We start from the raw sequence: 70,819 nt of genomic DNA, 5'->3' as shown, positions 1-70,819 counted from the left end.
CTTCATCAGGAGGTTGAGAGAATCTGAGCAGAAGCCCTTTGCACATGGAGGAGTTAGTGATGAGTGTCACAGAAAACCTGAGCAGGCCTGTGCTGTGCTCCACGTACCTCTTGGCCTTCAGGCTGAGCTGTGCTGAGTGTGCCCCTGGGTTGCAGAATAAGCCATACTGGAAGAAGAAATCTGCAGGAAGCTGCTGGTGAATGGCCAACCGCACGCCCTTACCTTTGTCTGAGGCTGCAGTTACCAACTCCCAAGTGAACATCTCCTCTTAGAACACGAGAAGTGATGACTAGAATGGGTTTCCCTGGCAGAAAACACTTCAAGAGCTGACGGGAGCAGTGTGGGATAACCCTTCTGCAGGCAGGATCTGCACAACTTGCTGCACCGCTCTCCCAATGCTGGAAACTCCGTGTTCCCGGCCTCGGAAGGGACGGCATACAGCTGACACGATTGTCTCTGTGTGTAGAGAGTTGGCTCTAGCCAAGGCCAATTGAAATGACACTTTGTCTCAGAGTCCAAGTGCCTTTCTTACTGCAGCCATAACCAGCTGGGCTGCTGATGGCCAATCCCACAAGGGAACTGGACACTCCAGGGACCTCAAGCTCGCCTTCATGGCCACGTGCCTCCTAGTGGCCTATGAGCTTCTCAGATGTAATGGGTGTCATAATGATAGCCCAGATCATCAGCCTGCTTGTGGCCTTGGTTACTCCTTGGTTAGCGGTTCCTGAATTGGAGAAGGCAGTGATAAAGAGATGCACAGCAATGGAAGAGATGGCCAAGGACCCTGCAGGTGCCATGAAGGCTTTGCAGGAAGAAGTGTGAGAAATAGCCCCTATAGCTGTGCAAAATGGAATGGCGTTAGATATGAAGGTGGCGTCTGAAGGCAGAGTCTGTGCTCTTCTTAATACCAGTTGTTGCATCTACGTAGATCAAAGTGGGAGAAATTCTACAGATATATGTGTAAAAAAAATTTGAACACATCCTATTATTTGTCGTGAGTTCCAGAACGTTTGCACCTTCTATGAAATTGAAGACATTTGGAATAGCCTGGCGTCCTGGTTTCCTGATTTACAGCTATGGATTAAGAAGTTCATCTCCAGATGACTTTCTCCTCTTTCTCTTTGATCGCTCCAATCCATTTTACCTATGTAGCTTGTGCTTTAAGGTTCAGAGAGGAAAATTTGGACTGTCTTTCAGTAGTGTCTCTAATATTCCCTATGGGCAACTCTTCAGTAGTGGCAATAGACTTCATGGGGATTTGCTTGAACTAACAATTATACAGCTGAGAAATGTATTTTTTATTTATTAATTTCTATCCCACTCCCCCCCCCCCCCACACACACACGATAATTAATCCCTCTTTTATTCCTGCTTACACCCTGTTCTCTAAGGAAAGCAGGCAATAATTATAGCCAAGAATTTGCTATATTCAGCTGCAGAGTTGGTTGAAGATCTGATGTAAAGTGATGTAAGTCTCATGGGGCTGAAGACAAAAATATTGAGGCTGGAGAGCTGGGGAGCAAGGCTGTCCACGCAGTTATTAGCTCCAGGGACTGCTTTTCCTACTTGTCCGCACCTCCTCAGGAGACACTGTGCATCAATAGTAATTGGAAAAGCCTTCTATCATTTCCCCAAAGTGCTCATTACCTGCCTTTCTCTTTCACTGTACGGCTGAAACTTATCTCATTAAGCGTAGGAGCCAAACTTGAAGACCAGATGTCCCTGATGGAGGAGACAGGGCTCGTCAGGGCGTTCTCCCTCGTCATGAGCCCAGGGTGTCTGTGGTGCTCTGGACTTCAGGTGTTCAGAGGAGCCTGAAGAAACCTCTCAAGAACACCAAGTCCGGAGCAAAGCCCACAGTCCCTGGAAGCGTTAATGGGCCCCACTGAGGGCCATGCCTGAGAAAGCCTCCCCATGGCCTTGTTAGAGCCCATCCTTGGAGGCTGTGAGTGCAGGAAGGCAAAGGCTCTGTGCAGGCAGCTCTGCTGCTGAGCAAAGCCTTGGCTTGCTTGATGAAGCAGAAAGGCCAAGCCGTGACCTGCAGCCTGTGGGGAGGTGGGTGCTGTCCCTCACAGAGGGCTCAGGGCTCTTCCTGGGGACCATGGAAGGTGGGCATCCAATGCCCAGTGAAGGACAGCAATGGCACAGCGACTTCCAGCTTCCCCATGGGGCTGCAAGGAGGCAACGATGCCCCCGTGCCGTGAGGACATCATGTCTTGTCATGGCCCTCAGAGGCAGAGACAGCTGCCACAGCCAAGGGGACACAGACCTGGGTTCTACTGGTGCCTTCCAGCCTTGACAGTGCCCTCTGCCCTCTTCACCACAGGCTGTCCTACATGGTTGGAGCCCTGCCCCTGTTTCCCTGCAGGCTGCAGGCACCATCTCGCTGCCCTGCCTTGCTCCCACGCCAACATTGCCATACCTTCGCTGAGGTACCTCCACTCTCACCGGCTGTTCCTTGAAACACAAAGCCATGGGCTGATCCAGGCTCCCTCTGGCTGAGCTCTTGCACCGCAGCAGGACCCCTAGAGTGACAGTTCTTCCTCCCGATAGCCACTCTCCATTTGCAACATTACACTTTGTGAAATCTTTTCCCCTCTCCTCTTTTTTCCCACTACCCAGGAAAGCTTTACCACCTCAGGAACTGCCCTCCAAGCAGGGAACCTAACTCAAAAGCTATTTTTGGTGGTCTTTCCCCTCAAAAAAGTGAAGTCACCTCCACATGGTCTTCTAAACCAAATGGCTGCTGCTGGCCTTTCAGCTTCTCCCAGAGACGTGACCAAGCCACATGCCTGCTGCTGTCCTCTCATGTCCACAGGCAAAATGGACATGACAGCCTGTACCCCAGCCCTTTTCCTGGAGAGGTCCTATGCTGTAGCTTGGCAGAAGGACTTTCCCAGCCATGTTCCTGTTGCCGGCCTGTCACCTCCAGAGACAGAACTGACCTCACAGGCCCCTTCACAGCCAGGCATGTCCTCCTGCATGAGGAGTTCCTGAGAATCAGCTGTCCTCCTCATAACACACCCCTCTGTCACCCTCATTCTCACCCATGACCTGGCCACAGAAAAGCAGCCTTGTTTCTTTCAGATTTTTCAAGTGCATTTCCCACAAGCCATTTGAGTGGAGAAACATTCTTCACATGAACTTCCGTAGTTGTGTTGACATACACATGATATATGATCTTTCATATATATGGCTTTTTTTTCCAGGTTGGACTGACCGCTGGAGATCATCGAATCCAGCCCTCCAACTGAGGCAGGGTCAGCTAGAGCAACTTGCTCAGTAACTGGTCTAGCTAGGCTTGCAATATCATAGAGGCATAGGAACAGAGAATCATTTAGGTTGAAAAAGACCTTAAAGAGAATCAAATCCAACCGTTACCACAGGACGGCCAATCCCATCACTAAATCATGTCCCGAAGCACTGCATCTATGTACTTTTGAAACACCTCCAGGGCTGGTGATTCCACCAGCTCCCTGGGCAGCCTGTTCCAATGCCTGACCATCCTTGCAGTGAAGATGTTTTTCCTCATATCCAATCTAAAGCTCTCTTGGTGTAAATTGAGGCATATTCCTCTTGTTCTGTCACTTCTTACCTGGGAGAAGAGACCTACCCCACCTTTCAGGTCTACAACCCAACCTTTCAAGTCTACAACATCCTTTCAGGCAGAAAGATCCCCCCTGTGGTTCCTCTTCTCCACACTGTACAACCTAAGTCCCCTCAGGTGCTCTTCAACAGTGCAGGGCTCCAGACCCTTCACCACCTTTGTTGCCCTTCTCTGGACATACTAAACCACCTCAACATTACTGTTGAAGTGAGCGGCCCAAAATGGAAACACAGTGTTCAAGGTGTGGCTTCAGCAGTGCCGAGTACAGGGGGTCCATCACTGCCCTGGTCCTGCTGGCCACACTGTTTCTGATAGCAGACACGATGATATGGGCCTTCTTGGCCACCCGGGCACACTGCTGGCTCATGCTCAACCATCTGCCAACCTGCACCCTCAGGGTACTTCCCCACCAGCCTGCCTTCCAGCCACTCTGGCCCAAGCCTGTAGCGTTGTGGGGGGCTGTTGTGACCCACGTACAGAACTGGCACTTCTCCTGGTTGAACTTCATACAGTTGGACACATCCAAATGGTCCAACCCGTGCAGATCCCTCTGCAGAGCCTTCCTGCCTTCAAGGACATCAGCACTGCTACCCCACTTGATGTTGTACACAAACTCACTGAGGGTGCACTCAAGCCAGATCATTAATAAAGTTCTGAAGCAGGACTGGCCCCAACACTGAGCCCTGGGGAACACCACTCCTTATGGGCTGTTGTCACCTGAATTCACTCCATTTACTCCCCCTCTTGGGGCCTGGCTGTCCAGCCAGCTCAAAACCAGCGTGGAGAACACCCACCAAAGCCATGAGCAGCCAGTTTCTCCAGGAGAATGCAGTGGGAGATGCAGCCAAAAGGCTTTCCTAAGGTCCAGGTAGACAGCATCCACAGCCTTTCCCTCATCCACTAGGCAGGTCATTTTGTCCCAGCAGGAGATCAGATTCCTCAGGCAGGACCTGCCTTTCATACATCCATGCTGGCTGGTCCTGACCTCCTGGTTATCCCGAACCTCCCTCCTACCCTTCTTGTAGGTGGGCAGCACTTGACTAACATTCAGCCTTCTTGGACCTCCCCAGTTAGCCAGCACTGTTGAAAGTCACCCCTGTGGTGAGGCAATAGAGAAACAGACCAATGATTTTCAAAGTGTCCCTGCATCACGGGATGTCCATTGTCAAGGACACAATCAAAAGCACAGAGGGGCTGAGCTGGGCTCTGTGAGCGCTGGCAGGGAAGAGCCCTGGGGCCAGAGAAAGAGCTGCTGGCAGGGACAGCTGCAGGCAGCAGAGCCCTGGGCAGGGAGGGGGGGAGATGCTGAGGGGGACCCTGATGCAGGGCAGATGGGGGCACCTCCTGGCCATGGTCTGCCGTGCAGGTGCCTTCCCTGAGCAACACACCTCTGCTCTCCTCTCCCACCCAGCACAGCCTTTAGACCGTTGGTTCCATGTGTTTCAACAGCTCCTGGTCCAGCAGAGCAGCAGGAGGGATGAAGTGCATCTCTCCTGCTGCCACGGTGCCATTTCTCGCTGAGCACAGCCTGAGGGTGACTGCCCTGCACTGCTGCTGTGTGGGAGGTGGTGTGCCGGGCTGGGGAAGGGGAAGGAGTTCCCGAGTGTCCCTTTGTCTCTCTCCTGGCCTTGCTCAGATGCTATTGGCATTGCAGACAGGCTCTCTGGCAATAGGGGTTTCAGCTGCCGGCTCAGGCGCAGACCTTGTGGGTCCTCCTGTGCAGACATGTCCTCGGCAAGGAGGTGTCCCAGCTTTCCCCTAACCGATGATGCTGTGGGCAATGCAGTCTGTGAGGCCAGGGAAGGAGCTGACTCTCCTGCAAGAACTTGCCATGGTCAAGACACTTGACCACCTACTTCGGGTGTCCACCCAAGATGTATGTGCCTGCCAGGGCACACAGTGAGCCCTGGGTGTCCTTGGATAGCAGTGTGGTGCTGAGCCTTCGGTAAGGGATGAGGCATTCTGTTCTCTGCAGTGGATCCCTCTGCTCTCAGCAGTGCCTGGCTGCTGGTCAGGGTAACATGGCAGTGTGATCACTCTCCATCTAAGAAAGGAGCAATTGCCGGGCAGCTGGGAAGGAGAGGGATGGAGAGAGCAGAGTCCCTGCCTCTGCCCTACGGCACAGACAGTCCCCTTGCCTCTCAGCACTCACGCTGCTCTCCCTGAGCACGGCACAAACCCCTCCTGACCTGACTCTGGCCATGGCCGTTGCTCAGCACGGGCAGAGCCGATGCTGACAGGCCCTTCTGCGCTGGGAGCAGTTTGGGCTGAGCCAGTGCAAGGCCAGGACTGGCCCCTGCCCCCACGGTTCCCATGAAGCCCCTGCTGCAGAGCAGGGCTCACTGCTGGGCAGCCAGCGGGCACAGCCCCTGCTCCTCACAGCACACTCGGCCAGCACTCAGCACAGCTCCAGCCACGGCTCGGAAGGGAGCTCTCCTAGGAACGGCAGAGGGGGAGCATGGGGCACGGGGGGTGCATCTAGGAGAAACGGCTTTCACTTGCCTTAACAGAAGAATTGCCTGACTTGTCACTACTTTTCCTCCTTGAGCAGGTTCCCATGCCCAGAGGCAGCAGATGTCCAACAGCAGCTCCATCTCCCAGTTCCTCCTCCTGGCATTTGCAGACACGCGGGAGCTGCAGCTCTTGCACTTCTGGCTCTCCCTGGGCATCTACCTGGCTGCCCTCATGGCCAATGGCCTCATCATCATCACAGTAGTGTGCGACCACCACCTGCAAACCCCCATGTACTTCTTCCTACTCAACCTCTCTCTCATCGACCTGGGCTCCATCTCCACCACTCTCCCCAAAGCCATGGCCAACTCCCTCTGGGACACCAGGGACATCTCCTACCCAGGATGTGCTGCACAGCTCTTCCTGATTGTCTTTTTCCTTTCAGCAGAGTGTTCTCTCCTCACCGTCATGGCCTATGACCGCTACGTGGCCATCTGCCAGCCCCTGCACTACGGGACCCTGCTGGGCAGCAGAGCTTGTGTCCACATGGCAGCAGCTGCCTGGGCCAGTGGGTTTCTCTATGCTGCACTGCACACGGCCAATACACTGTCACTGCCGCTCTGCCAAGGCAATGCCCTGGGACAGGTCTTCTGTGAAATCCCACAGATCCTCAAGCTCTCCTGCTCACACACCTACCTCAGGGAAGTGGGGCTTATTGTGGCTAGTTCCTGTTTAGTCTGTGGATGTTTCGTTTTCATTGTGCTGTCCTATGTGCAGATCTTCAGGGCTGTGCTGAGGATCCCCTCTGAGCAGGGACGGCACAAAGCCTTTTCCACGTGCCTCCCTCACCTGGCCGTGATCTCCCTTTCTCAGCACTGGCATGTTTGCCTACCTGAAACCCCCCTCCATCTCCTCCCCATCCCTGGACCTGGTGGTGGCAGTCCTGTACTTGGTGGTGCCTCCAGCAGTGAACCCCCTCATCTACAGCATGAGGAACCAGGAGCTGAAGGACGCATTGAAGAAGCTGATGCAGTCAGGTGTCTCTCAGCAGCACTGAACTGCCTGAATCTCCTCACAAGGCATTTCCTGGTCATCTCTGGAACATCCTGTGCATTTAGCGCTTTTAATGTCACGATTGTGTTTCTCCTAGAGTGTTTGCATGCACTCCACTTTCTCAATAGCATGAACCCAGCCTGCCTGACCCAGAGGCTTTTGTACGTTTGCATCCAGGATGGTGCAGCTGGACTCCTGTGTCACATCTCTGTAATTTAAGGGGCTTGTGTAGTGAAGATATCTATCAAGTTCCCCAGAGAGTAAAGCACCAGTGTAGAGCTCAGCTGTGTGAGTGTGCAAAGTTGGGGCAAATAACAGGGTGGGGGCACATGGCAGGGTGTCCTGGTGCAAATCCTTGGGTCATGGTGAAGGAAGCAAGGCAGTGATCGGGTGGGACACAGGGCTCTGCTCAGTGCCATGTTCCCTGGATACCCAGGGGAAGCTGCCCCAGGTGCCCCAAGATGTCCTAAGCATCAGTCGTTTCCTTTGCTTGTTGTACACCCCAGTCGCTACGAGGAACATTTGCTGCATGGTCTGCTCTGTCATCCTTAGTGGCTCAGTGATACCCAACTCCATTGCAGCTCTAAATGTAAATGGAGCCACTTTCCTACTGTCACTGGTTACACACAAGTCCCATAGCTCTTGCCACAGTTGGCCACTCAGCCAAGGCTGTGGTCAGACATCTCCAAATAGATCATGTCCTCACGGCTTTGCTTTGAGAAATAGTGAAGTAAACCACTGACGGAGATCCCACCAACTGGCCTGGGTCCAGTCTTTCACTCTCGATGTTATCTCAAATAAACCCCAGTTTCTCAGCCTCTCCTTGTCCATAACATGCTCCAGGTCCCAACCATCCTTCTGGCTTCTGCAGGACTTGCTCCAGTCTGGCAGGGTCTTTCTTGTGCGGGGGAGCCCCACTGTGGGCTCAGCAGTCCTGATGTGGTCCTGTGGAGGGTTAACCATGGCCAGCACCCAGCCAGCCACCCAGCTCTTCATCTGCTCCCCTGACTCAACAGGACAAAGGGAGAAAATAAACCAGTGATGCTCCTGGGTCAAGGTACAGGCAGAGAGACTACTTACCGATCCCTGTCATAGCCAAAGATGTGTTGTCTTGCCAAAGATCAATTTCATTCATTGCCAATTAAAACAAGATGTTGATTGTGAGAAACAATGACCAAAACATTGAAGACCATTCCCCAGTTTCTCCCAGGGCTAAATTACTCCATTGATCCCAATTCACCTACACAAGCACACCCTGAGAGGTGTAGGGGGGATGTTGAAGAGGGTTGATGGCACAGGAAACCGCTGCTGCTCCTTCCTCGTCACACTTCTGCCCTGCTCCAGCGTGGGTCCTCTCCATAGACCCTGCTATCTTTGCGGTCAAGGGTATGCATTGTTCATTTCATTCCGTCTTGCTTGTGTCCTTGAAACTCAGAGAATGACAGAGAACGTTGACATTGGAAGGGACCTCTGGAGATTACCCAGGGAAACCCGCTAGGAGAGGCACGGCCAGCTGCAGGAGTGGTCTGGAAACTAGGACCATGCGCGGCAATCAGTTAGCTGAGGGGGATGTGCTCGAGCTTGTCTAGACAACAATTAACATGATGAGGCATGTTTGCAGAGCACAGGGGAGTGGGAGACGGATGGCACCAAGCTTGGCGCCAAGGAAAGGTAACACCTTGCGGTTAATTGATGGTAGTTAACCACCAATCAGGGATTGCCTAGTATGCAAGGCTTAGCTTCAAGAACCAATTAGTTTAAAACGCGCAGCTTCTGAAAGTGTATAAAAACGCGTGCTTCTGTACAATAAATTGACATTTGCTTGCATCAAGCTGCGTCCCGTCTCTTCATTCGCCGCAAATTGGTGACCCCGACGTGATGCGTTTAAGGATCTAACGTGAAGGGCTCTCGAATCGCCTATCTGAGCAACATGCAGCGAATCCCACAGACCTCTGAATGATCTGCTGAAAGGAAGCAGGAGCCGGCCTGAAATCCCTCCAGAGTTGAGAGGTGAGCTGTGGGAAATCCGTAACGGGGAATCAGGCTTCGTCCCCAGAAAGAGACGTATATGGACTCATAAAGGGTCTTCTAGTCAGATCCGGGAGTCCGTGCCTCAGTCTCCTCAAATGGTGACCCCTATGGCGGTGTTCCCAAGCCTTGGAACAATAAGGACGGAACTGGTCTGTACAAAAAGACAGCTCGTGGAAGAGGGCTGCGTTCTGGAGGAGACGTCTTGGCTGAACGATCATCTTGCTGGCTGGACCAGGCGGACAACCTAAACCCCAAGGATAACACCTGTATTCATCGAGACAGGTGAGCAGCCAAGAAACTTTAGAGACTTTGAAAGAATGAAAGTGTGTACATACAGCAGCCAATTGTATGATGCTGCCGCGGAGGGGAACTCCGTGTCGGGAATGCATTTAACATCTTGGTGGCAAATTCTGACTACTCTTTGCCAAGTGTGGACTAATTCTACTAGCGGTGCTAAACCAGAGGAAGCTGTAAATTCCACCGACAGCGCGACTCTTCTCAAGACACCGTCAGCGATGGCGATTCTGTCCACACCTCCTCTGCCCCCAAAGCTTCTGTCACTGATTGCAGCGACCCTCACAACACAGGACCAAGCACGGGAACAGGACAACTCGGACAATGATTTTATTGACACTGATAAACCTTTTGATCCAGGTCCTATAGATCTGGAAAAGAGCTAGACCTTTCCCCCATCCCCTTGTCTCTCCTGATGCATTGATTGTATTTTTGGGGAGGGTGAAAGGGAGTGTGAGGGATTGGTGGCAGGAATGCAAGTGGGAATCAGTTCAGTGATGGGTTTGGGGAGTTGCTAGGGCATGTTCAGTATTTTGTCAGACAAAGCAACCTGCAGAGTGGCAGCCTGTGCAATACGAGGCTGTTAAAGGGTTAAGCAAAGCAGTGGGGGAAGGGAGGATTTATAATGCATTTGCTATGTCCCTTCTTGAAGTGATGGCAGAGCCTTATACACTCACACTGCATGATTGGAAGTTACTGCTTTGTATGGTACTAACTGATACAGTATATGATGTGGTTATTTGATTTTTGTGAGCTACCTGTAGTGGCCTTGACTGAAAACCTTAATCGGGGAATTGCTGTTAACTAAGAGCAGATAGCTGGAGCAATTACCTGTGCCGATTCTGTGACTCAGGCAAGGTATGCCAGGGACAACTGTTTGCAAATGAATGAGATGGCTATTAAAGCAGTCAGGGTGCGGGAGTCTTGCCACAGTCTTGCAGGGTCCTAGAGAGTCACTAACTTTAATACTAACTTGATTGATTGGCTTCAGAATATTTTGCAACAAGTCGAACTTCAGGAAGCTCAAGGGTTGCTTTTAAAACAACTAGCTGTGATAATGTCAATGAAAATTGTAAACGGGCAACTTTCACAATCGCAACCCCAACATGTGTCAAATGATTGTAACGCAGAACTCACAGCAGACTGTAATTCTCAGGCTGAGTTCTGGAATGCGGCATAACACATTTTTGCTTCTCTAATCTCTTCTGTAAGAATAGTACACGCTCTTAACTTGCTTAGTAAATTAGGCTGCTAGCTTGCTAAACAAAGTAATACTAAAAATACTAATTTTTTTTTCTGGCGTATTAACAGATGTTGATTCTGTCCATCATATGTTGCTACAGAACCGAGTTGCTATTGATTTTTATTATTAGCACAGGGACACGAGTGTGAAGACTTTGGTAGGATGTGTTACGTGAATCTGAGTGACCACTGTGAATTAATTTACAAAAGTATACAAAACTCAAAAGCCTTAAAACAAGGATCTGCAGCAGAGCCAGGGGCGGGATGCCGTTGGTCTCTTCTCACGGCTGGGAAACTTTGGGCCATGGATCAAAAGTATTACAGGATTTATTATAATTATCTTTAACCACCTTATTGATGTTTGCCTTATGTCTCCCATACCTTTTTTTCCTGTATTCAGTGTTTAGTTGATTCTAACATAAATCAGGTCATGGTCACCCAGCTACACACAACCTTTGCCTTGTCGCAATTAACAAGCAAAAAAAAGGAGGATAGAGAATGTCTGAAGAGAGATGTAGGAGAGGAAAATGAGAATATTTGACCTAACAAGAGATGAGAGAACAGCTGGGTATTGTGAAGGAGAATAGGAAAGATAAACATGGTTATTTAGTGTTTAATAGGTGTCTGCATACTTGTAGTGATATAGAGCTAAGTAACTACATGAACAATTTCTGCCCTGAGCCTGGTGGAGCATACAGCTGTGGTTTGTGTCCGGGCTCAGAGATGTAAATAGGGGCTTCTCTGTTATGGTAAAAGTGTTTCTCTTTGCATAAAAAAAGAGAGGGAATGAGGGGAATGACCCCAGAGGTATGTTCAGAGAAGGCATGCGATGTTTCGAACTTTTTGACTGAACCAGTTCTTGTATGGTGTGCCCGTCCATCTATGTATAATGTTAATCCAAAAGAAGCTGATATTGTTTACACTTTGAATGTCGATAATTGTCTTTCTGTAGATGCTAATGCAGTAGGAGGCTATGATGGGAACGTGTCGCAGCGGTTCTTCTCTTATCCAGAGTAACAGCAGGGAAAGCATTAAAGAGTTAAATCACCTTGTTTGGTAGTCAGTTAAGAATGTGAGTCAAAATTGCCGCTGCTTTTTGTTGTTTGTTCAGGGACATGGCTGTGAGGATTTTGATGGTATGCGCTGTGTGGATTTTAGGCGCCCCATTGCAGCAACATGTTAACAAAATCTGAGAAAATTTCAGCCTTTTTTTGGCATCCATTCACTCAATTGGCAGTATTGTTTGTTTGCTATTGCCTTGGTTGCTGTCATGTTTGCAAGGGCCCTGCAGAACATGGCAAACCTGGTACTAGCTGTTCAAAAACAAAAAGGGGAAAGTGTAAAACTGTACGGAACAAAGACAGTGGGTTATTTTGACATTGATAATATGTCTTAGTTGGTTTTTTATTTGTTCCATTACTTGTGCCATGTTTTTGCTCCATTTCAGGGGTTCTTTTGTGCAACAGGAAGGGGGAGATGCAGGAGCGGTCTGGAAACTGGGACCATGCGCGGCAATCAGTTAGCTGAGGGGAATGTGCTCGAGCTTGTCTAGACAACAATTAACATGATGAGGCATGTTTACAGAGCACAGGGGAGTGGGAGACGGATGGCACCAAGCTTGGCGCCAAGGAAAGGTAACACCTTGCGGTTAATTGATGGTAGTTAACCACCAGTCAGGGATTGCCTAGTATGCAAGGCTTAGCTTCCAGAACCAATTAGTTTAAAACGTGCAGCCAGCTCAAGCCGGTTGTACAAGGCCTTGGCTCGGTAGGTTTGGAATATGTCAAGGGGTGGACTTTCCATAACCACTCTTGGCAACTACCTGCAGTGGTTGAACATCATCAGTTCAAAAAGTGTTACCTTGGCTCGCATGGAAAGCTGCATACATTAATAAGACTCTCAGAGCCTTTTCTTCTCCAGACTGAACAGTTGTAGATCTCTCACCCTGTCTTCCTGGGAGCCATGTTCCAGTCCCTTCAAGAAGCTTGGTGGCCTTTTGCAGGACTTTAGTAGGTCAACAACTCCCTTGCTCTGGGAAGCCCAGCCCTGGACACGGCACTCCAGATGTGGCCTCAGCAGTGCTGAGAGGAGGGGAAGGGTCACCTCCCCCCATCAGCCAGCGATGCTTTTCCTAATGCAGCCCAGGGGGCCGTTGGCCTTTGCCATGAGGGTGCATCGATGGCTTCTGCTCAGCTGCTTGTCCTCTGGCACCCAAAGGTCCTTCTCTGCAGAGCTGCTCTCTGGCCGGCCTGCCACCAGCAGGATAGCCCCAGGAGGGCTGGATCACGGGCTGGCCTCCTCCAGGGGCTCTCTCAGCACCAGCAGCAGCATCTTGCCCATCCTGGAGATGAGCTTCAGCTCTGGCACAGGCCGCAGGGTGCTACAGAGTCACCTGGGAGAGCAAAGCCCTCTCCTGCCAGGGCTGCGCAGCCCAGGCCTGTTGCCCTCTGGCCTCGGGGACTGCAGCCCTTGCTCTCGTGGTGGGAACGTCCTTCATCCTTCTGCTGCCCCCTGCCACCCGCTCCAGCATCCTCTGCTGGGCAGCAAACCCCTCCCACACAAGGGCTCCCATCCCTGGGTACCGGTGTCCGTGTGACAAGCCTGCCCTTGGCCCTGGTGCCACACCTGAGGTGCTGCAGCCCACATGGGCCCCAGAGCCCACCGCCTGGGGCGCGGGCAGCAGGAGCCCCCTGTGCCACCACAGAGCTGTGACATCAGTGCCGTAAGCGCTGAGGAGGGGCAGGGCAGCTCCCATGCCTTTGGTAGGGGATGGAGACACAAGGTCTGTAGGGGAGACCTACGGGAAAGATGAGGGGAGGGGGACGTTTTGTGCGATTTCAGGGCAGCTCAGATACATGGAGCTCTTGTATTGGACAGGCAATGAGGTTGGGTGAGAGCTTGAGTGTGGATCAAAGGGGAGAGCAGCCAGGGTGGCACTGAGGGAGGAATTAGTTGTGGTTTGACACTGGCCAGCACGCAAATGCCCAGCATCTGTTGCTCACTGACCCCTTACATGCCCAGCGTGATGGGGGAGAGGATCAGAAGAAAACTCACAGGTCAGGAAAATAACAGTTCGATAGGAGAAGCAAAAGCTTTGTGTGCAAGGACAGAAACATGAGCAATTCGCTCACTCCTTGCCATGGGCAGCAGGGGTTCAGCCATCTCCAGAAAAGCTGCTCTTCAGCAATCTGTCAGTGACACGGCAAGACAAATGCCATGACCACAAATGTCCTCTTTTCATCCTCCTTTCCCCGTGCTGTTATTGATGAGCACAACGTCCTGGGATATGCAATATCCCTGTGGTCACTGGGGGTCAGCTGCCCAAGCTCCTTGCATCCCCCCAGTCTCCTTGTAGCGCAGGCAGAGTGTGAGAAAGAGAAGCCTTGGTGATTACTCTGCAGCGGTGGCCAAAACACTGGTGTGTGGTCAGCGCTGCCTTAGGAAGAGATGCAAAGCACAGCACCAGAAGGGCTGCTGTGAAGAAAATGCACTCCATGCCAGCCCGAGCCAGGACAGAGCGACAGGTCATACAGTCAGGGTGAGGCATGAACAATGTCTTCTTGAAATGACCTGAGGAAACCTGTGGATCACAGAGCCTGTCTCTTCTGGGGGAATCAGTCTCCTTGGTGATCACTGCACAGGTAAGCAAGGATGCCAGGAGCCCAGGTCTTTGTGGGAGAGTCCCCCAGACCAACCAGGCCACCCACTCTGATGCTCACCTGCACCTGGGACTCCACAAAGAGGACAAGATGCTCAGGGATTTGAAGACCAGTGCCACCTTGCTTCTAGTAGTGTGTAGTTGTGGTGTCCCTGATGCCCAGGCATGTGTGGATGGAGAGCAGCAGAGCACAGCCCAGGACAGGAGGGAAGGAGAACCTGGCCTGCTGAGGGCACTGGCAGGTGGGATCCCATGGGGGCAGGGCCCTGAGAGCATCCCTAGGCCTTCCTGGCCCTGACCAGCCTCACCTGGGGCCTCCACCCAAAGCTTTGTCCATGGCTTCGGGAGGCCATTGAAGCCAGGCAGGAGATTCAGCCCCAGCACAACCTGTGCTGTAGGTGTGCGGGTCTCCAGGCACAACCACAGGAACAGCCTGGCCTGTCTATGGACCTTGTTGGTTCTGAATTTCAGGCTCACTTCCCAGCTTCATTCTGAATGGGGTGGACAATGAAATGACTCCATGGCCCTCCATGTCCTGGGGACATTCTGTTGCCTCCCTTCCTTCCTGAACTCCCTCCCACATACACACCTTCCTTGCTGTAACGGCTTGTCACTGGCCAAAAGCCCAGCAGCCACCCAGCCGCTTCCTCCCCTCTTCCCTCCCCAGTCAAGGCCAAAATATTAACACAGCGGTCTACATGTGGTGTTATGAGTGATGATAATGTGGAAAAAAAATAATTTCCCTCACTGTCAAGGCACCTCTTCATACGCTCCAGGGCACGGCTGGCTGCCTCTGCTACCAGGTCACGGGCTGGGATTGTGTTTTGCCTTCTGTCCCCCAGCACCACCAGGGCCTTTTCTGCACAGACACTGCCCAGCCAGGCAGGTCCCAGGCCCTGCAGCTGCAGGGTGTTAGTCCACCCGAGGGAGGTGCAGGCTCTGCCCTTGGTCCTTCCTGCATCTGTGCAGCTCCTGACAGGGCGGCCACCCCACCTGCCAGGGTTCCCCTCCATGGCATCCCTAGGGCACAGGGATGGTCCTCTCAGTTTGGTGCCACCGACAGACACTGTGAGAGTTGCCTCCACTGGATTATCTTTACAGCTCTTAAACTGTAAGCAGGAGAGTCCCCTGTGGTGCCCACACTGCCCCAGTATGTCCCAGTGGCCTCCAGGTGGGGTGTGAGCCCTTCCCCACTGCTCTCTCAGCCTGACCATCCAGCTGGTGTTTTACTCATCTCTTTCTGTTTGCACCCAGAGTGTCATGGCATCGCTTGGGTAGATCAACGCTGAGGGAGACCATGGGAAGACATTTGTAAAGCTGAGGGAAATGACATCCACTGTGGAGCTCCTCACGCACAACTGCAGGCTGTCAGGTTTGCGAGGTAGATGGCAAATCTCATAAGCAGTCATAAGCCATCACAGTGAGAAGAAAATACTCTGCTGAAATGAAAAAGAGAATCAGTAAGTGCTGGGCAGCAAATCCTCAGTAAGAGATGGCTCTGGTCGTACAGGAAACTGAGCATGGCTTTGGGGAGAATGGTGGGGATGGAGCCCAGGTCGAGGAGGTAGAGGTTATGAGGATGAAAGACATGGGGGTGTGGAGGAGGTGATTGCACAGTACAGTGGTGACGATGAGGCTGTTGGCCATGCGGGCAGCCAGGGAGATGCCCAGGAGAGCCAGAAGTGCAAGACCTGCAGCTCCCGCGTGTCTGCCAATGCCAGGAGGAGGAACTGGGTTAAGGAGTTGCCACTTGGCATCTGGTGCTTCCTGGCATAGAGATTGTCTGAGAGGGAAAAGGGTTAGGCAAGACTTTGCTGAGCAAAACCTAACATATTTCTCAGAGGAACTCCACTGAAAAGGCCTCTCTGCTTTCCCGAAGACCTTTACTAGATCTCTCATGAGTTGGTTTTTGCTGAGGGTGCTCCAGGGAGTAGGATACTCTGCTGTGGGCTCTGCAGGAGTCAGTCCTTCCCTACAGCAGTAGCGAAATAGGAACGTGGCGTGATCTAGGATTAAATACACTCAGGGCATCAAAGGGCTTCACAGCATTGCCACCCCGTGTTCACCCAACTATGGAGCGGAGTTGAGGGGATTTTTCTCTGTGTATTTTGTTCCGGTTGCCCCACCACAGCTGAGGAGTGGTTTTGGCACTGCCATTCCTGCTGCACTGCAGGTGCCATCAGGTGGGCCCTGAGAGGCAAAGAGACAGTCCCTTTGTGCGGACTGAGGACAGCCAGTCTGTCCACCCGCCCTGGTTTCAGCTGCCCTGTGCTGGCAGCTCCTTGACCTGCAGGACTATCACCCCCAGTGCTTCCCAGAGAAGGAACTGGACGCTGCTGAGAGCAGAGGCAGCCAGTTTCCAAGTACCGATCTGCAAACTCCTCATGCTGCCTCATCATACCTGAGAAGGATCTCCGCTCTGCCCCTGCAGCCAGGGACACAGAGGGCACATTGCAGCTGCCTGTGCACAGCTACCCAGCAGCATTCCTGGGGTGTCTTCTCCATGGGGCTCCCTGATCACACAGTGATGCCACCGGAGAGTTGTGCCCTTCCGGAGCGCAGCCTGCAGCCACCCAGCTCCTGAAGGTGGGGTGTCCTGAAGTGAGAGGTGTCTCTTTTGGACTTCTGGGAGCTTAGGTATCAGGAGGCGATTGGGAGACCTTACTGCCATAGGCTAACCTGTATGGCAAGACCCCTCAGGCTGGTCTCTCAAGTGCTTCTGAGTCCCACGCCGCATCCAAGTTGAGTGATAAGAGCACGAGGAGCAGAGACAGAAGGGGGGAAGATGGACAAACGCTGCAGCGCTGCTACCAGTGGAGGCAGGATGGGGCAGCTGGGAGGGTATTTGGTGATTTCTCCCCTTCTGGGGTGAGGCCACGGAGAAGGCGACCGAGCCCATGGCTCTAAGTGCAGAGGCTATGCTGATGGTAAAGAAGAGCAGGGGCTTTCTCCAGGGAAGGTGCCTGCCCTGCAGGGGATGGCAGGGAGATGCCTGAATCCCCCCTCCCACAGTGTTTCTGGGAGCAGCTCCCTCTTGCTGCCTGCCCACGTCTCTGCTGCCTGGAGCTGTCCCTGCCAGGAGCTGCTTCTCTGGCCCCATGCCTCCGAGCTACTCAGGGCTCACATAGCCATCCCACCCGCTCTGTGCTCAGCTCTGCCCTTCTGCACCCTCCTGGCAGCACGGCACTGCCCAGGGCCATCCTGGTGTGTGCAGGGCCAAAGGAGCAGCTCAGAAAAGTGCTAACGAGAGCTGGGTTCTCAGTGCCTGCTCCAAACCAGCAACATGAATTCTAGTCTCCCACCACCCACTCAGCCCAGCCGGCCTTGGGCACCCCTTGTTCCACACACAGCAACTTCACACCCCTGCAGCTGTGCCTGGGAGCAGAGAGCCGCCATGCCTTCTCCCCTGATGGTGTGGCAAGGAAGCCCTCCTCTGGAGCATCTCCTTCTCCTCTGCATTACAGAAACTCTGAGAGTCTTCCTGACACATCCCGTCAACTGTCAGATGTACCCGATTGAAGAGGTCCATCCAGGAATTGCAGAGGATGTGGAAGGAGGGCCATGGATCCTGCAAAGGGTATAGGGATGCTGCCCAGTTACGTAGGGATGTGTCAGGAGGGACAAAGTGTGGCTGGATCTGAACATGGCACGGGACTCAAAGAAGAAGGAGAAGAAGGACTGGTCTAGGCATGTCACTTAGAGAATGAAGGACAAATTAAATGTGCACCCCCAACAAACACAACTGGCAAACCAGTAACAACAGACATGGGGAACCTGAACATGAGTAAGTCTGTGGGACCTGACTAGATGAATGCCTGAGTCCTGAGGGAGCTGGCTGATGGAGTCGCCAAGCCACCCTCCATGCTATTGGAAATGTCAAGTCACTCAGGTGAAGTTCTTGGTGACTGGAAAAAGAGAGACATTGCACGCATCCTTCAAAAGGGTAGAAAGAGGAACCCTGGGAACTGGCCACCTGTCAGCATCAGCTCCGTGCCTGGGAAGATCATGGAAAAGATCCTCCTAGAAGCTGTGCTAAGGCCGACGGTGAGCAGGGAGGTAATTCAGCACAGCCAGCATGGCTTCAACAAGGGCAAGTCTTGCCTGAGCAACCTAGTTGTCGTCCATGACCTTCTCTGACACAAGGATTGGGTTTACAGGCTTGTAGTTCTCCAGATCCTCCTTCCTGCCCATCTTGCAGGTGGGCACCACTTTGACTAACCCCCAGTCTTCTGGGGCCTCCCCAGTTAGCCAGCACCGTTGATTATCATCCCTGTGCTGAGGCAGTTGAGGCGTTCCTCAATGATTTTCAATTCAATTTCTATGAGGTGACCAGTGATTTCCACAGTGTTCCTGGATCACAGGTAGCATTGCCAAGGACACATTCCAAAGCACTTTGTCCTTCCTGGACATGAGGTTCAGCTGCACCAAAGGTCCTCTGGGGCTTTGGGGAGAGTGGTGGAGATGGAACACGGGTCGAGAAGGGAGAGGTTGAGGAGGAAGAAATACATCCGGGTGTTGAGCTGATGACGGCAGTGATGACGAGGCCGTTGGTTATGAGGGCAGCCAGGTCGGTGGTGTCGTGGTTTAACCCTGGCCGGCAACCAAGCACCACGCAGTCACTTGCTCACCCCTCCCTCACCCAGAGGGATCGGGATGAAAATCGGGAAGGAATGTAAAACGCAAGGATTGAGATAAGAACAACTTAATAGGCAAAGCAAAAAGCCGCGGGCACAAGCAAACAAAGCAAGGAATTCATTCCCCACTTCCCATGGGCAGGCAGGTGTTCGGCCATCCCCAGGGCAGCAGGGCTCCATCACGTGCCATGGTTACTCGGGAAGACAAACGCCATAATGCCAGATGTTCCCAACTTCCTTCTCTTCCCCCAGTTTATATACTCAGCATGACGTCATATGGTATGGAATACCTCTTTGGCTACCCTGGGTCACCTGTCCTGGCTGTGTCCCCTCCCAATATCCCGTGCCCCTCCAGCCCTCTCGCTGGCAGTGCCCAAGGAACCAAAAAGTCCTTGACTTAGTATAAACATCGCCCAGCAACAACTAAAAACATGAGTGTGCTCTCAGCATTGTTCTCACATCATAGCCCAAACAGATCATATACTGAAGAAGAAAATTAACTCTGTCCCGGTTGAAACCAGGACAGGTGCTCAGGAAGAGCCAGAAGTGCAAGAGCTGCAGCTCCCATGGGTCTCCATATGCCAGGAGGAGGAACTGGGCGATGAAGGTGCCACTGGGCATTTGCTGCCTCTGGGAATGGGGACCTATCCAATAGGGAAAAGACTGTGACAAGTTAGGGGAGATTTCTCTGAACAAACCCTCAAGCTTTCCTCATCAAAACCACACTGAAAAGGCCTTTCTGATTTTTGGAAGACCTTTGGATGTCCCTCTCATGAGCTGTGGTTTGTCTGGCTGAGGCTGTTCCAAGGAGCAAGGGACTATGCTGTGGGCTCTGCAGGTGTCTGTCCTGCCTTATGGCAAGGGGGAAAGAGGAACTTGGGGTGATCAAAGATTAAACGTTCTCATGGCATCAAAGGGCTTTCCAGCATTGTCACTCCCAGTTCACCCCACTACAGAGTGGGGTTGAGGGGACTTTTTTCTGTGTCTCCTGTTTCAATTGCCTCTGGGAAAATTACTCATTACTTTGGAATTAGGGAAAACTGGGACCCAACAGAAGCCTAGCAGTATAGAAAGATTTCTAGGCTAAAGTAACTGCATTGCTTTTAGGATGGTTGTCATGGACGGAATCTACTCTACCACAGCTCCCTAAGCGACACACCCTGCCATCTCAGCACCTGCTGATGGGAGTAATGGAGGGTGGAGCAAGTGGAGACCCCACAGTCAAGCTCTGCTGTGCTCCCTGCAGGAAGGGAAACTTGATGGTACCACACAGCTGATGTCACATAAGAAGCTACGAGAGGCTGTCCACTGCTGAGCCAACCATTGAGGCGATAGGACTTTCCTCAGATGAAATAATCTCCCTGTAATACCAATGCACACCTCCATGCCAAAGTTACCCACCTCCAAGGTCCTACTACACCTCCCTGGGCACAGGATACCAAACAGTAACAACAATATGAATGACTGGAGTCACTCAAGCTCCACCAAAATGTCAATACATTGAACTGGGCCAGGACTGAAATAAGTCCGGAGGTGGCAGGTGTTCTAAACTCCTCAATTACCACAGTGATTCAGTGGTTCACTATCTGATAAACACCTCTGTGAACAAAGTGAGGTCAAGTGAGGACCCACTCTCTGGGAATGAAGGGACTTCTGACCAAGGGAGTCACCTTGGGAAGGATGAGTGACATAGAACAAGGGGTGGAAAGAACACCATTGCCAAAGGAAGGAGCATTCAAGCAAGGAAGTTCTGGCCACAGCCGAAGACAAGCTGGTAAGGTCTTTCAACCCTCATACATATAAAAAAAAAACAAAAACAAAAACAAAAAAAACTAAAAACACAAACCAAAAACCCCCCAGTCAATAGTAAGACAAAGGTAACTGTGGTAGTGACAGATTGCAACCTCCATGTCAAACAGCCCTCAAACGCGGGCAAAACCCCGCTTGGGGAGCATGTGCAGTCAGTGAAAGCCTTCCGTGGTGCTGCCTGAGGGTGAGCACTAACGTACCTCACGAGTGAGAAACTTGTAACCTATCCCATGTAAGTAAATGAATAAGCAACGTGCTATGAAGTGTCAAAGTGGACAATGAGGGGATAAGTGAGTGGAGACTCCATGGGAACTTCTGGGATCAGTGGATGGGCTGAACCTGTCGTTCCCCCTAGGGACGCCTATAGGGTAAGAACTTTATGCTAGCACTAACTCACGGTAGCTGTTGCTCAGTGTGTTGCTTTAAGCGTGTTTTGCAGTCAGCCTACCATTACTGGCATTCTTTGAACCTTACTCTGTCACAAACTTGCATAATAAAAATCTTCAGCTGAAGCTCATTTCCTATAAGTCTCTGGAGATGTGAGTAGGTGTTTTAAGGGCTCTGACTCAATGATGCTGTCAGCGGGGTTCCTGGATAGGTTGGTAGAGTCACCCTCGGATACAGTGGGCTGCCAAAGCACAGGTCGTGGGCAGCTTGGTCAGACACAAGGGTCTCGTCTGTCTTTGGAAACTGCCAGGCTCATTAAAAACCAAGAGTCTGAGGAAACCCCTTGTCGTAACATGAAAGCACTGCTGCACATCTGGGCTGAAGCCCCCCAGCTGTGGCACCAGCCCAGCTCTGCCTGGCCATAAGGCAACCTGGTACCAAGTGTCCCCGAGACCGGGGGTGCAAAGGCTTTGCTTCAGAGCAGAGACATGGCCTGGGCAAAGGAGAGCTGAGTCTTGAGCCCTCGGACTGTGCAATGAAGTGCTGAAATGGGCTCTGCAGGGCTTACTGAAGCACTGAAGACATCCTCCCTGCCCCTGCCTGCAGAACCACCAGACACACACATACACACACGCTCTTTTAGGAGTACTTGGATCCTTTGCTGCAGTTTTCCTGGTGTCCTCTCTAGTAATGGGTTAACAAAAGTTGATACTCCTGCAGAAAACTTTTTCTAGTAAGGGAATTGCCACTGCTGGAAATAAGTGTGTCCCCCCAGGAGAGGCAAGGCCCGTGAGGGATTGCCTCATCCTGCTGCCCAGCAGGTTCCCCTGCAGCCCCAGGGACACCTGGAGGGAGCCCAGAGGGGCAGAGGAGGGAGGCAGGGAGAGCTCAAAAGCAGCCCTTGGTGGGGGGCTGCTGAGAGCTCCCTGCTGGAGAAATCTGCAGAGCCCTGGAGCCGGTAAGTGTGTGGCTGCAGGGCAATGCCTCTGCAGTTCCTAGCTGGGTCTGCAGCAGCTGGGGCCCCCCCAGCCTGTGGGACCGTGTGGGAGCCTTTTGCTGTGGAGGAGGCCAGTGTGCTGCAGAGCAGGGCTTCCCTGCTGCAGCGTGGGAGGGCCAGGGCATGTGGGCTGCCTTGTGCCAGGGCCGGCTGCAGGGCTGTGAAGGTGGCTGTGCAGGCAGGGGTGCCCAGGGCTGTCCTTGCCAGCAGGGTCCCTGCAGCCCAGGGGCCTGTGTGCTGGGGCAGGGGCTCTGCCGCCTGCCAGGGGCAGCTCTCAGCCTGCTGGGGGCTCCCGACAGCTCTGGGGGCGTATGGACCGACCCCTGATAGGGAAGGATCTCTCTGCTGTTGAGAGTGTGCCGCAAGGGTGAGCGCTGCTTACAAGTATAGGTTACCCTCAGAATATGTCTGGATGAGACTTTTCGTATCGAAGGTCAGCGCAGGGATTGCTATGATAAATCCAGGGCTCTCCTCAATCTGTGTTTTCAGTTTTCTGTTGTTGGGGGCAGGAGAGGGGAGGCAGAAATGTTAATGGAGATCTCGAGTTTGAAGATGTCCCTGAGACTGCCAGCTGTAACTCTGAGTGATGAGGAGGTCTGCCAGGAGCCTCCTGAAGTGCCCTCAGCCACTCCTCTGCCTATGAACAGCAGCAGCAGCACCTTTGCTGGAGCCATCAGGGTCGTTCTGAGCTGCCCTTTTCCCCTGCGGGCAGGACCCTGTGCCCAGCCAGTGCCCTTCAGAGAGGCACGTTTGTGCGGGGCCAGTGCACAGAGGCAGAGATGTGGTCTGTGAGCACTGACAGGGAAAGACCTGGCACAGGGAGATACGTCCCACAAGGAAAGTCTCCTGACATCCAGGATATTGCAAGGACTGATAGGAAACTTCAGACAGAATTGTTGTGGAAGGGAGAATCAGAAAGCTCTCTCTGACCATGTGCAGTGCAGACCCCTTTCTCTGAGGCATCCCCCTGGCCTGCTCTCCCCCCAGCAAAGCCTCTGCCCTCAGGGCTGGGGGTCCCGAGGCGTGAGCCACCCCCTCTGCAGCCAGAGCTCCAGCAGAGCCGCGGTGCAGCTCTGCAGCCACGTGCCCCGGTCCCTCTGCAGAGCACAGGGGCTGAGAGCAGCTGCCCGGCAGTGTTGGTGTGTGGGAGGTGGCGAGCAGAGCTGGGCAAGGGCAACGCTGCCCTCAGTGCCTGGCTCGCTCGCCCTGGACACTCTTACCTAGACCTTCAGTGCAATTTTACTTCTTTCTCTGCCGTTTTGGGTTAGTTTTATTCTCTAGCTCTTGCTGTCAGGCTCTCTGGGGATGGGTGTTTCAGCTGCAGAGTCACACTCTGACCTTGTGGGTCCTCTCCTGCAGGTGTGTCCATGGGAACAAGTGTCCCAGCTTTCCTCTCAGCTGTGGGGCTGTGGGCAATGCCCTATGTGGGGCTGGGCAAGGGGCTGGTTCTCCCTGAACCTGATGCTCTTGTTAGGGCACTTGGCTACCTCCTTGAAGTTCCCTTCCAAGCAGCGAGTTGCCCTCCAGAGTGGAAACCTGTCCCCTCGCACCCATTAGTGATCTGAAAGCCCCACATAGAAGCGTAGAGTTTCTGTGATGGAGAAAACACTGTTGGGGTGGGTGAAATGAGCTGTGTATCCTTTGCTGTGGGTGGGATGCTGAGTTCTGATGAAAGTCTACAACCTTTACTGGTCTGTGGTGGGTCAGTCCGTTCTCAGCAGTGCCTTGTGGTATTTCAGGGTAACATGGGAGTGTGGCCACCATTCATCTCAGGAAGGTGCAAGCCCATAGAAACTGGGAACCTGATGGACAGACCGCCTCCCCTCACTGGGCACTCACCCACAGGCAATCCTCTTGCCTCACAGACCTCACTCTGTTCCCCCGGAGGGCAGCAAAAATGCTCTGCTTTTCTGACATCTGAAAATACTCAACAGGAGAGATGGGGGGGAGCTGTGAAAAAAACTAAAGCTCTCTTACAGTGCCTTCACCCTTCCCGTTCCTTAGCACTGGCGCTGCAGACGCTGACCAGCCCTTCTGCGTTGGCACTGGTTTCAGAGGACAAAGTTAAACACCAGGACTGGTCCCTGCCCCCACCCACTGCTGCAGAGTGGGGCTGGCTGGTCAAGAGCCCGTGGGCAGATGCCCTGCTCTTCATCACCCACACGGCCAGCACCAAGCAGGGCTGCAGCCACACAGCTGCAGGAAGGTCTCCGAGAAAAGAGAGGGATGTCTGTGTGTGACGGGGGGATGGTCTGTGGGAAATGGCTTTGATTTTGCTTGCAGAAGTCTCCCCTAAATTATCACTGTCTTTTTCTCCTGTGACAGGACCATATGCCCAGAGGCAGCACATGTCCAACAGCAGCTCCATCACCCAGTTCCTCCTCCTGGCATTGGCAGACACGCGGGAGCTGCAGCTCTTGCACTTCTGGCTCTCCCTGGGCATCTACCTGGCTGCCCTCATGGCCAATGGCCTCATCATCATCACAGTAGTGTGCGACCACCACCTGCAAACCCCCATGTACTTCTTCCTCCTCAACCTCTCCCTCCTCGACCTAGGCTCCATCTCCACCACTCTCCCCAAAGCCATGGCCAACTCCCTCTGGGACACCAGGGACATCTCCTACCCAGGATGTGCTGCACAGCTCTTCCTGATTGTCTTTTTCCTTTCAGCGGAGTGTTCTCTCCTCACCGTCATGGCCTATGACCGCTACGTGGCCATCTGCCAGCCCCTGCACTACGGGACCCTGCTGGGCAGCAGAGCTTGTGTCCACATGGCAGCAGCTGCCTGGGCCAGTGGGTTTCTCTATGCTGCGCTGCACACGGCCAATACACTGTCACTGCCGCTCTGCCAAGGCAATGCCCTGGGACAGGTCTTCTGTGAAATCCCACAGATCCTCAAGCTCTCCTGCTCACACACCTACCTCAGGGAAGTGGGGCTAATTGTGGCTGGTGCTTCTTTATTATTTGGCTGTTTTGTTTTTATTGTTCTGTCTTACATGCAGATCTTCAGGGCTGTGCTGAGGATCCCCTCTGAGCAGGGATGGCACAAAGCCTTTTCCACGTGCCTTCCTCACCTGGCCGTGGTCTCCCTCTTTCTCAGCACTGCCACGTTTGCCTACCTGAAACCCCGCTCCATCTCCTCCCCATCCCTGGACCTGGTGGTGGCAGTTCTGTACTCGGTGGTGCCTCCAGCAGTGAACCCCCTCATCTACAGCATGAGGAACCAGGAGCTGAAGGGTGCAATGTGCAAACTGATAGCTGGATGTTCTTCTAAAGCATTAAAATGATGAATAGCATTTATAATGTAGTTCATCACAGACCCTGACTCTCTTCTGAATTTTTTGTAGTTACTTGTGGTATTTCAGTTCTGATAAAGTTGTCATCCCCATTCTAATTCCTTCTGTGATTTTCTTTTCTGAAGGTGCCCTGCTCTCTCCTCATCTAACAAAGCCAAAGGGCCATTAGGAAACTATATTTTGGCTGGGATTCTTCCTTCCAAGGCCTTTCTGGAGCTGCAGGGACAGTTCCTCTGTCCACAGACGGAGGGGAAAAGGTTCCTGGCATGGCAGCAGTACCAGGGAACACCAGCCCTTGGCTCTCAAGTGCTGTCCTTCTTCCACTTCCACACTCTCCTTCTGACCCCATGCCTTGGTGTAAGGCCTGAGGGCTCTGGCAGCTTGGTCACCGCCGTGCTGCGTGGCAGTCCTGTGAGCGCAGGCAGGGGCAGGCAACGGGCACTCTGTGACGGTGCTGGCCTCCATAAAATGCTATGGATTTGTGGAGACCACCTGAATGCAGCACTGCAACGTGCTTCCTTGAACCGAGGTCCCCGTGCCCGTTGCTCATGATGAGGGCCATCTCCGAGAGGTGCCGAGCAGGGCGCGACACCCCCGAGCTGAGGTGCTGCCAGCCTCTGGCAGGGGCAGCAGGAGGCCAGGTAGTCACTGTGCCTGCTGCAGTGCTCTGCCTCCGCATGTGCCAGGGACGGGCTCGTGCCTCTGAGCACCCCTGTGTGCGTGAGGCTGGGGTTCAACCACGGCAGCAGTGCATGAGGCCAGCTGAGGTGGGGACACCTCCCAGCACCTGACCGTTCCTGTGTGTGACTGCAGGAACAAAGGCCACTGTCCCAGGGAGATTCATCTCACCCGCCTTGGGCAGGCTCATTGCAAGTGCCTCGGTCTGATCACGGCACCCTTTCTGGATGGTGCCCTCAAATGTGTCCGAGCAATCAGGGAGGTTCTGGGGTCCTGGCAAAAGGCAGACATCCAGCCTTTGTTCAGGAAAAGCAAGAAGGACAATTGGGAGAAATACAGGCTGGTCATCCTCACCTTAGTGTCTGGGGAAATGACGGTGGAAATATTCCTGCAGCCATTTCCAGGTAATTGTGGGACATCAAAGGGCTTGCTGCACCCATACGTATTGAGGCAAGAAGGGGATGGTTTGTACCTGCACCTTTGCAAGGGTTTTGACTTTTTCTCCTGCACTTTCTGTATAGGCAGATGGGTGACTTCGGGAGTGAAGAAATGGAGGATACTGTGGGTGGAAGTTGGCTGGGGGCTTGTGGCTATGTCTCGAGCTAGCTCAACAGCGTCAGGGAGCGAAACCCGACCTTGGGAGAGAGACACAGTTATGCTTGTTGGAAGGAAGCCATGGGAGCAAGAGGAGAAACTTGAAGATAGAGAGTGGTCTGCAGAGCTTGTGGCCTTGTAGGTAAAGGGAGTTGCTGAGCTGCTGTGTCTGTAATAAAAAAAGAGCCCAGAGTGGAAAATTGCTGAGCACAATTACAGGCTGACACGTCAGCCCCCTGCAAAGGTATAAAAGGCTTGCTTGATTATTGATTAATAAAGTGTCTTCGAGGTGTCTTCAGGTGTCTTTGTGCCTTCGATCCTCTCCCAGAGTCGGTGCATCATACGCCACAGGGGCTCAAGACCAAATGTCACCAGTGGTCAAGTCCTCCTGGTGGCCACTGACTAGTGGCATCTTCCAGTGCAAGCAGTTGGGCCAACTGTGTTGAATGTCTTTATTGTCTCCCAGTACAAGTTGACACAGTGGCTTTTCAGACCCTTCTGTGGATGATGCCAAAGTGGGCAGAGCCCTTGAGCGATGCTAACCAGTTCACCCTGCCTTGAGCAGGACGGCTGGACAAGGGCATTTACAGGGGCCTCTCCCAACCTGAGATATTCTAGGACTCATTGACTCACTTCCCTGGAGAGCTCAGTTGGGATGGGATAGCAGGGGGAAGAAGGGAAAACAGAGGCGCAGAAGCAGAGACAAAACATGGTCCAGTAGAAACAAAGCAGTTCCTCTGGGGAATGTTCTCTCAGCCAAATGGTAGGTAGGAAATCCATGAGATAAATTGGCTGAGAGAAGCTTCCCTTTATCTGCTGGGTGCTGGGCCACGGGGAGGGTGACGGCTGAGGACGGTATCTCGTGGTGAGTTGTGTCCCAGGGACTCACATTCCAGCAGGAAGCCAATGGCTGTGACGGGGGCAGTGAGGCCAGTTCTGCCTGCGGAGGGGACAGGCCACCAGCAGCAATGTGCCTGGGAAAGGGGCGGTGAGGTCACCTCTGCCTGACACAGCGCGTAGGGCAGCCCCTGACTCATGGCTGGGACACGTGCTGTTAAGCTCCATCTGCCAGTGTCTCGGGCAGGCCAGCAGAACCAAGGGGCTTCTTTCTTGCTTGTCATGTCGCTGCTGCCTGAGAACATGACAGCACCGCAGCAGGCACACCGCTTGCTCGTGTCTATGCGAGAAGCTGAAAGGCTCGCAGCCTTGGAAGAGTGCAGTGAGGCCGTGGCATGGTCAGGGGAAAGGCCACAAGGAGGGTGACGGGTCGGGATGCCCGCCTGAAGGGTGGTTTCCCAGGTGGTGGAGTTTTCCTTGGAGGTAGGGAAGAGCAGGGGGGAGAAGCACTGCCACCCAGTGCAGCTGGGAAAGTGGAGACTGGAGGTCAGGAGGAGGAAATGTCACTCAGGGGCTTGTGCTGTGGGGGGGAGACGTCGTCCAGAAGGAATATGAGATCAGTCCATGTCTGTGTTTGCAGGAACAGCGTGTGAGGGTGGGCAGACATCAGTGCATGTGTGGCAAGGGCAGGGTGAGAGCAAGGTGGGGAAGCCAGATGGGTGCCTGTGGCCTGCCGGGGAAAAGCAGCAGCCGTGGGACAGCGTAGGACAACGTGAGACGGAAGGCAAGGGGCATGGGCAAGGCTGGAAGTCACCAAGAGAACCCAAGGGTTGTCCCCTTGCGTACGGCCATTGCCTGTGCCGTACAGAGTGCAGTTTATGGCACCTGCAGTGTCCTTGGCCATCTCTTCCTTTTCCTGTGGATCTCTTTGTCACTGCCTTCCCCAGTTCAGCAGCCCCTCGCCAAGGAATAAACCACCCAGCAGAAGAGTGAAACCCAGTGGGTCTCTCTGTAAGGGGTGGTTGATTCTGCCTGTATCTCCGCAGGTAAGTTGTTCCCCACCGACTGTTCTCCAGTGTCTCAGCCAGTCATATCAGGAAAAATCCCTCCCCGTGTACATCTACCCGACCACCTTGGTGGTAATGCTTTTTGTGCTACAGGGCACATATCCAGCACCACCCAGTGCCCAGTGGAACGTTCCAGTACCTACTGCTAGTTAGTTCTGACAGCTTCATGAAATGCATTGGGCAATCACAATGTGGGTAGGGCCCCACAAAGACCAGAGTTCCATTTTGGTGTGTCTCAGCTTCATTTTAGTAACACACTTCACACTGAGTGTGGATTCAGTGTTGTCCAGGTCTGGAGGTCAGTCTCGTTCCAATGAGTGTATTTTGGTCTTAGCCACAGTTACTCCCACGAGTCCCCAATGGGATGGGGATACCAGCTACAGGCATTCCTGCATGAGGACATTCAGGGAAATGGGTACCTACCCAACAATCACTCCTCCTAACAGCATTTATCGATTCTTCAACAATTTTCAAATGAGTATTCCATGTCCATGACTCCTCCTGATCCCACCCAAGCTGAGGATTTAGCATACCACATCACAGGCCAAATTCTATACATCTGTAAAACATGTTTCAACATATATCTACAAAGGAGAGACAAGTAGCAGGCTCCAGCTTCCCTGTAGACAGCCCAGTCTTATCTGGGGTCACATTTCAGTCATTCACTTATATGCTGAATGGCAATAATGCAAGATACCGAACCTAGAACTTCATGATTCTGGAGGTAGTTTCAAGCATAAAGGTTTTTCTTGCTTGACAGTCCATTCTGGTGATGTGGCTGCTTAAACCCTGCTATGGCACGTCCATGGAGTGACTCCTTCAGGCTTGACAGCAGCGTAGGTGCTGAGCAAAATCTGGAAAGGTCCTTTCACTTCTCTTCAACGGTTCATCCAACCACGTTCTAAGATACACACAATCTCTGGGTCGGTAGTGATGTACAGGCATGTCCAGGGACAGATCTGCGCTCACAGTGACGTACCTCTGGAGAGAGGACAGGACCTTTCATAGAGACTGAACATGCTCTTTTAAGCCATGTTTCCCTTCTATTATTTTGGGATTCACTCCCATTTCTGTCACCTGGCAAGGTTTACCATGTATCCTTTCCAAAGGACTAAGTCTCTCCTTCCGTTTACGCTGGATCCTGTATCTGTAGCAATGCTGAGGGAAAAGCATCTGACTGCTCTCTCTGAGGTTCTTGTCAGATTTTACTCATCTGTCTTTTCAGGCTTTGCTTCATTCTTTCTACTTTCCCGCTTGATTGAGGTCTCCATGGAGTGTGGAGATCCCATTTTACCCCTCCTAGTTTAGCTAAAAGGTGAAGGGCTTCTACTACCAAGTGTCGACCCCTACCCAAAGAAAGTCCTATGGGTACCCCAATCTCAGCATAATCTCTGAACTTACACTTACGATATTTCTTATTGGTGCGACAAGGGAAAGCTTCCAGCCAGCCTGAAAAAGCATCTGCCATTACTAAAAGGTACGGATACCCATTTTGCTGCAGTAACTTGGAAAAAGTCTAATTGCCAGTAATCCCCTGGGCTTTGTCAGCCCTGGGAAAGATCATTGGGGTAGGTGAGGTTATTCTTCAGGTACAACTCAGGCTTCTTCACTCTGCTTTTTGTTTTCCCAGTCATGGTACATTTAGAACTTGCCCTTTCAAGGCTTCTACCAAACTCTCAATTCCCCAGAGAGTTTCGTGGTGCTTCCTTTTAACCAATTCACACATAATTTCCTCTGTAAATGTTAGTTGATGCGAAGGAGTCACCCATCATCCGTGATTTGGGTTGCCTTCAGTATATTAGCCAACTGATTGTTTTCTGGTGGATCCTGTGGGCTCTTAGGCCCTACTTTCTGCCGTTTCTCTGGCAGGACTAGCAATATTTGACTTTCAGCTGCTTCTTTCCTTGCTTGATCTGCCACTTGCTGTCCTATATGCACCGAGCTATCTCCAAGGTGCTGCACTTTACAATGCATAATTGCCAGCACCCTGGGTCAACTGGTCACCTGAAATGATTGTTGGGTCTTTGCCTCATAATTTGACGGGGGATCCTTGAGACGTTCAGAGTCCTCCTTCTTTCTTTCTTTCCAACAGCCTCATCGGCATGGTCTATTCCAAAGGCAAATTTCAAATATGTCCATGCATTAAAAAAGCCTTGTCTGTTCGTAATAATCCCAGTGCCCTTAGTAAGGCTGTGAGTTCTGCCTCTTAGGCCCACGTGTCAGATGAGAGGGCTTTGGCTTCTCTTCTCTCTCTGATAGTTACCACCACATATCCTGCTCTTTGGGTCCCATTTCGCACAAAAGTACTACCACCTACAAATAAGTCCCAGTCTCCATTTTCTGTTGGCGTGCCTTTTAATTCCACTCGGCTAGAATATACCTCTGCCATTGTCTTTAAACAATCATGAGTTGGTTCTTCTTTTCCACTGAGATCATGTCATTTTTGCCCAGGTGTCAGTTCCTGGGCCTCTTGCATCGGTAATACTGTAGCTGCCACCGTGCACGGACAGGTTGGCCGTCCTTTACTGACACTGTCCAGCTGTTTGGAAAAGCTCCCCACGGCTCTGCTCCATGGTTCCAGGCTCTGGGCCAACACTCCTAAGGCAACGTGTCACCTTTCATGCACAAAGAGTTCCAATGGGTTTTCTAGATTTGGGAGGCCTAGAGCTGGAGCACTCATTCCAGTCCGTTTCCATTCCGTAAAGGCATCTCTGCACTCCTGAGTCCAGACAAGGAGGTTTCCCTTTCCTCCGACACCTTCATATAAAAGCTTGGCAATGAGTCCCAAATTCGTTATCCGTAAGTGACACCACCCGGCCATTCCCAGGGATGCTCTGAGCTCTTGTTTTCATTTGGCTTCTGGGATTTGACAAATGGCCCTTTTCCTCCAGCTCCAAGACTCTGCTGGCCCAGGCAAATTGTAAATCCCCAATTGGTTGCTTCTTCTGGGGTGGTCTCTGCCTTTTCCCAGGGTACTTTGTACCCTGCTAGCCCCCAAAGTTTAGGAGGTCCTTGTTATAGAATCTTCTTTACTACTGGTTGCTAGCAGTACGTCACCTACCTATTGCAGCAAGGCGACATTTTCCTACCTCTTTTGCCAGCTTTCCAACTCACTGGCTAATTGATTTCCAAAGACTGTAGGACTATTTTTAACTCCTTGCAGTCATACAGCCCTGCACAGCTGGGTTTCTCGACCAGTTTCAGGGCTTTCCCATTTGAAACCAACCGACTGGTGACTGGCAGCAGCCAGCACAAGGCAGAAGAACGCATCTTCCATCTCATACAGTAAACCATTCCTCATTCTCCTTCAGGGTGGTCAGGAGGGCATACGGGTGTGCTACTGCCTCATGGACATCTTGCACAGTTGGATTTATAGCTCGTGAATCTTGCACCAGTTTGTATTCTTCTGAATTTGGCTTCCTGACAGGTAATACTGGAGTGTTATGTTCTGATTGGCATTCTCTTAGTAACCCCAAATCTGTGATTTGTTCAATTAAGGACTGCAACCCTGTCCTGACTTGTAGTTTAACTGGGTACAGCTTTTGACTTGCTGGTCTGCCATTTGGCTTCCACTGGACGATTACTGGTTCCCCTGCTTGGGGTTGCCCTGGTGTTCCTGAAGCCCATACAAGAGGTATTGCAGCATTTGTAACTGCTTCTGGTATCTGCTGTAGCTCGGCTTCCTTCTGCAACATAAAAACGTGGGCATCCAAATCTTTATTGTCAGGAATATGGTTCCTTTGAGGAAGCCCAGGTGGCACCTCAGGTAGATTTGGTTTCTGTCAACCAGCAACTGAATGCCAGCCCTGCAGTGCGTCACGGTCTGACCCAAGTTCATCCAGCTGGTCCATGAACAGGAAGCCCATCACAGTGGGGGTTCCAATCACCTGGCTACTCCCACACTCCACTGGTACTTATTCCAACAATCCCTTGCTCAGCCCCGTGAAGATACCATCAAAGAACCAGTGCATGGTTCTCACAGTGTTCCTGGATCACAGCATATGCAAACTGAAGCACATTTTCAGCAGCACCATGTCCTCCTGGAGGTCAGCCTCCCCTCCCCCACAGGCCTTCAGGGGCCTCAGCAGCACTGCAGCTAGCCAAGCCTTCTTCTGCCAGGGCTGCAGAGCCCAGCACTGCTTTTCTGGCCTTGCAGAGGGCAGGGCTTCCTCTGCTGGTGCACTTAGATTGCCACCGCCACCCACTCCAGCAGGTCTCTGGTCTCCAGCACAGCACGGGCACACGCTGGCTCGGGGGCGCTTGGTACCAGCTTTGCCCGAGAGAAGCCTGAGCTTGGCCCCAGCGCTACGGCTGAGGTGCTGCAGCCCAGAAGCGCACCGATGGCTTGGGCCTGGGGCACAGGCAGGAGGAGCTGGACTTCCACATGCTGTCATCGTGCTGGATATTGATGGAGTAAATCATGATATTGATGAAATAAATCATGACGGGTGGTGGGACGGGTCACAGTGGTGCGGCAGGGAAAGGTGTGGGCTTTTCACGAGGGACAGGCCAGGAAGCTGAGGAGGGGATGCCCTCCGTGTGCAGGCACTTGTTGCACGTGCGGATCTCCTCTCCGGGGTGTGCAGCAGGTTGGGTGAGCCCTTGCAGGAGAGTGTCAGCGAGAGGCCGGTTAGTGTGCCATCCTGGTGGGAGACACAGCACCCGCACTCAGGGTACGGCAGCGGAGAAAGGCTTATCTAAGCAAGCCAAGGAAGTCTGCAGGTCCATGATCCCAGCTCTTATTGGGGACTTCATGACCCTGACGCCTTCTGGAAGGGGAGCACAGCAGGATACACCCTGTCCAGCTGGTGTCGGGGGTCTCTTGAGACAAATTCTTTGCACAGGCGTCAGGCCAACAAAGGTGACGCTCACCTGAATCTGGTCCTTGCCAAACAGGCAGTGCTGCTGAGGGATGTGAAAACCAGTGTCAGCCCCGGCTGTAGTGCTCATGAAATAGGGGGAGAAGACTTTAGCCTCTTCAGGGGACTTGTAGTGGTAGTCCCATGGGCAGCAGCACTCAAGGACAGCAGAGCTGTGTACGGCTGGTCATTCAGGAAAGCATTTTCCAAGCGGAACTGTCCATACCGAGGAGCAGGAAATCAAGCAGACATGCCTAGAGAGATCCTTGGCTAAAGAAGGAATTCCTCAAGAATCTCCAGAGAGAAAAGGAAGCATCCTGGAGGTGGATACAAGGGCTCAAAGAGGAATTTAGAAATAGGGATGTCTTCAGGGAAGCCAAAGCCTGCTTAGTATGGGGTCTTGCAAGATGTTCAAGGGCATCAAGAGGATCTGTCACTACTTGCAGAACAGTTTAAGAAATAAACGAAGCCCCTGTGTGGCCACTGCTGAGCTTAGTAAGAGCAGGTCTAGATAAATCTGAACATCCTCCAGGTCCTCTTTGCCTTAGTCTTCCCCAGCATCGTGTCCCAAAGCTTTGTGCCTGAAGGCAGGACTCTGGAGGGAACCAGCCAAGTGTGGATGGGGATCATGTCAGGAGTCATTTGACCAAATTCAATGCTTCCCACTCCAGGGAGGTGGAGGGGCGGCATCCCAGGGAGCTGTGTGAGCAGGCCGATGTCCCAGTGAGGCCATTCTCCATCCCCACTGGAAGGTCACAGAGACTGGAGGAACTTCCTCTTGACTGGAAGCACCCATGAATCTCGTGATACCCAAGAAGGACAAATTGAAAGTCCTGCCCCTAAAGTGGACCGAGGCCCTGCGATGACACAGGGCAGGGACTGCCTGGCTGGGTCCTTGGTTTGCATTCGGCAAACTAGGAGCCATCAGGAAAGGTGACCAACAGCCTCCTGGGCTGTATGACCAGGAGCACAGCCACGGCAAGTCATTCCCCCCCTCTGCTTCCCACTTGTTTCCCCACATCTAGAGTACTTGTCTAGCACTGGTGCTCCACAATAGCAGAGAGACATTGGCACGCTGGAGCCATTTCAGTAAAGAATCACAGAGATGGTCAAGGCTGGAGCACGTGCCCTGTTAGATCAGGCTGAGGGAGCTGGGCTGGTCCACCCTGGAGAATGGAGGGCTTTTGTGGGAGGATGTAAGAGCCTTGCGTTGCCTATGGCAAGGTTTCCAAGAACTCACTGTGGTACAAGGCAGGAGCACAGGAAGCAATGGACTGAAGCAAGAGCGCTGTCCTCCTTCTTCACCTTCAGCCTTTAGCTCGGGGAACCACAGGCTGCACAGACCCCCAGTGGTGAGGGGTGTGCCATCAGTTCGAGTCCTCTTGGGTGACATTTCTGGCACCTGAGCGGGTAACTGTCCAGGTGGATTTTCCAAGGGTAAATCCTGCCTCGTCAACCTGACAGCCTGCAGTTGTGCGTGAGGAGCTCCACAGTGGATGTCATTTCCCTCAGCTTTACAAATGTCTTCCCATGGTCTCCCTCAGTGTTCTGCCCAAGCGATGCCATGACACTCTGGGTGCAAACAGAAAGAGATGAGTAAAACACCAGCTGGATGGTCAGGCTGAGAGAGCAGTGGGGAAGGGCTCACACCCCACCTGGAGGCCACTGGGACATACTGGGGCAGTGTGGGCACCACAGGGGACTCTCCTGCTTACAGTTTAAGAGCTGTAAAGATAATCCAGTGGAAGCAACTCTCACAGTGTCTGTCGGTGGCACCAAACTGAGAGGACCATCCCTGTGCCCTAGGGATGCCATGGAGGGGAACCCTGGCAGGTGGGGTGGCCGCCCTGTCAGGAGCTGCACAGATGCAGGAAGGACCAAGGGCAGAGCCTGCACCTCCCTCGGGTGGACTAACACCCTGCAGCTGCAGGGCCTGGGACCTGCCTGGCTGGGCAGTGTCTGTGCAGAAAAGGCCCTGGTGGTGCTGGGGGACAGAAGGCAAAACACAATCCCAGCCCGTGACCTGGTAGCAGAGGCAGCCAGCCGTGCCCTGGAGCGTATGAAGAGGTGCCTTGACAAGGGAGTGCGGGAAGTGATTGTGTCTCCGTGCTCATCCCTCGTTAGACCCCCTGTCCATGACTGTGTTCATTTTTGGGCCCTGACTGGGGAGGGAAGGAGGGAGGGAGCAGCTGGGTGCTGCTGGGCTTTTGGCCGGAGACAGCCCATTACAACAAGGAAGGTGTGTATGTGGGAGGGAGTTGAGGAAGGAAGGGAGGCAACAGAATGTCCCCAGGACTTGGAGGGCCATGGAGTCATTTCATTGGCCACCCCATTCAGAATGAAGCTGGGAAGTGAGCCTGAAATTCAGAACCAACAAGGTCAATAGACAGGCCAGGCTGTTCCTGTGGTTGTGCCTGGAGACCCGCACACCTACAGCACAGGTTGTGCTGGGGCTGAATCTCCTGCCTGGCTTCAATGGCCTCCCGAAGCCACGGACAAAGCTTTGGGTGGAGGCCCCAGGTGAGGCTGGTCAGGGCCAGGAAGGCCTAGGGATGCTCTCAGGGCCCTGCCCCCATGGGATCCCACCTGCCAGTGCCCTCAGCAGGCCAGGTTCTCCTTCCCTCCTGTCCTGGGCTGTGCTCTGCTGCTCTCCTTCCCCATGTGCCTGGGCATCAGGGACACCACAACTGCACACTACTAGAAGCAAGGTGGCCCTGGTCTTCAAATCCCTGAGCAGATTGTTGTCTTTGGGGAGACCCAGGTGCAGGTGAGCATCAGAGTGGGCAACCTGTTTGGTCTGAGGAACTTGCCCACAAGCCCCTGGACTCCTGGCATCCTTGCTTACCTGTCCTGTCAACACCAAGGAGACTGATTCCCCCAGAATAAACCAGATTATCTCACCCATTGTTTCTCCTGCCATAGTATCTCACAAACCAAACATTTTTTTAATTGGCAATAAATTAATCTTTGCCAAGACCTCACATCTCTGGACATGAAAAGAATCATTAAGAGATCTCTTTATCTTTGCCATGAGCATTGCTGGTTTATTTTTTTCCTTTGTCCTGTTGAGTCAGTGCAGCGAATGAGCAGCTGAATGTTTGTCTCACCACTGGCCAAGGTTAACCCACCACAGGACCACATCAGGACTGCTGAGCCCACAATGGGGCTCCCAGCACATGAAAGACCCTGACACATCAGAGAAGTCCTGCAGAGGCCAGAAGGATAGTTGGGACATGGAACACATTATGGACAAAGAGAGGCTGAGAGAGCGCAAGAGTATTATTTGAGAAATTGTTCTGAATGAAAGACTGGAGCGCTGGACCCAGGCCAGCTGGTGGGATCTCAATCAATATTTGTTAGAACACCATGCCATGAGAACATGATCTTGTTGGAGGTGTCTGACAATGGCCTTCCCTGAGAGACCAACTGTGGCAAGAGCTATGGGACTTGTGTGTAACAAGTGTCAGTCGGAAGGTGGCTCCCTTTATATTTAGAAATGGTGATGGAGTTGGGTATCGCTGGGCAACGGAGGAGGACAGAGGTGACCATGCAGCAGTGGTCCCTAATGAGGGCTGGGGTATATGACCAGGCTTGGAAATGAGCAGTGTTTGGGAATTTGTGGGGAAAATTTCCCTTCTGCAGCTTTCTGAGGGTGTGCAGGGAACACGGCACAGATCTGGCCCCTCAGTCCCGCTCCTTTGGTGCCTTGCTGGCTTCACCATGACCCCTGGGTCTGCACCAGGACCACCCTGCTGTGTGCCCCCACCCTGCACACCCACACAGCTGAGCTCTCACTGGTGTTTCCCTCTCCCTGGCCCTTCCCAGCCCAGCCCCCCCACAGCCCCCAGAGCTCTGCCCACCTCCCCTGCCCTCTCCCCAGCCCAGGCAGACACAGCAGCCCACGCGGGGCTGGCCCCATGCAATTGCCCACCCAAAGGGGGCTGCAGAGCTCTGGGCACTCACCCCATGGCCATAGACCATCACAAGGGCACAGGAGATGCTGGTGGGCAGAGAGGGGTCTCCTCCTGCCAGTCAGCCCCAGGGCTGGCACCAGCCATGGCATGAGGACACAGAGGCCATTGCCTCCCTCTGTCTGCTGCTCCTCTCTCACAGGGACCCTGATTGCCCACTCCTGGCAGCCCCTCGGGGCCAGTCCCTGTCCCCAGCACCAGGCTGCTGGCCTGGGGGCTCCCCAGGCACCTCCTGCTGCACCAGGGACACAGCAGCCTGCCCCAGCTGGGGCATCCACAGAGACACCTGCTCTTGCCCAGGGATGTGGTCTCAGGCATGGCCCTGAGCAGGCGGTGCTGCTGTGCAGGGCAGCGGTGCCTGAAAGCCCAGGGAGATGGTCCCAGGCACATCCCTCTTGGTCACCCACCATTCCCATGGGCACTGGGCCCCCACACGCCAAGGCTCAACACAGGCCCATGCCCTAACGCCTTGCCCCATGCCCTCCTCCCCTGAGCCATGGAGAACCCAAGATCAGAGACGTTGTTCAGGAAACAATTCCTGCAGCTTGTTCCTCAGCTTGGCTTTGGAATTAGTGCCAAAAGTCCAAACATTGGAACTGAGAAATCCTCCTTTTATTACAGAGATGTGAGCCAGGAGTCAAGGTTAATTGTCCACCCATGCATATGTACAAAGAACACCAGGTCAGACAGGCTGGGTTCCCACGTGCAACAGATTCAGACATTTCTAGAAAAACAGGAATGTCACAAATAGAATGCTAAACCCACTGGAGTTTCCAGAAATGAAGTGGAAATGCCTTGTGAAGGGACATGGATAATTTGTTGCTTCTGAGAGACACCTGACTGCATCAGCTTCTTCAGTGCGTCCTTCAGCTCCTGGTTCCTCATGCTGTAGATGAGGGGGTTCACTGCTGGAGGCACCACCGAGTACAGGACTGCCACCACCAGGTCCAGGGATGGGGAGGAGATGGAGGGGGGCTTCAGGTGGGCAAATATGGCAGTGCTGACAAAGAGGGAGACCACGGCCAGGTGAGGGAGGCACGTGGAAAAGGCTTTGTGCCGTCCCTGCTCAGAGGGGATCCTCAGCACAGCCCTGAAGATCTGAACGTAGGACAGCACAATGAAAATGAAACATCCACAGACTAAACAGGAACTAGCCACAATAAGCCCCACTTCCCTGAGGTAGGTGTGTGAGCAGGAGAGCTTGAGGATCTGTGGGATTTCACAGAAGACCTGTCCCAGGGCATTGCCTTGGCAGAGCGGCAGTGAAAAAGTATTTGCTGTCTGTAGGAGGGAGTTGAGAAACCCACTGGCCCAGGCAGCTGCTGCCATGTGGACACAAGCTCTGCTGCCCAGCAGGGTCCCGTAGTGCAGGGGCTGGCAGATGGCCACGTAGCGGTCATAGGCCATGACGGTGAGGAGAGAACACTCCGCTGAAAGGAAAAAGACAATCAGGAAGAGCTGTGCAGCACATCCTGAGTAGGAGATGTCCCTGGTGTCCCAGAGGGAGTTGGCCATGGCTTTGGGGAGAGTGGTGGAGATGGAGCCTAGGTCGATGAGAGAGAGGTTGAGGAGGAAGAAGTACATAGGGGTTTGCAGGTGGTGGTCGCACACTATGGTGGTGATGATGAGTCCGTTGGCCATGAGGGCAGCCAGGTAGATGCCCAGGGAGAGCCAGAAGTGCAAGAGCTGCAGCTCCCGCGTGTCTGCCAATGCCAGGAGGAGGAACTGGGTGATGGAGCTGCTGTTGGACATGTGCTGCCTCTGGGCATATGGTCCTGTCACAGGAGAAAAAGACAGTGATAATTTAGGGGAGACTTCTGCAAGCAAAATCAAAGCCATTTCCCACAGACCATCCCCCCGTCACACACAGACATCCCTCTCTTTTCTCGGAGACCTTCCTGCAGCTGTGTGGCTGCAGCCCTGCTTGGTGCTGGCCGTGTGGGTGATGAAGAGCAGGGCATCTGCCCACGGGCTCTTGACCAGCCAGCCCCACTCTGCAGCAGTGGGTGGGGGCAGGGACCAGTCCTGGTGTTTAACTTTGTCCTCTGAAACCAGTGCCAACGCAGAAGGGCTGGTCAGCGTCTGCAGCGCCAGTGCTAAGGAACGGGAAGGGTGAAGGCATTGTAAGAGAGCTTGAGTTTTTTTCACAGCTCCCCCCCCATCTCTCCTGTTGAGTATTTTCAGATGTCAGAAAAGCAGAGCATTTTTGCTGCCCTCCGGGGGAACAGAGTGAGGTCTGTGAGGCAAGAGGATTGCCTGTGGGTGAGTGCACAGTGAGGGGAGGTGGTCTGTCCTTCTGGTTCCCAGTTTCTATGGGCTTGCACCTTCCTGAGATGAATGGTGGCCACACTCCCATGTTACCCTGAAATACCACAAGGCACTGCTGAGAACGGACTGACCCACCACAGACCAGTAAAGGTTGTAGACTTTCATCAGAACTCAGCATCCCACCCACAGCAAAGGATACACAGCTCATTTCACCCACCCCAACAGTGTTTTCTCCATCACAGAAACTCTACGCTTCTATGTGGGGCTTTCAGATCACTAATGGGTGCGAGGGGACAGGTTTCCACTCTGGAGGGCAACTCGCTGCTTGGAAGGGAACTTCAAGGAGGTAGCCAAGTGCCCTAACAAGAGCATCAGGTTCAGGGAGAACCAGCCCCTTGCCCAGCCCCACATAGGGCATTGCCCACAGCCCCACAGCTGAGAGGAAAGCTGGGACACTTGTTCCCATGGACACACCTGCAGGAGAGGACCCACAAGGTCAGAGTGTGACTCTGCAGCTGAAACACCCATCCCCAGAGAGCCTGACAGCAAGAGCTAGAGAATAAAACTAACCCAAAACGGCAGAGAAAGAAGTAAAATTGCACTGAAGGTCGAGGTAAGAGTGTCCAGGGCGAGCGAGCCAGGCACTGAGGGCAGCGTTGCCCTTGCCCAGCTCTGCTCGCCACCTCCCACACACCAACACTGCCGGGCAGCTGCTCTCAGCCCCTGTGCTCTGCAGAGGGACCGGGGCACGTGGCTGCAGAGCTGCACCGCGGCTCTGCTGGAGCTCTGGCTGCAGAGGGGGTGGCTCACGCCTCGGGACCCCCAGCCCTGAGGGCAGAGGCTTTGCTGGGGGGAGAGCAGGCCAGGGGGATGCCTCAGAGAAAGGGGTCTGCACTGCACATGGTCAGAGAGAGCTTTCTGATTCTCCCTTCCACAACAATTCTGTCTGAAGTTTCCTATCAGTCCTTGCAATATCCTGGATGTCAGGAGACTTTCCTTGTGGGACGTATCTCCCTGTGCCAGGTCTTTCCCTGTCAGTGCTCACAGACCACATCTCTGCCTCTGAGCACTGGCCCCACACAAACGTGCCTCTCTGAAGGGCACTGGCTGGGCACAGGGTCCTGTCCGCAGGGGGAAAAGGGCAGCTCAGAACGACCCTGATGGCTCCAGCAAAGGTGCTGCTGCTGCTGTTCATAGGCGGAGGAGTGGCTGAGGGCACTTCAGGAGGCTCCTGGCAGACCTCCTCATCACTCAGAGTTACAGCTGGCAGTCTCAGGGACATCTTCAAACTCGAGATCTCCATTAACATTTCTGCCTCCCCTCTCCTGCCCCCAACAACAGAAAACTGAAAACACAGATTGAGGAGAGCCCTGGATTTATCATAGCAATCCCTGCGCTGACCTTTGATACGAAAAGTCTCATCCAGACATATTCTGAGGGTAACCTATACTTGTAAGCAGCGCTCACCCTTGCGGCACACTCTCAACAGCAGAGAGATCCTTCCCTATCAGGGGTCGGTCCATACGCCCCCAGAGCTGTCGGGAGCCCCCAGCAGGCTGAGAGCTGCCCCTGGCAGGCGGCAGAGCCCCTGCCCCAGCACACAGGCCCCTGGGCTGCAGGGACCCTGCTGGCAAGGACAGCCCTGGGCACCCCTGCCTGCACAGCCACCTTCACAGCCCTGCAGCCGGCCCTGGCACAAGGCAGCCCACATGCCCTGGCCCTCCCACGCTGCAGCAGGGAAGCCCTGCTCTGCAGCACACTGGCCTCCTCCACAGCAAAAGGCTCCCACACGGTCCCACAGGCTGGGGGGGCCCCAGCTGCTGCAGACCCGGCTAGGAACTGCAGAGGCATTGCCCTGCAGCCACACACTTACCGGCTCCAGGGCTCTGCAGATTTCTCCAGCAGGGAGCTCTCAGCAGCCCCCCACCAAGGGCTGCTTTTGAGCTCTCCCTGCCTCCCTCCTCTGCCCCTCTGGGCTCCCTCCAGGTGTCCCTGGGGCTGCAGGGGAACCTGCTGGGCAGCAGGATGAGGCAATCCCTCACGGGCCTTGCCTCTCCTGGGGGGACACACTTATTTCCAGCAGTGGCAATTCTCCTACTAGAAAAAGTTTTCTGCAGGAGTATCAACTTTTGTTAACCCATTACTAGAGAGGACACCAGGAAAACTGCAGCAAAGGATCCAAGTACTCCTAAAGGAGCGTGTGTGTATGTGTGTGTCTGGTGGTTCTGCAGGCAGGGGCAGGGAGGATGTCTTCAGTGCTTCAGTAAGCCCTGCAGAGCCCATTTCAGCACTTCATTGCACAGTCCGAGGGCTCAAGACTCAGCTCTCCTTTGCCCAGGCCATGTCTCTGCTCTGAAGCAAAGCCTTTGCACCCCCGGGCTCGGGGACACTTGGTACCAGGTTGCCTTATGGCCAGGCAGAGCTGGGCTGGTGCCACAGCTGGGGGGCTTCAGCCCAGATGTGCAGCAGTGCCCTCAGCCAGGCGCCCACGCAGAGGCAGCTGCAGCCCGTCCTGTTGCAGACAGAGCTGTGACACTGAGGGAACCAAGTGCCAAGGCAGGTGGCAGAGCTCAGCACAGCTGCTCGGCAAGGACAGCAGCCTCCAACAGCCCAGGCATCCACCACGCGGTTTAGACCGGTGAGGCAATTCCAGGGCACCCGAAGGAGTGTTCCCTCCTTCAGGAGCAGTCACAGAAGACACAGAGATACTGTGTGGCCGCTGCTGACTTGAGCAAGGGCAGGTGTGGGTACAGCTGAGGTTGTCTCTGCCCTCTTCTCCTCTGCCTTCCCCGGCCACTTCTCCCAGGCCTCTGTGGCTGCAGGCAGGACTCTGGAGGAGAAGCAGCAGCAGTGGGAGGGGATCAAGTGCCTTGACCTCCGGCAACCTTGAGCGGTCCGTGGGAGCAGAGGGGCGGTATCCCAGGGGGCTGAGCGAGCAGGCTGCTGTCACAGGGAGGCCACTCTCCATCCTCTGGGAAAGGCCATGGAGACGGGGAGAGCTCTCGCAGGGCTGGCAGCACCCACCCATGGCACGCATGGCCAAGGGTTGAGCAGGGGAAGTAAAATTCCCAGAGACTGACCACTAGTGTAATATTTCATGGTGTATGAATGAGGTGAGTGGGTTGACCAGGAGAGATTGTGCCTGGACATCCTCTCTGCTTTCTGTGAGGAAAGGACAGGATTGCTCGACTTAGACAGAGCAGTGGTCGCCTTTCAGTGGAAGGGAGCATAGCTTTCAAAACCCTCATCCACAATATTCTGGTGCCACATTAGGATATTTCGGGCCTGCATGAGTAGAGAAGTAGATATTTATTAAATCAGCTGGATCATCAGTCTCTGACATACATGATCAGTGCCTGGTTCTCTGCCTGGAGGCATCCAGGTAGATGGGTGCTGATGGGATCTAACCTGTCACCTTGCCTGTTGAACCTGGAGGAGATGAGAGGGTGTTTTTTCATAGAATTTCTAGATGAAACCACAAGTCACGGTCCACTCAGTGGACTCGTGATGGTTCATTAACCACGATCTCGAAGCACAAAAAATCAAGGCGACCACGCCAAGGGGTTATGCTTCAATCAAACAGCACAATTTTATTGTTTGCCCGTAAAGCGGCGTGCGATAGGTAGAAAGACAGAAAGTGAATAAAAGGAAAAGTAAAAAGAAAAGGAAAGAGCATTATAGCTACCACCACGGGCCTAAGGCGTCTCTATGGTCCCAGGTCCAGGCAGTGTCCCGCCGCCGGTCCTTCCGATCGTCGTGATCCTTGTTATGACCACAGTTGTGATCCATCTTCTGGACAGCTGTTATGCGGCCTTATTCAATCCCAGGTGGGAGGGGATGGCATAGTACTCCTCGTACCGTGCAGTTCTCCTTCCCAGGGTGTAGTTGTTCCTTTCAGTCCCAGGTTGCAGGGAGCGGCATAGTACTCCTCGTACCGTGCAGTTCTCTTTCCCAGGGTCTTTGTGTCTTGGTGTCCATGAGGACCACATTCCATCTCCAGGTCTCTGTTGGCAATGTTGAGACCATATTGTTCTCTTTAGACCGACTCTTACACCACCCCGTGGCTCAACATTGTTATCAGGACCACGTGGCAGCGATATAATCCTCTGAGAGGGGTAAAAAAGGGCAGGGAAAGAAAAGCGGAAAAGAAAATGACAGACAGGAAAAGAAGGGGAAAATAATCCTCTTTCTTTCAAACAGTTCAAAACAATCAAATGGTATTCATAAAAATGACTAAACATAAATCTGTTTAGGTCTTATACAATTTTCCTTGTGTCAGTAGATTTAGGGATGTCCACATTGGAAGGGATATTCAACAAGATACGTGCATTGATTACAGATGTCAGATACGTCAATTGCTTTACCATTCTCCAATTTAAGACATACAATATCATTGACAAAACAAGACCAATCAAGACCAATATCAAAAGGATGACAATAGGGTGACACAACTTGCTCAAGATGCCAGTAGCAGTCGGTGACCATCCGAAAAGTGTGTCCCACCATCCGTGTTCTGCATCTTTTCTCACTCTTCTCAAGACACGGTGTATTTCTTCCACATTGTGATGGACAGTTATCAAGGTTTTCTGTCCGTTTTCTCTAACCTTTGCCAGAATCTTGATCAAGTCTTGATGCTGTAACAGTTGTTTTACCAAGGTGAGATTCATTCCAATGGATACAGGCTGCAAATCGTGAATTAGTGTATAATTAGATTTCAAGAGCTGGTGGGATGTGCCTGGGGCTAAATAGGAGAAGTCACATCCAGTGATGTTCATAAAATTGCAAACGCAAGAATTGGAATGATTCTTAGTATCTACAATCACCGTATCTACAGATACAGAATTACAAGCAGTTCTCAAACATGCACAACCCTTGCCAATATATACAAGCACTGTTTCAGGGTTATCGTCAGGACGAATCTCAAAATGGCAGATTCTCTGTGTAGTGTCTAAACAAATGTCCTGAGCTCTGATTGTGTTGCCTTCACAGACAAATCCTTGTTGTTCCTGCACGATACAAGGTTCCAAATCTACAGTTTGCCATTTCTCATCCACCTTTTGGGCCCATACTCTGTGCTCGAAAGGATAGAGTGTGGTTCCCTTCTGGTTCAATCCTAAGGCAATAATGGGGTAGATTACATTTATTGACGCATGTGACATCGTCAGTACAAAAGCGGTGGCAATGTTTGTGGTGGGGTTATAAGTAAAGTTTACCAAATTCCACCAGGATTGGAGTTTCCTCTCAAAATCGGTGGCACGGTCCCAGACTACTTTCCGAATTTCAGTGGGAAAAGTGCCTCCTTCACCTTCTCTAATAATCGAGGCAGCCACTGATTGTATCCATAATTGAGCCTGGATACAACTAAGAGCCAGAGAAAGGTTATTTTGGATTATGCCAAGTGTATCTACAATCAATTTGTGATCTTCCGTATTCACCTTTTCCCATTTTGGTAACACATCTGTTAACTGCCACTGGTTAGTTCCCAGAGCCAATAGGGAAGATTGCAAAGGTTGTTGCAATCCTGCCAGATCATTAGCTGTAGTTGCCGATTTGGTCATTAATATCTCTGAGTCAATGCCATTCAGAAACCCCAATCCTGTTCCCAAAACACCAGTGAGGTCTCTCCGAGTCCGTTTCCCAAAGGTGTCTGTCTCCGCAGCCAGGTTATCCCTCCCTCATAAGAGGGTTTTAGGAAAGGAGAGCAGGCTGGCTGAATATCTGAAACATTAACTTGCATCAACAACTCAACTCGTTTAAGAGACCATTTTGGATTAAACAACTTTTGTTGTTGACCTGTATTTCTGACTATATATGGTCCAATTTCAAAAAGTTTTGGATTGGGTACAGCCATTGGTTGAGTGGTAGGTGTAATGACATCTATTCTGAGTTCCCCCCAGTATTCCGTGTTGTTTATGCCACACATAATCTTATAGGGGTACTGCATTGCAGTCAAATCCAGTCAGCACTCTTGGCTTTGGTTTTTACATGACAAAATAGAACCATGGGGTTCAATTTCATAGCTGTTTGTTGGCACAATAAGGGATTCAGTAATTAATCTGCATCGTATGGAGATGTTGTCACCCTGAGCCACCATAAAAGGGGGTAAAACTTTATTTTTGTCATTCAGCGTGAGGGTCGTGTCCATGCCATGGTGTGTGACTATTGCAACAAGCATCACTGGGGTTTTAGTTACAGCATTTATTTTGAATTTGAAGGTCAGACTCAATAGATCTGATCGGTTTGCCGGATTGCTTCGCCAACTACACACCACATAGACAGGTCTCGTCAAGGTGAGGCTATACCAACAGTCAGTCTTGTCATTTTTACAAGACTTAGAGATCTTAACGTTGTTGGTACATGGATCAAGGGTGGTATAATTGCCGACGTGCTTTTGGCGACAGCACATAATAAGGGATTCTTGCTTATCACATTCCCACCCAGCAGCATGACAAAGTTTTGCTGAAATACCGGGGTGAATCCTGGTTGTTAAATTTGGATCCAAAAGATTGCCAGAGACGGTAATTAAAGAGGCCTTTACATAGAGAAGTCCTTCCACTTTTCTGCATCCTACCATAACCTTTTCTCCAATTATTCCAGTTAGAGTTCTGATCCAGTCTTTCCTATCCCACTCCCATTCAAGTGGGGAATAGGCCTTATCATCATACAGTACTACAGTGGCCAAATTTAGAAAGTGATTCTTTGGATACTGCCCTGTAAAAGCAGTATACCCGCCAATAGATTTAGACCAAGGCCATTCAGCACCCTTTTGGTTATGCGTAAGTGGGAAAACACAAACAAGTAGTACCAGTCCAATTTTACTATTAGTCATTTTAAAATTTAGGGCTATGAATTTTCATCTATTTATAGTTCATGTTCTCAGTGTCCCTCGGAGTTCTCCTGTAAAAATAAAACAACAGAGCTTGCCTCCCTGAGGCAAAAAAGAGTTAAGATGATGGGATTATCCAGCGCGTGTTTCTCTTATGTGCCTTTCCCAGGGCATCAAAGGCTTCCCAAGCACATGCATGCAGTGGGGTTTTCAGTACCAGTGGTACGTTTCCCACAGTAGGAAGTGCCACCAGAATGGGTTGTCCTGAGAAGTGAGCTGGGTTCTTTAAATCATTTGGTCCCTTTAATGAAGGAATCAAGGAAGGAGCCGTTGGGCAAAAAGCGGTTATTTTGGGGCATCCGTTTACCCCCCTTCTATCATTTACGGCTTTAACAGCTTCCCACAAGCGGACATCCCAATTTCCCTCATGAGGTTTCAAAAGTCGTTTTAAGAGACCATTGGTCCTTTCTACAGTTCCATTAGCTTGCGGATAATACGGGGTATGAAATACCCATTTAATCCCTTTGCTTCGTGCCCAATCCTGTACAATTCCGGCAGTAAAGTGAGAACCGTTATCAGATTGTATTTCTTGTGGCTCTGGAAAAGTTCCAAACCATTCATGCAGCGCTTTCACCGTGTTCTCCCCCGTAGCCCTGTTAAAGGCTTCTACTTGGACTAGTCCTGATGTTATTTCCACTCCCACCAGCACAAAATGTTTTCCTCCCGATCTCTTAAAGGGGCCAATAAAATCCACCTGCCAGGCATCCCACAAGCCTTTACCCTCCCTCAAAGGCAGAGGGTCATCCTCTAAAGGGTGCTTTTCAAGTCGTCTTCGACATTGTTTGCAGGCTGATATACAGGTTTTACACATATCTCTGGTGACGGGCCAGCCTCAGGCAAGGGGCTTCATGATACAGATCTTTAGCTCCTGTGTGTTTGCGTTTTACATGCAACCATTCTAACAGGCGTTCCCAGTCTTCTACAGTCTGGTCCTTCTGTACAGGAGCTAGCCTTGCTAACTCATCAGCCCGGTTATTCCATTCTCCTGCTGACCCCCCATCTATCTGATGGGAAGCTACCCAACCTACAGCAAAGTTCCCTTGGCTAGCAATACTTGAGATGTCTTGCCATTTTTCCTTTTGCCACACTGGAATCTTATTAACCTGCCATTCATTTTGCTCCCAGAAAGGAAGCCATTCGGTACATCCCTTAAACACAGCATAAGGATCAGTATAAATGTAAACAGGAGAAGCAGTTTGTGCTTCATGTTGAAAAACGCTCCATACTGCAATTAATTCACCAGCTTGTGCACTACCCTCTCCCTCCGCTATAATTTGCTCATCAGAAGAGGTATGGAGCGCTACTGCTCGGAATTTCCACACTTTTCCTTCTCGTTTGGCAGAAGCATCAGTAAACCAAGCACTAACTGACTGTTCACAGGGAAAAGGAGGGGCCACCTGCATGACTGAGGCAGGTTTATCTTGGCCCTCGTCCAGGCTCGCTACTTCTTGTGTAGCTAGGTTTTTAAAAACTCCTTCAGATACAGAGAAAGTGTTACAGTAGTGCTCAATCTCAGCATACCACTTTCGTACTGAGGCTTTCTGGGCCACCCCGTCAGGGGGAGGGGTCCCAGTAGTGACTGCTTTTATAACTTTAAATGGGCCTCTCAATTAAATGCGTTGCTGTCATACGATTTTTCCTACTTCTATGAGAGCCAAGCTAACCACAAACAAACCTTTCTCCCAAACAGTGTATCTTTTCTCAGCATCCCTAAAGCCACGGGAGTAAAATCCCACAGGCCGGGTTGGACCCTCAGGGCCCCGCTGCCATATGTGAACTGACAGTCCTGATAAAGCAAACCCCCACTCCACCTGGAAGGGGTCTGTAGGGTGGATAGGGCCAAGAGCTTGGTGTGCTGTTGCTTCAAAAATTAACAATTGCATAGCCTCTTCCTGAGAAGCAGTCCATTCCCATTTGACCCCTTTTCTTAGCAAATCATAAAGAGGTCTGGCAATGATAGAAAAGTCCGGGATGTGTTTTCTCCAGAACACCAATAATCCGAAGACATGTTGTCGATCCTTTTTCAACTCAGGCATTTTGATCTGTTCTAAGGAAGCAAGGGTATCTGGTGGGATGCATGTCATTCCCCCTTTCCACCAGATTCCTAAGAAATTCGCTTCCTGCGAGGGCTTTTGGACCTTTTCTGAAGGGATCTGCAAACCCAAATTTTCCAAATGTGAAATTATGTTCTGTTGGGTTGCTCCCACATCCTCTATTTCATCTCCCCCAGTTAGGGATATGTGCCACACATACTCTGTTTCGGACTCTTTAGGAAGACGTCCATACTCTCTGCTCAGTTTGGCTAGCTCCGTGGCAGTATATGGTATCTCTTTGGTTGTAATGTGGGGATCATCCTCATCCTCATTCAGATAAGTATATTTTGCTTTAATTAAGGGTCTCACTTGAGGGTTGTCCACAAAACGTTTTCTCGCCCCCACCAACTCCTTCTGAGAGTATATTGGGTTAATTAGTCGAATACCCTTTTCCTCTACTTCTGGCTCCATTTCACTCAGGACTTCAGTGTATTTAGAGCATGCTGCCTTCAGGGTGGTTTTTAACAAGTGGTTTTCTTCCCTTTCCTTCTCTAATTGTTGTTCTAAGTCATAATTTTCTTCCCTTTCTTTCTCTAATTGTTGTTCTAAGTCATAATTTTCTTCCCTTTCTTTCTCTAATTGTTGTTCTAAGTCATAATTCATTTTTTGCAGAACTTTCACCAAATTTTCAAGGGATTCTATAATTTTGTTTTCATTGCTACATTTTCTAAGGCGATCTTCAATTGCTGCGACCAGGCTAGCTCCTAAAATGGCACAGACTATAGATTTGCCCTTAGCTGATCTAACCTTAGCTTCAGCCTGTAAGGATGTCACTTGGTCCACGACATTCTGCAAGTTTGCCCAATTATCTCGAGCCCAATCTCCTCCGGGTACAGAGGGCCGAGCCCCATACTTTGCCAGAAATGTGTAAAACATGTCCCGATCTTTCATTAACAAAGGATTTTGTTTATCAGCTTTTTCGGCCATTGTTACTACGAAGGGACCAAACCCACTTAGGGGAGGCTAGACTTAGTTGCAAACACACAGCCACTGCTGTGTCGCCCTTCTCTTTCCCAAATGGTTGAAGGGACCAAAAATCTGCTTCAGGAAAGCAGCTTATAGTTACTACAAGGTTGTCCCTTCACTTTCCCGAGCAGAGCAGACAAATACTCTTAACACGAGGGCAACCCCCCTCTATAGCACTTTCCCCCTTTTGCACTTCGAGTTCTTTTAGCTTGATCCCAACAGACAGAGCCCTCAATCGGAGTTTGGAGTGCTAAGGCCTAGGTATGTGTGGTGTGTGGGAAATTCGAGTCACCCCCCTTGCTTTCTGGAGACCTCTCACCCAGGTGGGTGTAGGGCCAGGTGCGGCTAGAATGAAACGTCCTTCCCCTGTTACAAACCACACACAACCTGCACCCCTCTGTCTCTCAGGATCCTGTCCGTGACACCAGTTTAATGTCACGGTCCACTCAGTGGACTCGTGATGGTTCGCTAACTATGATCTCAAAGCACAAAAAATCAAGGTGACCACGCCAAGGGGTTATGCTTCAATCCAACAGCACAATTTTATTGCTTGCCCGTAAAGCGGCGTGCGATAGGTAGAAAGACAGAAAGTGAATAAAAGAAAAAGTAAAAAGAAAAGGAAAGAGGATTACAGCTACCACCACGGGTCCAAGGTGTCCCTATGGTCCCAGGTCCAGGCAGCATCCCGCTGGTCCTTCCAGTCGTCGTGATCCTTGGTGGGGAAGATCTCCAAAGTTCAGTTGCTAAGAAGGCATCTTTTTATGCCAAGCAACACACCTTGCTCCTCCTCTGGTCCATGGACTGCCGCCAGTCTCCGCCCTCTCGAGCCAGGTTATCTTGCTCCAGTGGCGGGTAGCTTCAGACCAGGAGACATGTTCTTGTATTGTTTTCCAGTTCGTTGTTATGACCACAGTTGTGATCCATCTTCTGGACTGAAACCCCAACACATCAGCACTTCTAGTCTGTGGGCAAGTGCTTCAAACACCATCAGAACAAGAGGAACGGGAGACCACGATGCACTACATGGAGTTTCTACCTCAGGTTGACAATTCCCACAGTAAACATCTCCGAAGTACCAGGACAGGATATAAAACAAGAAAAGCATGGCCAAGGGGGAAAGGACTGACAGGCTAGGGTGTTTTTGAGGTTTTTTTGCAGGATATTAGGAGAGTACCAGAGAAGAACTTGTATCAGGGAAAGGATGGGCTCAGGGCTGATTGTGGGCACCTATGAGGCAGCCCTGCACCTAGTGTGAGTTCCTTCAGTGCTCAGGGAACATGCGAGGGCTTTGCCTAACTGAAAAACAGGAATGGGAAGGAAGGACAGCACCATTCAAACTGGTGGGGAACTGGGCAGGTTTCTTGATCAACCTCCTGCACAGAGCAAGGCCAGACCAAGTGACTCAGGGCTTTCCCCAAACAGACTTTGGTCCCTCTCTGGGATAGAGCCAGCACACACTCTGTGAGATACAGATTCCAAAAGATTTAATATGTCCCATCCTGCCACAATTAAAACATCTCCTAGCTTGCCTCCCGTTATTATTTTTACCTTGCACAAGCGGCTTCACTGCAGCTCCTACCGCGGCAGCCATAAAGGCAGTTTTTTCCTGATCAATCATTCTTTCTGCCACCTCCAACAGCTGGACAGCTGATGACCCACACGGCAGGAGGCTTAAAGCTTTCTTAGTTTTCTCATTAGCATTATCATAAGCAAGCATATCAAGAAACTTTGCTTTCATATCCTCATTCAGATCAGGATTAATCATGAGAGCGGCATGCAGTCTGTCTATAAATTTTGGGTAAGATTCTATAGGTCCCTGTTCTATCCCCGTAAATGCTGGTGCTATTTTGTCATCATGGAGGGCAAAAATCGTTTTCAGAGCTAGTTCCTGCATTAATCGTAACACCTTGGGTTGGAATCCCACTTGCCACGCAGGGTTAGCGAAGGGGCTGGCACCTGTAAAGCATTTGGGCATTCACTCCAAACAGCGGATCCCCCTGCTGACGTGGCGTGGCTGCAGCAGCATGACTCGCTGCCTGCCAGCGTTGAAAAAACTGTATCTGCTGACAAGCCGTTAACAAAGCTTGTGCAGCCATACGCACATCATATGGAGTTAATAAATTTGCTGTGAAAATATGCTGAATTATTGAGTTAGTATATGGAGATTTAAACCCATATTGTGTTACTGCTAATTCCGCTTCTTTGATTACTTTCCAGTCTAAAGGTTCCCACTCGTTACCCTGTGGTGTTACTATCACAGGAAAGGCCATCGGCCCAAATTGCCCCTCTATAATTGCATCCCAAATGACTCCCCACCATCGACGTGTTGGATTACAATTACCCCCCATGCCTCCCATTGGAACCAGCGGTGGTAACGGTCCCGCTGCTAATGTCTCCCCAGAGCCACTCTCCCCTCCTCCACCCTGTGAAAAAGGATTAATAGAGAAGGGAGATAGTGGCAGTGCTATAGGAGCAGGCTGTGCCAATTCTAGCATCCATGTCTCAAGTTGCTCCAATTTTTTCATGAGATCTTGCAGCTGTACATTCTCCAAACCACAGTGACGTTCTGCAGATGCCGATTGGGGTGATGGAGGCGTGGACAGAGGCAGAGGTGGATAGAAGCTGTCCTCTGTCGAGACGTTATGCACGCGTTCCGGGTATTTCTCTCTCCAACATGGACTGGGAGATTCAAGCGGTGGCAGATTCATTTCCTTTGGCTCTTGGCGCTTTAGCCGCACTGCTGCTACACACCATGCATCCCTGTCCTTTCTTTTGGCTTTTGGGAACGAGGCTCCCGAGAATGTCATAGCAGTAGCAGAGTCTTTTGCTCTAGCGCCTTCAACTTCTGCCGACAGGGCAGCAAAAGCAGATGTGGTAGTTTGTCATTCTGCTTTCATCTCTTTCAGAGTTGCAGGAGCGGTCTGGAAACTAGGACCATGCGCGGCAATCAGTTAGCTGAGGGGAATGTGCTCGAGCTTGTCTAGACAACAATTAACATGATGAGGCATGTTTGCAGAGCACAGGGGAGTGGGAGACGGATGGCGCCAAGGATGGCGCCAAGGAAAGGTAACAGCTTGCTGTTGATTGCTGGTAGTTAACCACCAGTCAGGGATTGCCTAGTATGCAAGGCTTAGCTTCAAGAACCAATTAGTTTAAAACGCGCAGCTTCTGAAAGTGTATAAAAACTCGTGCTTCTGTAGAATAAATTGACATTTGCTTGCATCAAGCTGCGTCCCGTCTCTTCATTCGCCGCACAGAGTCTCTGGGATCAGCCTCCACACTGTGGAGAGCTTCCCCCTGCCTTTAGAGCCTGAGCTAATGTCCTCCCACAGTGCTGCGCCAACCTTTTCCTAAGTGTCTAGTTCAAAGCCTGCACTCACGGATCGGATTAATCCACGCTGCCGAGCCCACGACAGCAACCTCTTCAGGCTTCCCTCATCACAAGATAACCCTCTCTGAGAGAGGATATGTTGGAGGAGCTTCACCACTGCTGCTTCCTCTTTGCTCAGCGTGGACCCCATCTCCTCCCCGACCGCTCACCTGATCGGGGCAAGATTCCAACGGCTGTGCGCACGCATCTTCCCATGCAATGGGGCAGCACCTGCTACGGCCAGCTTCTTCTGCCCCCTCTTGTCCACCTCTGTGCTCCAGCAAGCATGGACAAGAGGGTCCCTGTTCGGGTGCCACTTGTTGATGCAGAAGGCTCAGACACAACTTATATGACCAATGTGATCAAGTTAGTGCCACGTTATTAATAGACTCACACCAATTTATACTCTACAGTTAAAAATACTCACACTACGCACGCTTTGTTATGTAAAAGGTGATCGGTTATACTACTTGTTCACACGCTCCCACCTCCCAAGTTGTTGGTCCCAGTGCGGTGCCAACACGCTGCTCCCCCCTTGTGCAGGTAACCTTTTTTTTCTGATCTTTCTGTCCAACTCTCTTATCTCTCTGTGAATACACAGTTTCTTTGTCTCCCTTGGCCTTGCACATGTCCTTCACAACACCTGCAGCTTGTTAGAGCTGCGGCCTGTTATTACAACCAAGTTATTCGGTCTGGGTTGCTCATAATATGCCCGTTTTCTTCCAGCCACTCCAGAAATCCCCCTTTTTGTTTTTGAGCAATCCAGACCCCATTCTGGACATCTGTTTAATTAACCCATTCATTATGCGTTGCAAACATTGAAACAAACAAGGAAGTAACAATATCAAAATCAAGAACACTATTACCACTACCAATGCTCCTTTAACTACAATCTGCAACCATCCCCTTAGCCCGAGGCTATTGAGCCGGTCAGAAAAAGGATCATGTCCTTCAGTAACATGCTTCATATTGTCGTGCAGTGTTGCTAATTGCTGAGTTATGCTTTTTGAGTGATCAGACAAACTGGAACAACACATCCCTTTCAAAATCTTCACAACCATGTCCGTGTGCTAACAATAAAAAATCTATGGCAGCTCGATTCTTCAAAGTAGTATGCCTAACACCCTCTACATCAGTAAGTAGCTCACTTACCATTCATGAAGTCAAATTAAATTGTTTCTGACCCCAGCATGCTAAGCTATGTATATTTTTTGCATTCATGGCTGCCATTCCTCCTGGAAGAAAAATAGATGTGGCTATAGCAGTGCTACTGATGGCAGCTGTACATTGTCGTTACATGTATCATCAAAAGTTCAAATAGGTATCCCATGATCCCTACTGACATTGAATAAATCTTTCATGTGAGGAGCAAACAACGTTAACCGTCCAAGGTAACAAGGCACACCAACAGGTCGCATGGGAATACGGGGCCATGCTCTATCTCCACAAACCAGAAACACTCCTGGAGGAAGTTTAAAACCCCCTGTGGTGCTTACATGTAACCTTCCGGCTCTCAAGTCACTCCAAAGAGAATGCCCTGTGACATTTAGATAACGTACATACCGGCCCTGCTCCCCTTGCCTTGTAAACCAACTATGCCGCGGTTTATCAAACCAGATCACTCCTGTACCATTCACTGGTTGGAGCTGTGGTGACATGCTTTTACAACCTGGCATTGCGGTTGCAGTAACATTATCATATTGGACAGGCACAATGCTAGCCAATAAGTCTAACTCCTGTAAAGGTAACTGATGTAATTGATTTAAATTTTCAATGACCGCTTTCTGCCAAGCTGCGCCACGCATAGAGGGCCAAACATATCTGCTGTTGGGGCTTAAACAAGAACCGCTTTCTCTGTTAGCCAGGTTTACGCTCCGTGGATTCCAATACCCATCCAAGTCGGTTTCATTCTCCTGCAAAGGCATACCAATCACACAGGTTCAAAAAGGGTTATCTGCTTGTTGCAAGCTCAGACAAAAATCTGTTACCCCAGCTGAATTTGCCCATGTTACCCAAATATTCGTTCTGGGTAAAATGTCAAAAATCCCCTCACTACCTGGTGGAAAACAAATCAACATAGCTGTGCTCTACGTCTGGGGTGTTGCCATCATTTTACCTCCTTTTCCCAGCTGCTCCAATGCACCTGCAAGCTTCGAGGAACGTTTATTCTAATTCTACAAATCCTGTCAACTATCTTATTATTCTGATTAATACACTGCAAAGCTAAGCGTCTTAAAAGCCTGAAACTAATTTCTGCTAAAAACCCTTCACCCAAGGTCCTTAATGTAGCTTAAAACCTCAAGAAAACTACTGTTGTTCTCAAAGTATTCACGCTTGTCTTTCCATATTAACAGCACATTACCAATATGCTAACACACCTAGAAAGTCAGACAACTCGCTCGCTTCAGAACAAAACACAACCCGATCATTACATGAGTGACATTTAAACAGACTATCTCGATCACATGCACGCGCGACTCTCCAAGTCTTCTTGTCACACCACGTGCAATGTATGAAAACCCAAGGCTGACAGTTCAGACCACGCTCTCTACAAGCTGTGTCGATTTTCTTGATCTGTTCTGAGCTGGGCAGCTGCGTTCACATGGGGTCAAGACCAAGTTCAGTCGATGCTGGTGTCGTTGAAGTGCCTCAGGACATAAGGCTACTATTGATATTGACCCATGCCCTGTAAAACATAAGAAATCAAACCTGATCCTCTACTTTAACCTGATCCTCTACTTCAACCGGATCCTGTACTTCTTTATTCTTAAGATCCCCTTGCCAGGGCCTCACCCAGCGACTCGGAATCCATCTAACACGGGTATCTGCAAAAACGCAAGCATGTCCTTGCCCCGTCATTTTTAGTTCCGCAGGTCCCTTCCATTCTCCTGTAGCGACATCTCGGTATTGACCAAAAACACTATTTCCACACTGGTTTACCCCAGATCTCAAACACAAACTATGCATTATTACTGGCGGTTCATTTCTATCACCTGTAAACCATAAATAGTTCAATACGTATATCGCTTTTACAAGATGCTCTGCCGGACCCAGTACCTCTCCCCTTTTTGTTTTTGCAAAAGCGCTTTCAGTGTTTGATGTACTCATTCCACAATGGCCTGTCCCGTGGGAAAGTGTGGTATGCCTGCGATAGGACATATACCCCAAAGCTGACAAAAAAGAGTAAAGTTCCAAGAAGTGTAGGCCGGGCCATTATCAGGTTTGATTTGTGCAGGCACTCCAAGTGCCATAATGGCAGCATGCATATGTCTAATTACATGCCGTGCTGTTTCACCAGCTTGCGCCGTTGCTCAGGGCGCTAGGGAAAAGGTATCAATTGAAACATGCACATATTTAAGCCTGCCAAATTCTGGGATATGAGTTACATCCATCTGCCAAAATTGTAGGGGTCGGGGTCCCCGAGGGTTCACCCCCAAACCAAGGCCAGCTCCTGCCTTCTGACGATCAGGACAGGACTGTACAATTTCCCTAGCATCAGCCACAGGAATGTGAAATTGCCTGGCCAACACTTTTGCTGACTGGTGAAAAAACTCATGTGATAACCTAGCTTGTTCAAAGGTTTTAACAACAGGACCTGTCCAGGCTGGAGCGACAAGCTGCTCAGCCCGAGCGTTACCTAACGCGAGACCTCCGTATTTCTGATGACTGCGAATATGCACAATAAAATATTCATCCCGATGCTGGTTCAAAAGCGTTAACAATTGTAACAACAGAGTAAACAATACAGGATTTCGCACAGGTTTCACCATACTATGTTCCAAACGCTGTACCGTGCCCACAACATATAATGAGTCTGATACTACATTAACGGGTTCTCGAAACCAGTGCTGAAATGCCCAAGTAACAGCTCGGAGTTCTAAAGTCTGTAAAGAGTCTCCGGTCACCCCAGGGAGCAGTTTATGTTCCCAGGTTTCTCCTGCTTTCCAGGTGACTGCAGCTTTCTGAGATTTTCACCCAGCATCAGTAAAAACAGTTATCCCTTTTAAAGGAACCTCCGATCGCAAAGGCAAATGTTCAATGCGCTGATGAGATAACAATGGCAAAAGTTTGTCCGAAGGGTAAGTGTTAGTGAGAGTTCCCAAAAAATCAGCAGCTGCTATTTGAAATTCTGTTGAAGCACACAACGGCCAGTCCAAATAAAGTTGAGACACAGGTACATATGTAATAGTCGGCTCGAGGCCTGAGATATCTGCAATTCGCTGCCTCCCTTTGATAATAAGCTGTGAAAACAATTCAGGGTGTGTAACCACTGTCTTCCTGGGCTGGAAAGGGAGAAAAACCCATTTCAAAATTCGTAAATGCAGTTTCCCTTCTCCCAGCTGGATAATAATAATCCCTAATGGGTGTTCTCGCTCACCTCCTGAGTTAATTATCATCAACGAAAGAGCTTGCTTGTCTAGTCGACTGTGAGCATAAGTTGTTACTATCTTATTAGTGATCACCTGCAACGCCTGTTGCTGATCCTCATTCAATTGACGGCGCTCCTGAGCCTGTGCAGATGTTCCCAGGAGCGGCATCAATGGTTTCAGATCATCGTTCGTAGTTCCGCAGATATTACGAACCCACTGGATATCTCCCATTCATTTTTGCACATCAGACAATGTTTCTATTGCTGTGTTAATTTTCCCTTTCTGAGGTCGAATCATTCCATTTGTAATGATCCAGCCCAGGTACAACCATCTCCCTTTCTTCTGAATTTTCTCTGGGGCTATCTTCAACCCCCTTTTTCCAAGACTATGCGTGAGCTGACATAAAATTCAGCTGAGAAAACAGCTCAGAATCCAGCTGTTTTCCTGCAACCGAAATATCATCCATGTAATGCTAGATAAGTAAATGAGGATACTGCTCACAAATGGGTTCTAAAGCCCAGGCAACAAACAATTGACACGTCGTAGGTGAGTTTTTCATTCCCTGCGGCAACACCACCCAGTGATATCTTTTCGCTGGCTCTGCTTTATTTATCGATGGCACTGTAAAAGCAAACCTTTCAGCATCCTGTGGATGTAAAGGAATTGTAAAGAAACAGTCTTTTGAATCGATAATCACCAAATCCCAATCCTCCGGTAGCATAACCGGAGAGGGTAGCCCGCGTTGTAAGGTGCCCATATCACACATAACGGCACTGGTTGCTCGTAGTCATGTAACAGCTGCCATTTCCCAGACCTCTTTGGGATTGTAAAAACTGGGGTGTTCCATGGACTAGTTGAAGGCACGATGTGCCCAGCATCTAATTGTTCCTGCACCAAATTATTGACAATCTGCAGCCGGTCTTGCTTTAGCGGCCACTGATCAATCCAAATTGGATCATCAGTTTTTCAGCTGATCTCTTCCAATTAGTGCCACAGGCAGGTGCATTATGTAGGGACATGTAGTTACTACCCTACCATCAGAGAACATAAATGCAGTTATGTCTCTACTGATAAAGGTAGCTTGAGTCCCACCACCCCCTACAATGCCGGTACCCGCTGGCGTTAGAGGCCACCGCCTAGACCACTTAAGAAAAGGTACAATCGTTACATCACCTCCACTGTCTATAATCATCTGCAATTTGCACACTTGTCCACTAGGGTGTCTCAGTTATGTTTCTTCCTCCGGTTTTCCCCGACTGATGTGCATGGCTAGCAAAACACCAGGCTGACCGGTGGATCCGATACCTTCTACAGCCCTTGTCTTTTGTTCTGCGTTAGGCACTTCTGCTTCAAAAGGAATTAATTGAGCAATTTTTGATCCCTCCTTAATAGTTATAGGGGGAGTTAGTGTGTAAACCATTATTTTAATCCGTCCTTCAATAGGTCCTGGGACTACAAAAATACCTTTCCTAGATACTGAAGAACATCCGATTAATAAGGCACTCACACCATGTCCCAAAGGTCCCACAAGATTTGAATCAACCAATTGAACTGTGGTGTCGGTAAGAGTAATAGCTACTGCTCTTGTCAGGTCCACTCTGGTGCTTCCGGAGGTGGCGGTGGAGCAGCGGTCCAAGCACCCTGGACTTGTGTCGTACCACAAGGGCGAGACGTGCTCCGTGTCTCGTTCCCCTTTTTTCCGACAATCACTGGTGTTATGATTATCTTCCCAACACTGCACACACTATTTCTTTTGCTGTGAGCCTGGAACATGACATTGTGATTTAATATGTCCCATCCTGCCACAATTAAAACATCTCCTAGCTTGCCTCCCGTTATTATTTTTACCTTGCACAAGCGGCTTCACTGCAGCTCCTACCGCGGCAGCCATAAAGGCAGTTTTTTCCTGATCAATCATTCTTTCTGCCACCTCCAACAGCTGGACAGCTGATGACCCACACGGCAGGAGGCTTAAAGCTTTCTTAGTTTTCTCATTAGCATTATCATAAGCAAGCACATCAAGAAACTTTGCTTTCATATCCTCATTCAGATCAGGATTAATCATGAGAGCGGCATGCAGTCTGTCTATAAATTTTGGGTAAGATTCTATAGGTCCCTGTTCTATCCCCGTAAATGCTGGTGCTATTTTGTCATCATGGAGGGCAAAAATCGTTTTCAGAGCTAGTTCCTGCATTAATCGTAACACCTTGGGTTGGAATCCCACTTGCCACGCAGGGTTAGCGAAGGGGCTGGCACCTGTAAAGCATTTGGGCATTCACTCCAAACAGCGGATCCCCCTGCTGACGTGGCGTGGCCGCAGCAGCATGACTCGCTGCCTGCCAGCGTTGAAAAAACTGTATCTGCTGACAAGCCGTTAACAAAGCTTGTGCAACCATACGCACATCATATGGAGTTAATAAATTTGCTGTGAAAATATGCTGAATTATTGAGTTAGTATATGGAGATTTAAACCCATATTGTGTTACTGCTAATTCCGCTTCTTTGATTACTTTCCAGTCTAAAGGTTCCCACTCGTTACCCTGTGGTGTTACTATCACAGGAAAGGCCATCGGCCCAAATTGCCCCTCTATAATTGCATCCCAAATGACTCCCCACCATCGACGTGTTGGATTACAATTACCCCCCATGCCTCCCATTGGAACCAGCGGTGGTAACGGTCCCGCTGCTAATGTCTCCCCAGAGCCACTCTCCCCTCCTCCACCCTGTGAAAAAGGATTAATAGAGAAGGGAGATAGTGGCAGTGCTATAGGAGCAGGCTGTGCCAATTCTAGCATCCATGTCTCAAGTTGCTCCAATTTTTTCATGAGATCTTGCAGCTGTACATTCTCCAAACCACAGTGACGTTCTGCAGATGCCGATTGGGGTGATGGAGGCGTGGACAGAGGCAGAGGTGGATAGAAGCTGTCCTCTGTCGAGACGTTATGCACGCGTTCCGGGTATTTCTCTCTCCAACATGGACCGGGAGATTCAAGCGGTGGCAGATTCATTTCCTTTGGCTCTTGGCGCTTTAGCCGCACTGCTGCTACACACCATGCATCCCTGTCCTTTCTTTTGGCTTTTGGGAACGAGGCTCCCGAGAATGTCATAGCAGTAGCAGAGTCTTTTGCTCTAGCGCCTTCAACTTCTGCCGACAGGGCAGCAAAAGCAGATGTGGTAGTTTGTCATTCTGCTTTCATCTCTTTCAGAGTTGCAGGAGCGGTCTGGAAACTAGGACCATGCGCGGCAATCAGTTAGCTGAGGGGAATGTGCTCGAGCTTGTCTAGACAACAATTAACATGATGAGGCATGTTTACAGAGCACAGGGGAGTGGGAGACGGATGGCGCCAAGGATGGCGCCAAGGAAAGGTAACACCTTGCTGTTGATTGCTGGTAGTTAACCACCAGTCAGGGATTGCCTAGTATGCAAGGCTTAGCTTCAAGAACCAATTAGTTTAAAACACGCAGCTTCTGAAAGTGTATAAAAACTCGTGCTTCTGTAGAATAAATTGACATTTGCTTGCATCAAGCTGCGTCCCGTCTCTTCATTCGCCGCACAGAGTCTCTGGGATCAGCCTCCACACTGTGGAGAGCTTCCCCCTGCCTTTAGAGCCTGAGCTAATGTCCTCCCACAGTGCTGCGCCAACCTTTTCCTAAGTGTCTAGTTCAAAGCCTGCACTCACGGATCGGATTAATCCACGCTGCCGAGCCCACGACAGCAACCTCTTCAGGCTTCCCTCATCACAAGATAACCCTCTCTGAGAGAGGATATGTTGGAGGAGCTTCACCACTGCTGCTTCCTCTTTGCTCAGCGTGGACCCCATCTCCTCCCCGACCGCTCACCTGATCGGGGCAAGATTCCAACGGCTGTGCGCACGCATCTTCCCAGGCAATGGGGCAGCACCTGCTACGGCCAGCTTCTTCTGCCCCCTCTTGTCCACCTCTGTGCTCCAGCCAAGCATGGACAAGAGGGTCCCTGTTCGGGCGCCACTTGTTGATGCAGAAGGCTCAGACACAACTTATACGACCAATGTGATCAAGTTAGTGCCACGTTATTAATAGACTCACACCAATTTATACTCTACAGCTAAAAATGCACACACTACGCACGCTTTGTTATGTAAAAGGTGATCGGTTAAAACTACTCGTTCACACGCTCCCACCTCCCAAGTTGTTGGTCCCAGTGCAGTACCCACACGCTGCTCCCCCCTTGTGCAGGCATCCTGTTGTTATCATCTTTCTGTCCAACTCTCTTACCTCTCTGTGAATACACAGTTTCTTTGTCTCCCTTGGCCTTGCACATGTCCTTCACAACACCTGCAGCTTGTTAGAGCTGCGGCCTGTTATTACAACCAAGTTATTCGGTCTGGGTTGCTCATAATATGCCCGTTTTCTTCCAGCCACTCCACATTTTGGGTCTGACTCGACTTGCGTCGCCACAATTGGTTACCTCAACGTGCTGATGTGACCCCAATAAGGGGTATCATAAGGAGACCGTGAGACTGTGACCAGCGGGTTGCTGGGGAGATGGAGCCTGGTGAAGTGGAATAGCGCAACGGGACGGCTGCAAGGTCCTGGGAGACCGTGACACCAGAAAGGTGAGCCACCAGGGACATCACGGGGACAAATTTAAGGAAGATACCATGGTGCTGTCAGTGTGGAAGTTAAATTTTACAGAAGCGTGGAACTACTTTAGATGGGCTGTGGTTAAGATGTATGCTATTGTGGGCCAAGAGACAAGGAGTAGAAGCGTCCACTGTGACTCCTCTTAGTGTGTCGACCTGGGAGAATTTGGGATCGACACTGTTAGAAGCTGCGGCGAAAGGGGACAAAGAGGTGTCGTGGCTTTTGGCTACATGGGCACTGCTTAGTGATGCTGTGGGGGGCTTGAAAAGTCAGCAAGACGTCAGTGGGGGTGTATCAGCCAGACCTCCCCTGGATCACCCTTCAGTCAACAGACAAGAGGGTGAGGTCGTGGGGGAGGGGGAGAATCCGTGCCCCTTACCAGTCACCACGCCTCATTGTCCCAAAGCCCCCAGATCTGCCCAATGGCATCGGCCTATGTTCGGTAGTGATTCCGAGGATGAGGACGGCAAGCAGAAACCTCGGCGGACTGATCCCTGCCCCCCTGAGTCCCACCGACATTTATGGCAGCCCACACTCCCTCCTCCCACAGCTGCTTCTCCCCTCCCGCCTGCCCCCTCTGCTCCTCCCCTGCCTACGCAGGGTGGAAATGCCAAAAATCGGGAATCATGTCCAGCTACGACAAGGTTATCAGTCAGAGGCAGTGATGAATGTGGTGGTGGTAGAAATCCAGTATCCAACGTAATGGTAATGCCACGCGGCCCTCGGCAATTTTGGCAGGCTGTAAAAGATGGGGTACTGAAAGAGGGAAACTGGAATTTAGTAGGACATACAGGTAGACCGCTCCTTGATGTTACTACTCCTTCCACTGTTGCACTGCATGCATGTCCTGTTATAACAGGAGACGTGGCTGCTGGTAATCCCAAGGTTCATACAGCACCTGCTTGGAAAGTAGTGCAGGACTTGCAAAAACCTGTTTCTCAGTACGGGGTGAATTCGTCGGTTACAAAGCAATCGTTACATTTGCTTACCATGGACACTTGGACTCCTTTCGATATTTCTCAGGTGGCGCAGATCATTTTCCAACCTGTGCCACTATCAGTCTCCCACGGCACATGGCGGGCAGCGGTGGAACAGCAAGGGCTGCAGAATATGAACCTTGCACAGGATGATCCCCGGGTTGGTAATGGGCCTGACGTGTTGATGGGTACTGGGCAGTATGCCAGCCCTCAACATCAGGCTCAGTGGTCCACCCTAGTGTTAGATCAAGTCCAAAATAACCAAGTCCATGTTAGTGTTTGTGATATAGACTTTACGGATCAAATATGTGCCTTAGTTTCTACACCTGTGCCTCCTGTTATGATTCCAAAAAATACACGCCTTGCTCAGCTTGTGCTTTTTGAGAGTTTTGTTCCCCAAACAGAGCCTAGATGACGGGTCAATGAAGGATTCACCTCCATTGGAATACCTCAAGTGTCTTGGACACAAGAACCATCTCCACAAGGACCCAACATGACCTGCACTCTGGCGTTGTCGGGAGGCACTCCGGCACAAGTGAAGTTGAGCGGTCTTCTGGATACCGGAGCAGACGCAACTGTCATATCGAGAAAGGACTGGCCACCTCATTGGCCTCTGGTAAATAACGCAGCGGGAGATGTAGGTCGGGGGGGCGTGACTACAAGCTACTTGTCTGTAAAACCTATACAGATCAAAACACAAGAAGGACAGACTGCCTCCGTCCGGCCATACGTTACCACCACAGCACTCACTCTGTGGGGCCGAGATTGTCTAGGACAGTGGGGAGTTTGGATCACCACGGATTTTTAACTGGGGCCACTGTACTGCAGGCAGTGAAACAGCCTCCCCTTGGTCTACTTGGCTGACCGACAGACCAGTATGCGTAGGTCAGTGGCCCCTGCCCCAGGAAAAGCTGTGTGCCCGGCATGAATTACTTAAGGAAAAATTAAACACGGGCCACACTGAAGAGTCACATAGCCCGTGGAACAGCCCTGTATTTGTGATGAAAATGATTTCGGGGAAATGGCGATTGCTGCATGACCTGCGTAAAGTCAATGCAGTGGTGGCCCCTGTGGGGGCCTTGCAGCCGGGATTGCCGTCTGCCACCGTGATACCAATGGAGTGGGACATTGTAGTTATTGATCTGTAAGGCTGTATGTTCACCATTCCTTTAGATCCAGAAGACAAAGCAGACAAAGCCAAGTCGGTTGTTGCAGTATGGTTGGATTTGCCTTTGCAGTCTAAGAAAAATTCTGTTGGATGGTCCAATTTTGTCAACTTGATCATAAGAATCTGAAAAAGATGTTTAGAGTTGACTGCAGTGGATCCAACAGCTGTGATTATCCCTGTACAACAATTCAATTTTGAATGGGCGCTGTCAAACGCTACTGCCCTTCAAGTGGCTCTTGCCAGTTTTCAAGGGCAAGTTCAGCACCATCATCCACCTCATCCACTTTTGAAAATGACTGTAGATGTAACTTTGCAGCCACGGCAGCTAAATCAGAGATGCCCAGTCAAAGGTGACACAGTGTTTACGGACAGGTCTGGAAAACCATGAAAAGCCACTGCTGCTTGGAAGCAGGACGGGCAATGGCATTCCCAAATTGTATATTTGGAAGGAACCCTGGAAGTTGAAGAGTTACAAGCTGCGGCCTTGGCATTTCAGTTCTTCCCAGGCACTCTTAATCTTGTTACTGATTCAGCCTATGTGGCAGCCCTCCTTCCCAAGTTGGATATCACTGTCCTTGGCCATGTCAACCATCCCAAACTTTTAGCAGCTTAGACTTTAGGTTGGGAAGGAATTTGGAAACGCCGCTCTCCATTTTATGTTATGCATTTTACAGCTGTTCTTCCCTACCCGTTCTCTAATTGAAGGCAATGCTAGAGCTGATGCTCTAGTTTCTGTGGCTCTGTCACTGCCTGTTCCTGATGCCCACCAGCAGGCCGTGTTAGCCCACCAATTTTATCATCGTATTTGGCAATCCTGGTATCATCAACTTGGCCAAAAGCGTCTCTCTCAGGCTGCTGCATGCAGCATTGTTGCAGCCTGTCCAGACTGTCCAAATGTTACCTCCATACCCAGTCTTGGAGTCAGTCCTAGAGGCCTTCAAGCTTTAAAACTTTGGCAAACAGATGTCAGTCATTACAACGAGTTTGGCAGACAAAAATATGTCCATGTTACAATAGGCACATATTCTGCTGCAATGATTGCTACTGCCCACACAGGTGAGACCAGTCGTGAGGTCATTTGGCACTGGCAACGTGCTTCGTCTGTGCTCGGTGTCCCCCTTGAAATCAGAACAGACAATGGACCTGCCTATAGCTCCAAGTCCATCATTCAGTTCCTTTCCCGGTGGGGGATCTCCCACAAATTTGGTATTCCCCATTCCCCCGCGGGCCAAGCCATCGTTGAACGCATGAACAATACTCTCAAATGCCTGCTTGAAACACAAGAAGGGGGAATGAAGGAAATGACCCCAGAGGCACGTTCAGAGAAAGCATGCTGTGTTTTGAACTTTTTGAAAATCTCTGCCAACCATGCGGTGCCTCCCATTGTGCGGCACTTTGTGTCACTTGGTAATAAGCAGCCAAAGCACAAAGGCATCTTAGTAGGCATGAAAGACCTTGTACTAGGCAGTGGTCAGGACTGCATGGATTGTTACCTTGGGGGAGAGGTTATGCTTGTGTCTTTACAGATGAAGGTCTGCAATGGATACCAGCTCGCTGTGTGCGGCCTGAGATTAGCGTGCTGGATCGTGGGAGCACGGCTGCCACCAGTCAACCCAACAACTGATGTGTGGTCTCCTTAGCACAGCAACTGAACCCATCCCGGTTTGGTGTGTCTCTGGTGCAAGGCAGTCAACCCTCCCACACATGCCTGGTTGGTGTGCCCTTCCTCAAAACTGACTTGCAACGTGTGTTAACAGACATTATTGCACAAAAGCCGAATGTACGATTTCATCAAAGACTTTGAGTAATGAAGGATCTTACTGAAAACCTTGGTATTTGGGATAATAGGTTAACTCTGTATAACGGTAACCCACAAGAAATTGATATTGTTGGCACATTGAATGCTGATAGTTGTTTTTATGTAGATGCTAATGTACCGGGAGGCCATGATGGCACCATGGCACCCACATAAATCAATATGTGCTCATGCTGATAAGCATAATGTGTTTAAACACAGTATAGCTTTGGATGAAACATGTAATGGTGTAGTTGAGTCATGGAACTGATGGGAATGTATTGCAGCAGCTCTTCTCTTACCCGGAGCAGCAGCAGGGAAAGCATTAAAAGAGTTAAATCACCTTATTTGTTAGGTAGTTAAGAATGCAAATCAAACCTCTAGTGTTTTGGGATTGTTAGCTGATGATTTGCCACCACATGCGATTTTACAAAACAGAGCAGCTATTGAGTTTTTGTTGTTGACTCAGGACATGGCTGTGAGGATCTTGATGGCGTGTACTGCATGGATTTAGGTGCCACATTGCAGCAACATGTTACCAAAACCTGAGAAACTGTCAGGGGTTTTTTGGCATCAATTCACTCAGTTGGCGGTATTGTTTGTTTGCTATTGCCTAGTTTGTGTCATATTTGCCAAGGGCCCTGCAGCGCACAGCACACCTGCCGCAAACAGCACACAGCTGTTCAAAAACAAAATAGGGGAATTGTTGGGGTCTGCAGTCGGTCTGCTAATGAGTTAGTTGACTTTGAAGGCTTAGTCGCGTACCTTTAAGACATCTACAAAAATGTCAGGCATGTAAACAGGATGTGAAAAAACCAGAACTTAAAACCGCAGCATACGGGCGCCTACAGCAACAGCAAACAGCAAGCAAGGAGAAGACATAAAGCCTATCAGCATCTGACACATGTACTGTCTAAGATATATAAGCAATATGTTAAAACAATAAATGCCATTTTAGCCATATTGCCTGAACTCACCCACGCATATACAGTGGTTTTGAGTCTGTCTCGACTTGCGTCACCACACCAACTGTGACAAGAGCTATGGGACTTGTGTGTAACAAGTGTCAGTGCGAACAAGGCTGCCTTTATATTGAAAGTGGCTGCCTTTACATTTAAAATAGGAATGGATCTGGGTCTCACTGAGCCCTGGAGTAGGACAGAGGTGACCATGCAACAGATGTTCCTGATGGGGGCTGGGGTGTAAGACAAAGAAGGGAAAGGAGTGGTGTTAGGGACCTCTTGGGGAATCTGGGGCAGCTTGTGTGGTGTGTCCAGGGGATATGGCACAGAGCAGGCCCCTCAGTCCTTCTCCTTAATTGCCTTGGTTCCTTCACCATGACCCCTAGATCTGCACACCTGCTGTGTGCCCCGACCTGCTGTGTGCCCACACCATGCAGACTCACCCAGCTTAAATCTACACTGGTATTTTCCTCTACCAGGCACTTCCCAGATATCAGTACTGGGAAAAAACTCTTTTATTACATAGATGTGACACAGGAGTCTAGCTGCACCATCCCCCAAAGCACACGTATAAAGGCCTCTGGGTCAAACAGGCTAGGTTCCTGCCTTGAGGAAGTGGACTCCATGCAGGCATTGCAAAACAAACAGGATTGTCACAGATTAAATGCTAAATGCACAGGAAGTTCCAGAGATGACCAGGAAATGCCTTGTGAGGAGATTCAGGCAGTTCAGTGCTGCTGAGAGACACCTGACTGCATCAGCTTCTTCAGTGCGTCCTTCAGCTCCTGGTTCCTCATGCTGTAGATGAGGGGGTTCACTGCTGGAGGCACCACCGAGTACAGAACTGACACCACCAGGTCCAGGGATGGGGAGGAGATGGAGGGGGGTTTCAGGTGGGCAAACATGCCAGTGCTGAGAAAGAGGGAGACCACGGCCAGGTGAGGGAGGCACGTGGAAAAGGCTTTGTGCCGTCCCTGCTCAGAGGGGATCCTCAGCACAGCCCTGAAGATCTGAACGTAGGACAGCACAATGAAAATGAAACATCCACAGACTAAACAGGAACTAGCCACAATAAGCCCCACTTCCCTGAGGTAGGTGTGTGAGCAGGAGAGCTTGAGGATCTGTGGGATTTCACAGAAGACCTGTCCCAGGGCATTGCCTTGGCAGAGCGGCAGTGACAGTGTATTGGCCGTGTGCAGCGCAGCATTGAGAAACCCACTGGCCCAGGCAGCTGCTGCCATGTGGACACAAGCTCTGCTGCCCAGCAGGGTCCCGTAGTGCAGGGGCTGGCAGATGGCCACGTAGCGGTCATAGGCCATGACGGTGAGGAGAGAACACTCTGCTGAAAGGAAAAAGACAATCAGGAAGAGCTGTGCAGCACATCCAGGGTAGGAGATGTCCCTGGTGTCCCAGAGGGAGTTGGCCATGGCTTTGGGGAGAGTGGTGGAGATGGAGCCTAGGTCGAGGAGGGAGAGGTTGAGTAGGAACAAGTACATGGGGGTTTGCAGGTGGTGGTCGCACACTATGGCAGTGATGATGAGTCCGTTGGCCATGAGGGCAGCCAGGTAGATGCCCAGGGAGAGCCAGAAGTGCAAGAGCTGCAGCTCCCGCGTGTCTGCAAATGCCAGGAGGAGGAACTGGGAGATGGAGCTGCTGTTGGACCTGTGCTGCCTCTGGGCATATGGTCCTGTCACAGGAGAAAAAGACAGTGATAATTTAGGGGAGACTTCTGCAAGCAAAATCAAAGCCATTTCCCACAGACCATCCCCCCGTCACACACAGACATCCCTCTCTTTTCTCGGAGACCTTCCTGCAGCTGTGTGGCTGCAGCCCTGCTTGGTGCTGGCCGTGTGGGTGATGAAGAGCAGGGCATCTGCCCACGGGCTCTTGACCAGCCAGCCCCACTCTGCAGCAGTGGGTGGGGGCAGGGACCAGTCCTGGTGTTTAACTTTGTCCTCTGAAACCAGTGCCAACGCAGAAGGGCTGGTCAGCGTCTGCAGCGCCAGTGCTAAGGAACGGGAAGGGTGAAGGCATTGTAAGAGAGCTTTAGTTTTTTTCACAGCTCCCCCCCATCTCTCCTGTTGAGTATTTTCAGATGTCAGAAAAGCAGAGCATTTTTGCTGCCCTCCGGTGGAACAGAGTGAGGTCTGTGAGGCAAGAGGATTGCCTGTGGGTGAGTGCCCAGTGAGGGGAGGTGGTCTGTCCTTCTGGTTCCCAGTTTCTGTGGGCTTGCACCTTCCTGAGATGAATGGTGGCCACACTCCCATGTTACCCTGAAATACCACAAGGCACTGCTGAGAACGGACTGACCCACCACAGACCAGTAAAGGTTGTAGACTTTCATCAGAACTCAGCATCCCACCCACAGCAAAGGATACACAGCTCATTTCACCCACCCCAACAGTGTTTTCTCCATCACAGAAACTCTACGCCTCTATGTGGGGCTTTCAGATCACTAATGGGTGCGAGGGGACAGGTTTCCACTCTGGAGGGCAACTCGCTGCTTGGAAGGGAACTTCAAGGAGGTAGCCAAGTGCCCTAACAAGAGCATCAGGTTCAGGGAGAACCAGCCCCTTGCCCAGCCCCACATAGGGCATTGCCCACAGCCCCACAGCTGAGAGGAAAGCTGGGACACTTGTTCCCATGGACACACCTGCAGGAGAGGACCCACAAGGTCAGAGTGTGACTCTGCAGCTGAAACACCCATCCCCAGAGAGCCTGACAGCAAGAGCTAGAGAATAAAACTAACCCAAAACGGCAGAGAAAGAAGTAAAATTGCACTGATGGTCTAGGTAAGAGTGTCCAGGGCGAGCGAGCCAGGCACTGAGGGCAGCGTTGCCCTTGCCCAGCTCTGCTCGCCACCTCCCACACACCAACACTGCCGGGCAGCTGCTCTCAGCCCCTGTGCTCTGCAGAGGGACCGGGGCACGTGGCTGCAGAGCTGCACCGCGGCTCTGCTGGAGCTCTGGCTGCAGAGGGGGTGGCTCACGCCTCGGGACCCCCAGCCCTGAGGGCAGAGGCTTTGCTGGGGGGAGAGCAGGCCAGGGGGATGCCTCAGAGAAAGGGGTCTGCACTGCACATGGTCAGAGAGAGCTTTCTGATTCTCCCTTCCACAACAATTCTGTCTGAAGTTTCCTATCAGTCCTTGCAATACCCTGGATGTCAGGAGACTTTCCTTGTGGGACGTATCTCCCTGTGCCAGGTCTTTCCCTGTCAGTGCTCACAGACCACATCTCTGCCTCTGTGCACTGGCCCCACACAAACGTGCCTCTCTGAAGGGCACTGGCTGGGCACAGGGTCCTGCCCGCAGGGGGAAAAGGGCAGCTCAGAACGACCCTGATGGCTCCAGCAAAGGTGCTGCTGCTGCTGTTCATAGGCGGAGGAGTGGCTGAGGGCACTTCAGGAGGCTCCTGGCAGACCTCCTCATCACTCAGAGTTACAGCTGGCAGTCTCAGGGACATCTTCAAACTCGAGATCTCCATTAACATTTCTGCCTCCCCTCTCCTGCCCCCAACAACAGAAAACTGAAAACACAGATTGAGGAGAGCCCTGGATTTATCATAGCAATCCCTGCGCTGACCTTCGATACGAAAAGTCTCATCCAGACATATTCTGAGGGTAACCTATACTTGTAAGCAGCGCTCACCCTTGCGGCACACTCTCAACAGCAGAGAGATCCTTCCCTATCAGGGGTCGGTCCATACGCCCCCAGAGCTGTCGGGAGCCCCCCGGCAGGCTGAGAGCTGCCCCTGGCAGGCGGCAGAGCCCCTGCCCCAGCACACAGCCCCCTGGGCTGCAGGGACCCTGCTGGCAAGGACAGCCCTGGGCACCGCTGCCTGCACAGCCACCTTCACAGCCCTGCAGCCGGCCCTGGCA

The 70,819-nt window shown here is 51.2% G+C and overlaps 3 protein-coding genes and 1 pseudogene across 3 annotated transcripts; 2 read left to right on the top strand and 2 right to left on the bottom strand.

Annotated features, from left to right (window-relative positions):
* The first annotated feature begins 6,181 nt into the window (after positions 1–6,181).
* On the top strand, positions 6,182–7,043 carry LOC129783477 (olfactory receptor 14C36-like; annotated as a pseudogene).
* Positions 7,044–24,886: 17,843 nt separating this feature from the next.
* On the top strand, positions 24,887–25,372 carry LOC129783481 (olfactory receptor 14C36-like; the record flags this gene model as incomplete). The annotated part of the gene is made up of 1 exon (XM_055793439.1): positions 24,887–25,372. A coding segment is annotated over one exon (486 nt), but the record flags the coding sequence as incomplete, so codon positions are not given.
* Positions 25,373–38,206: 12,834 nt separating this feature from the next.
* On the bottom strand, positions 38,207–39,265 carry LOC129783462 (olfactory receptor 14C36-like). The gene has a single exon (XM_055793425.1). It carries the CDS (start codon positions 39,215–39,217, stop codon positions 38,207–38,209), a length of 1,011 nt encoding a protein of 336 aa, XP_055649400.1. The 5' UTR covers positions 39,218–39,265.
* Positions 39,266–67,671: 28,406 nt separating this feature from the next.
* On the bottom strand, positions 67,672–68,598 carry LOC129783479 (olfactory receptor 14C36-like; the record flags this gene model as incomplete). Its single annotated transcript, XM_055793437.1, has 1 exon — positions 67,672–68,598. A coding segment is annotated over one exon (927 nt), but the record flags the coding sequence as incomplete, so codon positions are not given.
* Between the last annotated feature and the right edge of the window lie 2,221 nt (positions 68,599–70,819).

The sequence above is a fragment of the Falco peregrinus genome, unplaced genomic scaffold, assembly GCF_023634155.1.
Source record: "Falco peregrinus isolate bFalPer1 unplaced genomic scaffold, bFalPer1.pri scaffold_42, whole genome shotgun sequence".
Taxonomy (NCBI): domain Eukaryota; kingdom Metazoa; phylum Chordata; class Aves; order Falconiformes; family Falconidae; genus Falco; species Falco peregrinus.
This window is presented reverse-complemented; position numbering and strand designations above follow the sequence as displayed.

Excerpts from the sequence above, each read along its gene's own strand:
- LOC129783462 (XM_055793425.1), bottom strand. The coding sequence starts at position 39,217 with ATGTCCAACAGCAGCTCCATCACCCAGTTCCTCCTCCTGGCATTGGCA.